At 45.2% G+C, this 72,089-nt stretch overlaps 1 long non-coding RNA gene across 1 annotated transcript; it reads right to left on the bottom strand.

Moving 5' to 3' along the window:
• Nucleotides 1-29,368: 29,368 nt before the first annotated feature.
• LOC139274718 (uncharacterized) lies at nt 29,369-58,187 on the bottom strand. Its single transcript, XR_011595578.1, has 4 exons — nt 57,849-58,187; nt 47,059-47,189; nt 34,772-34,853; nt 29,369-29,569 (listed from the first exon to the last, which is right to left on the bottom strand). It is a non-coding gene; the product is annotated as an uncharacterized lncRNA (long non-coding RNA).
• Between the last annotated feature and the right edge of the window lie 13,902 nt (nt 58,188-72,089).

Below are 72,089 nucleotides of genomic sequence, written 5' to 3'. Positions count from 1 at the left end.
ATCCTTCAGTTCCTCCTTCTCACTAGACCCTCGGTCCCCTAGTATTTCGGGAAGGTTATTTGTTTCTTCCTTCGTGAAGACAGAACCAAAGTATTAATTTAACTGGTCTGCAATTTCTTTGTTCCCCATTATAAATTCACCTGAATCTGACTGCAAGGGACCTACGTTTGTCTTCATTAATCTTTTCCTCTGCAAAAGCTTCTATCAATATATGAAGTCAGTTTTTATGTTCCCAGCAAGCTTCCTCTCATACTCTATTTTCCCCCTCCTAATTAAACCCTTTGTCCTCCTCTGCTGAATTCTAAAATTCTCCCAGTCCTCAGGTTTGCTGCTTTTTCTGGCCAATTTATATGCCTCTTACTTGGATTTAACACTATCCTTAATTTCCCTTGTTCGCCACGGTTGAGCCACATACCCCGTTTTATTTTTACTCCAGACAGGGATGTACAATTGTTGAAGTTCATCCATGTGATCTATAAATGTTTGCCATTGCCTATCCACCGTCAACCCTTTAAGTATCACTCGCGAGTTTATTCTAGCCAATTCACGTCTCATACCATCGAAGTTACCTTTCCTTAAGTTCAGGACCCTAGTCTCAGAATTAACTGTGTCATTCTCCATCTTAATAAAGAATTCTACCATATTATGGTCACTCTTCCCCAAGGGGCCTTGCACAACAAGATTGCTAATTAGTCCTTTCTCATTACACATCACCCAGTCTAAGATGGCCAGCACTCTAGTTGGTTCCTCGACGTATTTGTCGAGAAAACCATCCCTAATACACTCCAGAAAATCCTCCTCCACTGCATTGCTACCAGTTTGGTTAGCCCAATCACCCTATAGATTAAAATCGTCCATGATAACTGCTGTACCTTTATTGCACGCATCCCTAATTTCTTGGTTGATGCTGTCCCCAACTTCACTACTACTGTTTAGTGGTTTGTACACAATTCCCACTAGCATTTTCTGCCCCTTGGTATTCCGTAGCTCCACCCATACCGATTCCACATCATCCAAGCTAATGTCCTTCCTTGCTATTGCGCTAATTTCCTCTTTAACCTGCAACGCCACCCCACCTCCTTTTCCTTTCTGTCTATCCTTCCTGAATGTTGAATACCCCTGGATGTTGGGTTGCCAGCCTTGGTCACCATGGAGTAATGTCTCCGTGATGCCAATTACATCATACCCATTAACAGCTATCTGCGCAGTTAATTCATCCACCTTATTACGAATACTCCTCGCATTGAGGCGCAGAACCTTCAGGCTTGTCCTTTTAGCACACTTTGCCCCTTTAGAATTTTGTTGTAATGTGGCCCTTTTTGCTTTTTGACTTGGGTTTCTCTGCACTCCACTTATACTTTTCTTCTTTCTATCTTTTGCTTCTGTCCCCATTCTACTTCCCTCTGTCTTCTTGCATAGGTTCCCATCTCCCTGCTAAATTAGTTTAACCCCTCCCAACCACACGAACAAACACTCCCCCGAGGACATTGGTTCCGGTCCTGCCCAGGTGCAGACTGTCCAGTTTCTACTGGTCCCACCTCCCCCAGAACCGGTTCCAATGTCCCAGGAATTTGAATACCTCCCTTTTGCACCACTCCTCAAGCCACATATTCATCTGAACTATCCTGGGTACTGTGGAGGTCATTGATGAAGGTGTCTCTGCCCTTCTTGGGGACCACTACTCGATTGCCCCACAGAAGGCAGTCTTCCTGTATAGGCATTTCATCTTTGCGCTGCTGGAACGGCTTTATCTCTTCCTGCATTATCACTGGGACACTGGACCAGCTCCTGTGAAGCTCACAGCTTTTGACTAGAAATAATAAGGGGTCCTGGCTTGTCCAGGTTTTGACCTGCCGGGCAGTGACGGGTGATTGCTCACTCTCAAATGCTTCCATAACCATGGCTAGATCTGCGGGCTGCGCCATTTCCACCACCGTGGTGGGCAATGGCAGCCTACTGAGAGCATCAGCGCAGTTTTCTGTGCCTGGCTGGGGCGGATGGCATGGTTGTATGCAGACAACGTGAGCGCCCATCTCTGGATGCGGGCTGATGCGTTAGTATTTATCCCTTTCTTCTCGGGGAACAGGGATATATGTGGCTTATGGTCAGTTTCCAATTTGAATTTTAGCCCAAACAGGTATTGAAGCATTTTCTTGACCCCATAGACACATGCTAACGCTTCTTTCTCAATCATAATATAGGCTCACTCAGCCTTCGACAGACACCTGGATGCATAAGCAACCAGTTGCAGTTTCCCGAAATCATTAGCTTGTTGCAATATACACCCGACGCCATATGACGGTGCATCACATGCTAGTACCAAATGCTTACATGGATCATACAACACAAGCAATTTGAGCATAACAGTTTTCTCGCTTTTACAAAGGCATTTTCTTGGCTTTTGCCCCAAACCCTTTCGTCTCCTTTTTGTAGTAAGACATGCAGTGGTTCTAACAGTGTGCTGAGACCCGGTAAGAAGTTACCAAAGTAGTTCAGGAGTCCCAGAAATAACCGCAGCTCCGCACGTTCTCGATTGCCTCTGTCTTCGCATTGGTGGGCCTGATGCCGTCCGCAGTAATCCTCCTTCCCAGGAACTCCACTTCAGGTGCCAGGAAAACGCACTTCGAGCATTTTAACCTGAGCCCCACATGGTTGCAACGACTAAGAACCTCCTCCAGGTTCTGCAGGTGCTCGACTGTGTTCTGACCTGTGACCAAGATGTCGTCCTGGAAGACCACGGTGTGCGGGACTGACTTCAGTAAGCTTTCCATGTTTCTCTGGAATATCGCCACCGCCGATCGGATTCCAAACGGGCATCTGTTATAAACAAAAAGACCTTTGTGCGTGTTGATGCAAGTGAGGGCCTTCGATGATTCCTCCAGTTTCTGCGTCATGTAGGCTGAAGTCAGATCCAGCTTCGTGAACGTCCTTCCTCCCACCAGCATTGCAAAGAGGTCGGCGGCCTTTGGTAGTGGGTATTGGTCCTGCAGGGTGAAATGATTGATAGTTACTTTGTAATCGCCACAGATTCTGATGGTGCCGTCTCCCATGAGGACTGGGCCGAAAGGACTTGCCCACTCGTTGAACTCGATCGGGGAAATGGTGCCCTCTCTTTGCAGCCGGTCTAGCTCAATCTCTACCCTTTCTCTCATCATGTACGGTACTGCTCTCGCCTTGTGATGGATGGGTCGCGTCCCTGGAATTAGGTGGATCTGCACTTTTACTTCTTGGAATTTCCCGATGCCTGGTTCGAACAGTGAAGGAAACTTGTTTAAGACCTGGGCACACGAAGTGTCGTCAGCGGGCGATAGCGCTCGGACGTCATCCCAGTTCCAGCGTATCTTTCCCAGCCTGCTCCTGCCGGACAGCGTGGGACCATCGCCCGGTACCACCCAGAATGGTAGTTTGTGCACCGCTCCATCGTAGGAGACCTTTACGGTAGCACTGCCGATTACAGGAATCAGTTCTTTTGTGTAAGTTGTTAGTTTCGTGCGAACTGCTGGCCTTGAGGCATTGTTACACCACAACCTTTCGAAAGTCTTTTTCCTCATGATGGACTGGCTTGCACCTGTGTCCAGCTCCATTGACACCGGGAGTCCATTTAGTTCAACTGTCAGCATTATCGGGGGACAATTCGTGGTGAATGTGTGCACCACATGCACCTCCGCCTCCTCGATCGGAGGCTCTGGTTCATCGTGATCCTCCGTGGATCTGTCCTTCTTTGCAACATGGTGGTTTTCAGGTTTAACAGGCTTTGCAGCTCACCCGCATACTCGTTGGAGGTGTCCCATTGTCCCACAGCCCTTGCAAACGTACTCTTTGAATCGGCATGAATGGAAACGATGATCACCCCCGCAGTGCCAACAAGGTGTTAATGGCCTTGCATTCATCACCCTTGATGGTGGACTCTGAGATATCTGCGGACGTGTGGCTGCAGGTATGTGTGACCTGCCCTGGACGTTACGATTCGAAAACAACATCACTTTGTTCACAGTACTTGTAGCAGCACTTGTCTTACTCAAGGTTGGGGTCTCTACAGTCAAAAGTTTGCGAAGTATGGTTTCGTGGCCAATGCCAAGTACGAAAAAGTCTCTGAGCACGTGATCCAAATGTCCTTCAAATTCGCAATGTCCTGGCAAGGCGTCTTAGCTCGGCGACATAACTCGCCACTTCTTAGCCTTCAGACCTTTTGTAGGTGTAGAACCAGTACCTCGCCATCAGAAAGCTTTCCTTCGGGTTCAAATGTTCTCGGACCAGTGTGTACAAATCGTCGTACGATTTCTCCGTGGGTTTCGCTGGAGTGAGCAGATTATTCATGAGACCATACGTTGGTGCCCCACAGACGGTGAGGAGAATCGCCCTTCGTTTGGCAGCGCTCTCTTCCCCATCGAGCTCGTGGGCCATGAAGTATTGGTCGAGTCGCTCCACAAAAGTTTCCGAATCATCTCCCTCCAAGAATTTCGCCAGGATGCCCACTGTTTCTGCATCTTTGGGTTCGCTAACTGTATCTTGTCGCCAGTTGTTGTGTATGGAAAAAGAGTCAGACTGAACACTGAGCTCAAAATAAAGTGTGACCTTAGTCTTTTATTGCAGGTCTCCAGAGTGCCTCTCCAACCTGTGAAGCCTCCTTAAATACTTGTGCTCCCAAGGGATTATGGGATCCCTTGGGACTCCAGGGGATGAGCCCGCTGGTGGCTGTACAGAGTAAGTACAAGTATGCATATATAACAGAAACCACATCAAGAGCGCAACAAAAAGCTGAGGTTTTTTTTCTGCACTCTGCCACCACCCCTTTAATTTTCGCTGCTGTAGCAGCCGGCCGGCTGATAGACATCCCCTGAGGCTGTCGCTGTTATCGCCCGACGCAACTGCAGAAGGCGAAAGCCAGTTTTGGTGCTTGGGCGCTAATGGGGCGATGCGCACTCTGATGACATCACAATCTCCGGGTGCAGGAGTCATTAACAGCGCCGCACCCGGTCGCAAACTCATTTGTTAACGGGAGGCGCAAAGTAGCCCAATTTCTCCCCCTTAGGATATTACCGGCAGGGGGTCATTTGGCTTGTCATGGCTGTGCCAGCTCTTAGAAAGAGATATCCAATTTCATCCCACACCCCAGCTTTTTCCCCATAACCCTGCAAATCATTCCTTTTCAAGTACATGTCCAATTGTCTTTTAGAAGTTCCTATGGAGTCTGATCCCACCACCCTTTCAGGTAGTGCGTTCCAGATCTTAACAACCCTCCATTTGAAGAAATTTCTCCTTATTACCCCTCTTGTTCTGTTGCCAATTATTTTAAATCTATGACCACTGGTTATTGACCCACTTGCCAGAGGAAATAGTTTCACCCTCCTTACTCTATCAAAACCCCTCATAATTTTGATTATCTCTATGAGGTCTCTCCTTAACCTTCTCTGCTCCAAAGAGAACAATCTCAGCTTCTACAATCTCGCCACATAACTGAACTCCCTCATCTCTGGTATCATTCTGGTAAACCTTCTACATGCCCTCTCCAGGGCCTTGACATCCTTCCTAAATTGCGGTGCCCAGAATTGTTCGCAATACTCTGGCCTAACCAATGATTTGTTAAGGTTTAGCATGGCTTCCTTATTTTTGTATTGAATGCCCATATATAAAAAGCCACGTATCCTACACGCTTTCTTAACTGCCTTATTGACTTGCCCTACCACCTGCAAAGATTTGTGAATATGCACTTCACAGAATAGTACTGCAGAGAACGAGACCATTCGGCTCATCGAGTCTGCATTGGCTCTTTCAAAGAGCAATCCAGTTATCCCTACACCCCCTGCTCTTTCCCCATATCCCTGCAATTTTTTTTCTTTTAAGTATTTATCCAATTCCCTTTTGGAGGTTACTGTTGAATCTGCATCCTTCACCCTATCATGGATGATGATCAAGAACGATTTAATGCAGGACACAGTACAGGTGGCTGGATTTTGGACAGGTTGGAGTTTGTGGAGGGTGGAGCATGCAAGAGAAGACAGCATTAGAGTAATCAAGTTTTGGGATGACATAAGCATGGGTAAGTGTTTCAGATTTGAAGGGCTAAAGTGGGGCAGCGATGGGCAAAAGTTCAGTAGGTAGAAAACGGTAGTCTTAGTGATATGGTGTGTGCTTTAAAGGCAAACTCAGGTCAAACAAGATAAGTTTCACATGATCTGGTCCAGTCTGAGAAAGTGGCTGGGGAGTGGCATGGACTGAATAGCAGGAGAGCAGAGTTTGTGTCAGGGGCTGAAAATAATGGCTTCAGCCCTCCTAATGTTGGATGAATTTGTCGTTCATCCATGAGTTGATGTTGGATGGGAAGTTTGACAGCACAGGAAATGGTCTTTGGGTTGACAGAGATGGTGAAGGAGTACAGCTGGTATCATTATCATATGCTTAAAAGATAACCCTGCAACTGTAGATGATGTCACCAAGGAGCAGCATGCAGATGATGGAGAAAGGGACCAAAGATAGGATCTTGGCAGACTGGCGAGTTGATAGCTCCTAGGCTATTGGGGATTATCAGCACTAAAACGGTTACCCCTGTTTAAAATATCTCTGGAATTCTTAACAGAAAAGGCAATGATGGGGACACAAGAGGTAATATTCCATCCCAGAAGAATAAGAGCTGCAACTTGCCCTGCCTTCTGTTTTTATAAAACCTTATGAAATCATTAGTATCGAAGATCAATTTGTGAACAATTCCTGCTCAGGAAATCCACTACTACATTATTCACTACTGCTAGATATTACTCAGTACATTCAACATCCAGTTCTGAAGTGTGCCTAAGGAGCAAGATCAAGTTCCATCCCATTTCCAAATATGTGTTAAGTGTTGTCCATCCAGAGTTGCTATGGTCTGATTCCAGATCTGATCCTAAAAGAACTAGAGGGCCATCCACACTGCTCAAAGCTCCAGGAGGTGCTAACAAGGTGGTATTACCTTCACCATATGGACTGCAACGGTTCAAGAAAGCCCATTATCGCCTTCTCAATGGCAACAAACTGGTGATCAGCAATATGCCAGCCTTGCTAGCGACACCCATATTCTGAGAATTAGTAACAAATAAAAAAGGTTTATATAACATCCACATTATGACTTAGTATGAACTAATGATATTCGATAGTTGTAACCCTATACAGTAGCTGGAAAGATAACCATAATGTAGGAGCAAAAAGGATGAAGGAACAAGAGTGCACATGAGTAGAGAGAAAAAATGTCAGAACGCCTCAAAGTCAAAATAAAAGGCTGTATCTTGTCACCCAACTTGTTCAATATTGTTGTAGATAGTACCATGAATTAGATAATGAGGAGAGTCACCAAACACTGCAACACTATTCAATATGTAAACGGTCAAGTAAATGACTTAAAATGTTTAAACAGAGTTAGAAACCTGAGGGAAGTAGCCGGTGGGAATTAGCAAAAGAAACTGGAGTTTATAGATTTTGTCACGCTTGCTAGATCCTTTGTTGCTACCATCAGTGCTGTTATTATGCCTATTTCGCAAGTTGCAGAACATTGAAGTAAATTGAACACAAGAACATAAAAATTAGGAACAGGAGTAGGCCATCTAGCCCCTCGAGCCTGCTCCGCCATTCAACAAGATCATGGCTGATCTGGCCGTGGACTCAGCTCCACTTACCCGCCCGCTCCCCGTATTGGTTAATTGGTTAAAAATCTATCTACCTGTGATTTGAATACATTCAATGAGCTAGCCTCAGCTGCTTCCTTGGGCAGAGAATTCCACAGATTCCTCTGGGAGAAGAAATTCCTTCTCAACTTGGTTTTAAATTGGCTCCCCCATATTTTGAGGCTGTGCCCCCTAGTTCTAGTCTCCCCGACCAGTGGAAACAACCTCTCTGCCTCTATCTTGTCTATCCCTTTCATTATTTTAAATGTTTCTATAAGATCACCCCTCATCCTTCTGAACTCCAACGAGTAAAGACCCAGTCTACTCAATCTATCATCATAAGTTAACCCCTTCATCTCCGGAATCAGCCTCGTGAATCGTCTCTGTACCCCCTCCAAAGCTAGTATATCCTTCCTTAAGTAAGGTGACCAAAACTGCACGCAGTACTCCAGGTGCAGCCTCACCAATACCCTGTACAGTTGCAGCAGGACCTCCCTGCTTTTGTACTCCATCCCTCTCGCAATGAAGGCCAACATTCCATTCGCCTTCCTGATTACCTACTACACCTGCAAACTAACTTTTTGGGATTCATGCACAAGGACCCTCAGGTCCCTCTGCACCGCAGCATGTCGTAATTTCTCCCCATTCAAATAATATTTCCTTTTGCTGTTTTTTTTTTCCCAAGGTGCATGACCTCACATTTTCCAACATTGTATTCCATCTGCCAAACCTTCGCCCATTCGCTTAACCTATCTAAATCTCTTTGCAGCCTCTCTGTGTCCTCTACACAACCCGCTTTCCCAGTAATCTTTGTGTCATCTGTAAATTTTGTTACACTACACTCTGTCCCCTCTTCCAGGTCATCGATGTATATTGTAAACAGTTGTGGTCCCAGCACCGATTCCTGTGGCACACCACTAACCACCGATTTCCAACCCGAAAAGGACCCATTTATCCCGACTCGCTGCTTTCTGTTAGCCAGCCAATTCTCGATCCGTGCTAATACATTTCCTCTGACTCCGCGTCCCTTTATCTTCTGCAGTAACCTTTTGTGTGGCACCTTATCGAATGCCTTTTGGAAATCTAAATACAGCACATCCATCGGTACACCTCTATCCACCATGCTCGTTATATCCTCAAAGAATTCCAGTAAATTAGTTAAACATGATTTCCCCTTCATGAATCCATGTAATCGTCCGCTTGATTGCACTATTCCTATCTAGATGTCCCACTATTTCTTCCTTAATGATAGCTTCAAGCATTTTCTCCACTACAGATGTTAAACTAATTGGCCTATAGTTACCTGCCTTTTGTCTGCCCCCTTTTTTAAACAGAGGCATTACATTAGCTGCTTTCCAATCCGATGGTACCTCCCCAGAGTCCAGATAATTTTGGTAGATTATAACGAATGCATCTGCTATAACTTCCGCCATCTCTTTTAATACCCTGGGATGCATTTCATCAGGACCAGGGAACTTGTCTACCTTGAGTCCCATTAGCCTGTCCAGCACTACCCCCCTAGTGATAGTGATTATCTCAAGGTCCTCCCTTCCCACATTCCCGTGACCAGCAATTTCTGGCATGGTTTTTGTGTCTTCCACTGTGAAGACGGAAACAAAATAATTGTTTAAGATCTCAGCCATTTCCACATTTCCCATTATTAAATCCCCCTTCTCATTTTCTAAGGAACCAACATTTACTTTAGTCACTCTTTTCCGTTTTATATATCGGTAAAAGCTTTTACCATATGTTTTTATGTTTTGCGCAAGTTTACTTTCGCAATCTATTGCTTTCTTAGTCATTTTTTGCTGTCGTTTAAAATTTTCCCAATCTTCTAGTTTCCCACTAACCTTGGCCCCTTATACGCATTGGATTTTAATTTGATACTCTCCTTTATTTCCTTGATTATCCGCAGCTGGTTATCCCTTCTCTTACTGCCCTTCTTTTTCACTGGAATATATTTTTGTTGAGCACTATGAAAGCTCCTTAAAAGTCCTTCACTGTTCCTCAATTGTGCCACCGTTTAGTCTGTGTTCCCAGTCTACTTTAGCCAACTCTGCCCTCATCCCACTGTAGTCCCCTTTGTTTAAGCATAGTACGCTCGTTTGAGACACTACTTCCTCACCCTCAATCTGTATTACAAATTCAACCATACTGTGATCACTCATTCCGAGAGGATCTTTTACTAGGAGATCGTTTATTATTTCTGTCTCATTACACAGGACCAGATCTAAGATAGCTTGCTCCCTTGTAGGTTCTGTTACATACTGTTCTAAGAAACAATCCCGTATGCATTCTATGAATTCCTCCTCAAGGCTACCCCGTGCGATTTGATTTGACCAATCGATATGTAGGTTAAAATCCCCCATGATTACTGCCGTTCCTTTTTCACATGCCTCCATTATTCCCTTGATATTGTCCGCCCCACCGTGAACTTATAATTTGGGGGCCTATAAACTACGCCCACCAGTGACTTTTTCCCCTTACTATCTCTAATCTCCACCCACAATGATTCAACATTTTGTTCATTAGAGCCAATTTCGTCTCTCACAACTGCCCTGATATCATCCTTTATTAACAGAGCTACCCCATCTCCTTTCCCTTCTTGTCTATCTTTCCGAATTGTCAGATACCCCTGCATGTTTAATTCCCAGTCTTGGCCATCCTGCAAACACGTTTCTGTAATGGCCACCAAATCATACCCATTTGTAATGATTTGTGCCATCAACTCATTTACTTTATTTCGAATGCTGCATGCGTTTAGGTAGAGTGTTTTAATACTAGTTTTTAAACCATGCTTTTTAGTTTTGACCCCTCCTGCAGCCCCTTTATATTCATACATATTGTCCCTTCCTATCACCTTCTGGTTTACACTTACCCCAGTGCTACTCTGCTCTGTTGCCTCCTGCCTTTTGCATTTTTTCTTGGGGTCCTGTTCATCTGAGCTCTCACCCACTCTAACTAGCTCAGAGCCCTCTCCTGGGTTCCCAATACTCCTCGCACTGAGGCACAGAGCTTTCAGGCTTGCCTTTTTATTACACTTTGACCCTTTAGAATTTTGCAGTACAGTGGCCCTTTTTGTTTTTTGCCTTGGGTTTCTCTGCCCTCCACTTTTACTCATCTCCTTTCTGTCTTTTGCTTCTGTCTCCATTTTGTTTCCCTCTGTCTCCCTGCATTGGTTCCCATCCCCCTGCCATATTAGTTTAACTCCTCCCCAACAGCACTAGCAAACACTCCCCCGAGGACATTGGTTCCGGTCCTGCCTGGGTGCAGACCGTCCGGTTTGTACTGGTCCCACCTCCCCCAGAACCGGTTCCAATGCCCCAGAAAGTTGAATCCCTCCCTGCTGCACCACTGCTCAAGCCACGTATTCATCTGAGCTATCCTGCGATTCCTACTCTGACTAGCATGTGGCACTGGTAACAATCCTGAAATTACTACTTTGGAGGTCCTACTTTTTAAATTTAGCTCCTAGCTCCTTAAATTCATCTCGTAGGACCTCATCCCTTTTTTTTTAAACCTATATCGTTGGTACCAATGTGCACCACGACAACTGGCTGTTCACCCTCCCTTTTCAGAATGTCCTGCACCCGCTCCGAGACATCCTTGACCCTTGCACCAGGGAGGCAACATACCATCCTGGAGTCTCGGTTGCGGCCGCAGAAACACCTATCTATTCCCCTTACAATTGAATCCTCTATCACTATAGCTCTCCCACTTTTTCATGCCCGCTTGTGCAGCAGAGCCACCCGCGGTGCCACGAACTTGGGCAGGGGTTTCCACTTGTGTGCTACAAGTTCAGTGACATTTATTGTGTTGGGAGGGTCTGGGATCACACAGGAGTCCATACTCCGATCCCATCTGATCCCAGCCCCGGCATCCTGCCATTACCGCGAAAAGGTAATCGACACACCTGCTGGGCAGATCCGCTCTGACCCCCACATACACACACACACATTCCCTGTTCCTCCTTCCACCACTTGTCCCAGCACACTTCCACTCCCCCCTTTGACCCCGTGATCTGGCGGTACGTATCATTCCCCAGTCGTTCCCAGTCTGCTGTCTGGTTCCCCGTGTCCTGACTCAATTTCCTGAGCCACCACCACCGTCCCAGGGGAATGTGTCCCTTGCACATCAAGCATACGCGCTTGCCCTCGGTCAACCCAACCTGTGTGGCTGTGACCTTCAGTCTGGGACACTATGGAAGCCTCCCTGTATGTGAACCCGGCGTGGCTGGAGTATTTCGCCAAATTCGACCCCAGCCACCCTGGCCACCTGCCCTCGTGGAAGTAGGCTGCCATCCCGTCCGTATCCCCTGTCCTACCCCCCTGTGTCATGGTGGGTCTGTTCCTCTCAGTGCATCCGTAGAGGAAGGACAACTCTGTGTCCCCCCTCCTGCTGTACCCTGTTCCGGCCAAGCTCCAAAGAACGATTACCAGGGTTGTCTCCATCTCTCTTGGCTTCCTGTGAAGATACAAAGAAGCAGCAACCTTTCTGAGAGAGGGTATACCTCCACAGGTCTGGCTTCATCAAAACACACTCTGTAAAAACATGAAACTGAGAAGGAAACTATGTACACTGCCACCCATCTCTGGGTGGCCATCTCTACGACCCTGGGCCTTTTACGGTTCCTCGGTGATGTGTAAGGAGGCGACCACGGCGTTCTCGGCCGTGGGATGCTGCTACTCCTCCTAACCACCACCACCACGGGCTCCTCACTGTCCCAAACTGTGGGAGGAAGACCCACGTCCACCATGCTGTTTACAGCACCTTGGTGCTTCTTTCTGTTTCTCACTCTTTCCCCCGGGTTAAACAACTTGCATTGGTTCACATGCACTTTGTGCGTTTCGGAAGCTTATGGCCTTATCTACGATGCTGTAGGGTCCCATGTACAAAGGCTCAAACGTGCCAACCCGAGCGTAATTGTGGACCATGACCTGATCCCCTACCTTCCACTCGTGGGTTCTCCAGGGCTCGAGTAACAACCGATTGCTCCAGTGCTGCTTCCCCATGTTGCTGGCAGCTTGCCAATGAATCTGTTTCAAGTGCTCCAACAGATTCTCGACAAATTTGTCCCGGTTTACCTCTCTCACCTGCCCCGCTGTGAGAACCGGCGCCAGAACATGGGTGGGCGTGAGCATGACCTTTCCAGTCATGAGCTCATGCGGGGAATACCCTGTGCTTCTGGAGAGGCTGGCTCGGACCCCCATCAGGACAAACGGCAGGACCTCAACCCACCTTTTCGGGGACTATCCTGTTTCCTTCCGCAGCCTTTCTTTGATGGTCCGATTAAGTCGCTCCACAACCCCTGATGACTGTGGGTTGTGAGCTACATGCCATGTTCCTTCTATCCCTAGCACTTTCAAGGTAGCCTGCATGACCTGCCCTGTGAAGTGGCTCCCCTGGTCGGACTCCACGATCTGTGGCAGTCCCCACCTAGAGAACACTTCCCTCACCAAGATCCTTGCCATCGCCAATGCCGCGGCTGATCGGCAAGGAAAGGCTTCAACCCACTCCGAGAAAATGTCCACTAGGACCAAACAGTACTTGTAACCCCTCCCTTTGCAGTGGGCAATGGCCCGATGTAATCAACCTGTACCGACTGCCATGGTCCCTCTACCCTTCTCGTGTGTCCCATGGGAATCTTTTTTTTCTGGGGATCAGGGTTGTTCGTTGCGCACACCAGACAGTCTGCGCAAAAATCGTGCACATCCTCCCTCAGTTGCGGCCACCGGTTCTACCCTCTGCCAGCTAGTCATCAGCCCCGGGTGTCCTGCTCTTGGGGGCCCCAATGGGCTATCTGGAGGAATTCTCTCTGGTGCTGTTCTGGGACTACCCACTGATCTCCCCTGAAAAGCATGCCCTCCTTTAAAGTAATGCCCGCTACTCCGAACGGGCCTTCTACCTTTTCTCCCCTAGCCAGCTACTCCAGGACAACCTTGAGGACGGGATCCGTGCCTGGATTTTCCTCAAGTCTGGGGCCAACGCTACCCCTACACTCCCTTGTGTTCCCCCTTTGTCCCGGATCACTGCTATGGGTCCCAAAACTCTCCGGTTTTGGCTCCCTCCTTGGCTAACTCATCAGCCTTTTGGTTGCCTTCCCCTCTGGGCTCTGTCTTGGAATGGGCCTTTACTTTATGAATGTAATGGCTTCCCTGGATTTCCTGTGGCCTCTAAGATCCTTTGCAACAGTGGCTTGGTTGCTAAGGACTTCCCGTCTGCGGATGTGAAACCGCGACGAGACCAGATGGCCAAGTATTCGGTGCACGAATTGCATATGAACATGGAATCCGAGCAGATGGTGAATGGGGTCGGGAACTCGTCGGCGTGGGTAATCACGTACACCACCGCCGACAGTTCAGTGTGCTGAGCGTTCAGGGTGCTCGGGAGTTTAATGGCCCTTGCAATGCCTGCTGTCGGGTCATAAATCCCGCTCCCGGTGAAACGCTCCCCTGGTACCATCGACAAATATTTCACGGCCCGTGGGCTGTAACCCGGCCCGAAATCCTATGTCTACATCCCATACTCCCTCTACCGAACATTTGTGGGCCGCCCCTGCATAGATCATGTTAGCGGCCAGCTTGGGCTCACACAGGCCTTGCACTCTCAGATTTATCTATGAGAGCAATAAAGTCCAGTGAGCAATGCGAGCACTGCTCACCGTGCCATATTTATCCTCCCATCAAGCAACATCTGAGTGGGGGTATGGTGGGGCAGTAGAATGATCTGGGATGACCCCGTGAAGAGCTGGGAGCACTTCACGGCCTAATGAGTGGCAAGGAGGTGCCTCTCGCAATTGGAGTACTCCCGTTCTACATCTGTGAGGACTCTTGAGGAGTACGCCATGGGTCTCAGCTTGCTGTGCCGCTTCTGGAGCAGCACCACGCTCAAACTGTCCCCGCTGGCTGCTACTTCTAAAAAGAAGTCCTCCCCACCATTAATCGCCCCGCCTGCTCGTTCCCGGTGAACCCCACGAGACTGTGTGGAACCTTGCTGGACCAGGGTGAATCAGTCGGGTTACTCGCATGGACTACCGTGCTCAAAGCCCCGGTGTCCACCAAGTACTTACCCTCTACCTTTTCCACCCCTATCCTCACACATGGCCTACTCCACTCATCGTACGTGAGCGAACACAAGTACTCAGGCTGGGTGCGCGCTAGTCAGGGTGGTGGGATTACCGGAGCGGTCGGGATTTCCCTGCTCACAGCACATTCTACCCTCCCCTGCTCTGGCACAAAAACTGTCCGAAGGGCGGCCACCAGAACATCAAATTGTTCCGCGGTCGGTCCCTTCGCCTCGACAGGTTTTGTCTTAGATACTGGAGGATCACCTTTGCCTTGCTCCCCCCTCGGGGCTGGGCAGTCTCACCTCCAGTGGCCCGGCTTCCCACACCCGAAACACGTCCTAGCCTTCCCTGCACCATTCCCTTTTACTACCCCAACTGGGCTTCATCTCGTGAACCTTCTCTCTAACTGGTTTGACCTCCTCCTCCACGCCGGCCTTAAATGTCAGACTCATGTGACGGAGCACATCGGCCTCAGTGTTCTGGAGATCCTCAGGGTCAAACCAGTTCTCTGACTTTGCCCTAATCCGGGGCAAACTCTTTGACACTAGTGTCCTGAGCCAACGGTTCCTTGGCTCCCCCTGCAACTGCGCCCGGTCCAGTACTCCATTACAGGCATTATTACAGATCGGCCAGAGCCGGTCCATAAAAGCCTGAGGTGCTTCCCCAGCCAGTTGCAGCGTCCTTTCCACCCTACAGAATGTGGACTACCTTGGGTGGGACCCATGGCTCTTAGGATTTCCTCCTTTAAGCCCTCTATGGTTCCCTGCCCTCTTTTGCTTTCGGCAGATAGGGCTTGATTATATTTTCCCCGCCAGGGAAAATAATAACAGCTTCTGAACCTCCGCTTCGTTACACTCATTAATCCCTCCCACCTGTTCCACCTCCGTGAAGTGAACTGATGGGTCCCCTTCGTTGGCAAGCTTGGGCACCCCTGAAATCATATTTTGTGGCTGTGGGGTTGTGGATGGGACCACAAAATCGCTTTTCAGTGCTCCTGACCTTGGCTGTCTACAGGCGCACTGTATTTCCGCTGCCGTATGGGACACATGGGTCCCGGCGCCTCTGGCGGAGGTCATGCGTCCCTGTCCGGTTCCCAATCCTCACTGTCTTCCCCTTCCCAGTCCACCCTGGCTCCCCCCGGGGCATTAGGCAGACCATTCCTTTGGCCTTGGATAGAGTGTGGGTCAAACTTTGGATTTTCTCTTGGCAGGGCCTGTGATTTCCACTCTCAAAACCCTTACTGGTGGCTACCCTATACGCTGTCTTAATATCCTTCAGTTGCCCCTCCAGCCCGTTTACTTTACCTGCTAGACGAGCGGTCTCCTCCCGTGCGACCTGCTCATTGAGCTTGGCCTCTGTTACCTGACACTGCAGGTACTCCCTCCTGAGTGCATCTCTCCTGCTTTTCTTTGCACAACTCATCTAAAAGCCTCGTTCCTACCACGGTTCTTGTGGCTGACTGCTCCTCATACTCCTTGGGCTTTGCCTTAAACCTGCCCCCTAAGCAGTTGGACTTGTTTCTGCAGACACAGGAGCCAGGTGGCCTTTTCTTTTGCCTTTCTATGCTCCTCAGCGGCTTTGTCCTCTGGACTCTCAGCTGCCAAAGGGCTAGTACCCACTGTTGTGTTACGTTAACTTTCCCAAAGATATATGAGGAGATCCTATTCCCCCATTGCCCATCTCTTGGCCTTAATATCTTCCATAACTCTCTGTTCAGTACACCCAGGTCCTGCCTGGGCTCTCCAGATTCTGTAAGTGGTTCCCTTAGGTATTTTTGATGCACCCCCACATTACAATAGTTCTAGACCTGGGAGTGATTACTGTACTGAAAAGATGAATGAGTCACAAATACCTCAGTCTCAACCGTCAATGCGTTATTAAAGCTACCTCAACACAGCAGAACTACAAGTAAATACAGTGACGATGTAGTACAGTCCAATACCCTGGCATGTCCAAACCACCCCTATCACGAAGTACCCAAATCTAAACCTTCTGCACGGATCCACAGTGTACCCCCGAATCGGTACCGACCAGCTGGGCGTACCCCTATGGTCCTTGCAGCAAAACCTCCCACTAAAACCCTTCTAAGGCCTGGTTGGGAGAATACACGACACCTCCTCACACAGTGGCTGTGATTTTAAAGATGCGTGGGCAGGGATGATGCTCACCGATTCGTTGGCTTACTCGCTGCTTCTCCTGGTGAAAACGTCTCTCTTCTGGTTCCATACTGTCTATGGTTTTTTCTTCTGTCCCAGACGGAGTGCTCGGTCCTTGTAGAGGTGAAGCAAGCGAGAGCAAAAAAAAAAAGAGATGGCCACACGGCCACCTTTTATATCCAAAGTCTGTTTGCTTGTTCTGGCCAAATAAAGTTTTCCTTGTTTTGCGGCTTCTGTCTGAGTGGCCCATGTGTATTCCAGTGATGGCTGGGGATGGGTTTTCGCTTCCAACCGGTCTGCGCATAATGGCTTTCTTTTGTTCTCGTTTCCCGCCTCTCAGGGTTATCTCATCCAGGTAATGGCTCTCTGACGAGTTCACATTGCTTAACAATGGATGCTCCATCTTTGCCCATTACCTGTTTGAGTTGCCTTCTCCTGGCCACTAACGTGTCCTAGACCACCCCCGCCCATCAGATGTGGATTTTTCGTGTACAACATGGAAAAATACCTGGGCCCCTCCCATAACAGGGGCTGCCAGCTCTTTTCTGCAGTGAGAAATATTAAAATGCAATGTCCAGATAATGCCCAACAATCCTTGGGGAGCCAATGCTTACAGTAGCACCACTGCCATCAACATTGACAAGAAGTTTAACTGGACCAGCCATCTCAATACTGTAGCTACAAGAGCAGGACAGATGCTGGGTACTCTGCCACAGGTGGTTAGCTCCTGACTCCTCATCTACTACCCACCATCTGCAAAGCTCAAATCACCACTCACCTAAATTGGATGCAACCATAAAAATCAAGAAGCTCCCACCATCCAGGAAAGAGCACTTTTCTAATCAATGCCCCTGCCTGTCACGTCTTACAAATTTGATTGTAGTTTTTGAAGAAGTTACCAAGATGGTGGATGAGGGAAACTCAGCAGACATTGTCTACTTAGACTAGGTACTGAAGCCACCAGCATTAATGGTATTGGCTGAAAATTCCGGCCTTGCCGGGTCCATACGAAGTGCGCACGCACCCGGGGAGGCCTCGCAAAAGCACAATGCACATGCGTTGAAAACCGGCTTTTTCGATCCGTCACGATTTCTCTTGACAGATCCTCCACATCCATGGAAGGAGGACATTCGCACGGGAGAGATTGGGCGATGTGTCCAACTCATGCCCAACGAATGTCCTTCAAAGTTTTATGCCTGGTAAAAGCAGGCGCATAGCTTACTTTAACCAACGTAACACTTTTTAAAATATATAAAAATTAAATTTAAACACTAAGGCAAGTTAATTTTTAACACTGTTAAAACACATTAAAAAAAATCTACATTTTTTTTTCTAAAAGTTAATTTCAATTAATTTGAAATATGTGGAGTGTTTTATTTATTTATTATGCTGTGTTTCGGTATTTTAGGGGTTTTTCTCATTGATAGTGATGGGAGCCCATACGAACAAAGCTCCCATTTTTATCAATGAGAATACTGCATAGCGATTGGTGATCCAGGCCCGCATGACCCCAGCTTGAACATACGTACCTCGAAGATATCTCCCCATGCATTGCGCAGTGGATCTAGGCCTCCGACCGGGATCCTACGTTCCTCCGGGACCACCAGGTACTTTCATAGATTTTTTTTCGGATCAGAGGCGTTCGTACAAAGGAAGCCTCCGATCGCAAATTTTCCCCCAATATATTGAGCTGAATTGAGAACTGGCTGGAAGACCGTAGGCAGAAATAGTTATAGATGGATTTAGATCTGCTTGGAAACTGGTCACCAGTGGTGTCCCGCAGGGATCTGTGCTAGACCCATTGCTCTTTGCTATTTTTATTAATGATCTGCAAGTTTTCAGATGATATTAAGAGTTGTGAGAGTGTCAGAACTGTAGGTGATGCTCGATTGCTATAGAAGGATCTAGATATGTTGAGGGATTGGGCTCGTGACTGGCAAATGATGTTTAACTTAGAAAAGTGCAGCGTTATGCATGTGTGCATGGAGTATGCTGAACATACATACACCCTTCAGGGACAAGTATCAAAGCTGGTGGAGAGACCTGGGCGTTCTAATGCATAGATCTCTAAAGGCTCACAAACAATGTCATGAAGCATTAGCTAGAGCAAATATGGTGTATTTAAAGGACAATTAACTATAAGACAAAGCATGTTATCTTTTCCTTGTAGAAGATCTTGGTTAAGCCTGTTAGAATACTGTGTCCAGTTTTGATCTCCTCACATGGTAAGTGATATTGAGGCTTTGGAAATGGGTGCAGAGGAGAGCCACAAGGTTAATTATCAGTTTGAAGCATCTTAGTTATCAAGGTAGACTAAAAGAGCAAAGACTCTACATTTTAGAGAAGTGTTACAAAATATTACGAGGTTATATGATGATAATAGATTATGCTCGAGAAGACGGCTTGTTTCAACTAAATAGGTTAGGGAGGACCAGCAGGCACAATTTCAAGTTATACAAAACCAGAACTCGGTTAGATGTCAGGAGGTGGTTCTTTTCCCAGATAATCGTGGATCTCTGGAATAGGCTGCCAGCTCATGCAGTGAGCACCGACTCACTGATTTCCTTCAAGCAAGAGCTGGACTGGTTTTTGGTTGGGGTGGAGATGATCTTGTACGAAAGGTAAATATCTGCGTGACATTAATCATGGCCTGGACTATTTTTGATTGCCGAAGGAGAGGAATTTCCCAGATTTTCCCCAACCCCCAAATTGGCCTGGGTTTTATCTGTTTTATCATCTCTCCCAAGAGAACACATGGTTTTCAGATAGGGTGGGAAGTGTACATATACTGATGCACAAGGCAATAAAGTTGTGTGGGAAAGGCTGAATGGACTAGAGGGTGTTTTCATGTCCGTCGTTGTTCGTATGACTCAATATCGGCATTCTACACCACCAGCATACTGTGGTGCTATCTATAGAATGCACTGTAGCAACTTACCAAAGTTACTTCTACAGCAATAATACAAAAGCAAAATATTGCGGATGCTGGAATCTGGAAAAAAAATCAGAAAATGCTGGAAATCTCAGCAGTTCAGGCAGCATCTGTGGAGAGGAAGCAGAGTTAACGTTTCGGGTCGATGACCCTTCGCCAGAACTGGAGAGTGTTCGAAAAGAACAGATTCTTAACAAGCACTGAAAGGGGGAGGGGAAGAAAGAACAAAAGGGAAGGTCTGTGATAGGGTGGTGGACAGGAGAGATTTGAGAGTCAAAAGGAATGATGGCCCAATTCAAATGGTCATGCCAGGAGTTAGAAAAACATTAGTCAAGATAGGGTGTGAATGGTGGGATAATGACCAACTGCCATTAGAGACAATGAGAAAAAAAGAAACAAGCTATGAGGTGGGGGGGGGGGGGGGGGAGCCAAAGATTGGCAGTGGTTACACTCTGAAATTGTTGAACTCAATGTTGAGTCCAGAAGGCTGTAAAGTGCCTAAACAAAAGATGAGGTGCTGTTCCTTGAGCTTGTGTTGAGCTTCGTTGGAACAGTGTAGGAGACCGAGGACGGAGAGGTGAGAGTGGGAATGGAGTGGAGAATTAAAGTGACAGGCGCCTGGAAGTTCAGGGTCACACTTGCGGACTGAACGGAGGTGCTCCGCAAAGCGGTCACCCAATCTGCGTTTGGTCTCCCCAATGTAGAGGAGATCACATCGTGAGCAGCGAATACAGTATAGTAAATTGAAAGAAGTACAAGTAAATCGCTGTTTCACCTGGAAGGAGTATTTGAGGCCCTGGATAGTGGGAAGGGAGGAGGTAAAAGGGCAGGTGCCGTGGGAAAGGAAGGGGGTGCTGGGGGTGACTGCGGAATGGTCCAGGATGTCGCGGAGGAAGCGGTCCCTTTGGAATGCTGAGAGGGGAGGGGCGGGGAAGGTGTGATTGGTGGTGGGATCACGCTGCAGGTGGCGTAAATGGCGGAGAATGATCTATTGAACGTGGAGGCTGGTGGGGTGAAAGGTAAGGACATGGGGAACCCTGTCTTGGTTCTGAGAGGGAGAGAAAGGAGTGAGAGCAGAGGTGCGGGAAATAGAACAGACACGGTCGAGGGCCATGTTAACCACGGCGGAGGGGAATCCTCTGTTGAGGAAAAAGGAAGACATGTCAGAAGTACTAGTGTGAAAGGTGGCATTGTCAGAGCAGATGCGACGGAGACAGAGAAACTGGGAGAATGGAATGGAATCTTTATAGGATGTGGGATGGGATGAAGTGTAGTCCAGGTAGCTGTAGGAGTTAGTGGGCTTATAGTGGATACTGGTCAAAAGCCTATCATAAGAACATAAGAAATAGGAGCAGGAGTAGGCCATACAGCCTCTCGAGCCTGTTACCCCATTTAATACGATCATGGCTGATCTGATCATGGACTCAGGTCCACTTCCCTGCCCGCTCCCCATAACTCCTTATTCCCTTATCAGTTAAGAAACTGTCTATCTCTGTCTTAAATTTATTCAATGTCCCAGTTTCCACAGCTCTCTGAGGCAGCAAATTCCACAGATTTACAACACTCAGAAGAAATTCCTCCTCATCTGAGTTTTAAATGGGTGGCCCCTTATTCTAAGATTATGCCCCCTAGTTCTAGTCTTCCCCATCAGTGGAAACATCCTCTCTGCATCCACCTTGTCAAGACCCCTCATAATCTTACACGTTTCGATAAGGTCACCTCTCAATCTTCTGAATTCCAATGAATAGAGGCCCAACGTACTCAACCTTTCCTCATAAGTCAACCCCCTCATCTCTGGAATCAACCATGTGAACCTTCTCTGAACTGCCTCCAAAGCACGTATATCCTTTTGTAAATATGGAAACCAAAACTGCACGCAGTATTCCAGGTGTGGCCTCGCCAATACCCTGTACAACTGGAGCAAGACTTCCCTGCTTTTATACTCCATCCCCTTTGCAATAAAGGCCAAGATTCCATTGGCCTTCCTGATCACTTGCTGTACCTGCAGACTAACCTTTTGTGTTTCATGCACAAGTACCCCCAGGTCCCGCTGTACTGCAGCACTTTGCAATCTTTCTCCATTTATATAACTTGCTCTTTGATTTTTTTCCCCAGAGATGGAGATGGAGAAGTCGAGGAAGGGAAGGGAAGAGTCAGAGATGGACCATGTGAAGGTGAGGGAAGGGTGGAAATTGGATGCAAAGTGAATGAAATTTTCAAGTTCAGGACGAGAGCAGGAAACGGTACTGATAGTCATCAATGCACCGGGAAAAGAGGTGAGGGCACTTCTACATCATCATCATAGGCGGTCCCTCGAACGAGGATGACTTGCTTCCACGAGAGTTCACAAATGTTTCAATGAAAGACCGACGTTCCAGTCCTGAACTCCAATTGAAGGGTGGAAGATGCCTGTGCGTGAATTTATTTTTAAACCTGTGGTAACCATCGCACATAGAAAATAGGTGGAGTAGGCCATTCGGCCCTTCGAGCGTGCACCACCATTCAATAAGATCAAGGCTGATCATTCCCTCAGTACCCCTTTCCTGCTTTCTCTCCATACCCCTTGATCCCTTTAGCCGCAAGGGCCATATCTAACTCCCTCTTGAATATATCCAATGAACTGGCATCAACAACTCTCTGCGGTAGGGAATTCCACAGGTTAACAACTCTCTGAGTGAAGAAGTTTCTCCTCATCTCAGTCCTAAATGGCCTACCCCTTATCCCAAGACTGTGTCCCTTGGTTCTGGACTTCCCCATCATCGGGAACATTCTTCCCGCATCTAACCTGTCCAGTCCCGTCAGAATCTTGTAAGTTTCTATGAGATCACCTCTCATCCTTCTAAACTTCAGTGTATAAAGGCTGAGTTGATCCAGTCTCTCCTCATGTCAGTCCCGCCATCCCGGGAATCAGTCTGGTGAACCTTTGCTGTACTCCCTCAATAGCAAGAACGTCCTTCCTCAGATTAGACCAAAACTGAACATAATATTCCAGATGAGGCCTCACCAAGGCCCTGTACAACTGCAGTAAGACTTCCCTGCTCCTGTACTCAAATCCCCTCGCTATGAAGGCCAACATACCATTTGCCTTCTTCACCGCCTGCTGTACCTGCATGCCAACTTTCAATGACTGATGAACCATGACACCCAGGTCTCGTTGTACCTCCCTTTCCTAATCTGCCGCCATTCAGATAATATTCTGCCTTCATGTTTTTGCCCCCAAAGTGGATAACCTCACATTTATCCACATTATACTGCATCTGCTATGCATTTGTCCACTTACCTAACCTGTCCAAGTCACTTTGCAGCCTTTTAGCGTCCTCCTCACAGCTCACACCGCCACCCAGCTTAGTGTCATCTGTAAACTTGAAGATATTACACTCAATTCATTCATCAGCCACCACAGACTCGACAGAGCTAGGCCTTTATCCAGTGGCAAGGATTAACCAGGACAACTGGAGATCTGCTCTGCTGCATGGACCCAGTGTGTGCACATATCGCAGTGTGGGCTGCCCCAGTGCTGCCCCTGGGCCCTCAGCTCTTCTGGGCCCCGTACCCTAATTCTCCGCACCTTCGCCCACAATGTTCCAGGGCCCGGCGCTCCAGCTCCATTTATAGCCCCAGCCTGCGGTGGTGTTCTCACACAGGTAGGGGCAGCCCATGATGTTCCAGGCCCGGCACTCCAGCTCTATTTATAGCCCCGACCTGCGGTGGTGTTCTCACACAGGTCGGGGCGGCCCACTATGTTCCAGGGCCTGGTGCCCTGGAGCACCTCCGTCCTTCCAAGACTTCTAAGAAAAATGACAAGCACAGCAATGTTGTAACACCACAATTTCCAAATTTCCCTCCTTGTCATAAATCATCCTAACTTAGACATATATTCCTTCATCTTTGCTGGGCCAATATTCTAGTTAGCCCTATTGAACATCATCATGGGTGCACCATCACAATGACTGCAGCAATTCAAGAAGGTCCTCCACCATCTTCTCAGGGCAACTAGGGATGAACAATACAAGTGGCCTTGCCAGCATCGCTCATATCCCAAGAACAAAATAAAGCAACTCAAAAAGCAGCTGCAACTAGTCTTGCAGTTTGAAACGCAGTCTGCACTTCTTAAAGGGAAATTATTGTCAAGGCATCTGTAAGATACTGTGGCTCAACAGGGCAGACAGCACTGGAGGCCTTACTGCAGAAGGTCAAAAGGAGGAGACAGATCCTCTACTCGTCAAGATACCCTCCAGACTCCCTGTAAGGCGGCAACGGAAGCAGATAGCTGAAGCGGTCACTGCCAGCAGTCTTGCCCCCAGGAACTGGATCCAGTGCCAGAATAAAGTTTAATGACCTCACACGAGTGATCAAGGTCAGTGAATGCATCTTGAAATACCACATCCCAACTGCACCACTAGACTCACACACTGCTCAATGCACCACACCCCCATCATTCAGCTACCAACAATCTCCATGAATCATACCTCACCCTCACACCCACATATCACACCTTGCGCACACTGCCAGCTATTCAACAATGACAGGCACATCACCCAAACACATTGCACCACATTCACTGACACACTTTCCTTTCTCTTGCAGGCCAAGGTGGTGCATATCAGGAGACAGCAGCAGCTAACCGGCGGAGTACATGGAACGGCTGCATATCCTGACCCAGCTGGAGGAGACCATGCTAGACAGCATTGTAGGGACAAAGTCCACAGAAATCAGCGAGGCCGAAATCATTGATGGTGATATGCCTGACCTAATCCTCCTTCTCACATCCCACTTACTATTCATCCCACAATCTCTTCTCACTTACAAGCTGCTGATGCTGTAAGTAGGCACATCTTGCTTCCCCTCACCCCCCGCCCCCACCCAACTGTGCTTTTCTCCTTTCAGATACCCAAGAACTTCAAGCTTCCCAGCCAGTGCAGGAAGAACAAGAGGGTGATGAGGAAAGAGAGACACTGTCACTCGATAGGACACTCGCAGGCACTGCGCATATTTTTGAAGATGGTATAGAGGCGGGATCTGCAAGTGATGAGTCACCAGACACAAGTGGCTTGCAGCAAGGGCAGGGGGAAAAGGGTAGTGCAGGTGACAATTCCCAGCTCCCCGGAGGGCAAGGTTGCACAGGAGTTCTGCCAGAGGATTCGGCTGAGGACTTCAATGGGGAGGCGTTCAGAAGGGTGCTAGGCATGCACACAGAAATTCTTGGTGCCTTGGCCAAGTGCCTGTTGTCACTGTCGAGCAGCATGGAGGAGTCCTGCACCTTTCTTGCACAAGGCTTTGCGCGGAGCTTGAAACCCATGATTTCTGGAATGGAAGTGACAGGAAACTCCATTAGAGCACTTGCGGACCAAACCAGGATGCAGAATCTGATTGGCGATGTCTCAGCTTCCATTGCAAAACAAATGGAAGTGACCCAACGTCCAAGTGCTGCAGTGGAAGCTCAGACTTTTGTCATGCAGGCTCAGCTTGCTGCCACGCAAGCTCAGACTGCTCCCATTATGGCTGCATTTACCAGTGTGGAAAGGGGCTTGCAGGGTGTCACAGCAGTCCAGCAATCTGCCCTTCAACAAATTACTAGGATGACAGCATTCATACTTCCACCACTGCCACTCTGCCAGTGCTGTTGCTGCTGCCTGCCAGCCAGCCCAGATTGCTGTTGGCTATACCGAAGTGGTGCAGTCTGAAGCCGGACCTTCTGGTGGAAAGTCAGCAGCTTTCCACCAGCTATGCTGCAGTCACTGGGGTAGCACTTCATAGAGGCACTAGGCCAAAAGCCCATGGAAGAAATGTACAAGGGGGGTTATTTAACTTTATTATATATTATTGGTTGAGTAATTTATAAATTATATTTGATATAGTGGTTTTCATTCCAGTATTGTGGCCAAGAGGAAGCGTGATGTTCCGTGACAGAGGAATGGTAAGGTTAGGAAGCGTTGAGCAATGGAGATCTAGGTTTTCATTCAGGGGAAGTGGAGTCTGACGCTGCACTCAGAGACAGCTCGCCCAGAATGTGGATTTGCAAGCCTCCTCCCTTCCTTTTTTTTTTGAAGAGGTGACTAAAGTAATGGACAGGGGAATGTTATTTATATGGACTTCCAGAAGGCATTCAAGTCCCTCATAAGAGACTGTTAGCTAAAGTTGAAGTGCATAAAATTGAAGGTAAATTATTGATCTAGTTAGGAAATTGGCTGCGTGGCAGGAGACAGAGAGTAGGGATAATGTGCAGGTACTCTAATTGGCAGAATGTAACTAGTGGTGTCCTGCAAGGATGTGTGTTGAGGCCTCAGCTATTCAATGTATTGATTAACAGGGGTACAGTAGCATAGTGAATGTGTTACTGGATTAGAAATCCAGAGGCCTGGACTAATGATCCGGAGTTCAATTCCACAGCAGCTATGGAATTTAAATTCAGTTAATTAATTAAATCTGGAATAAAAAGCAAATATCAGTAATGGTGACCATGAAACTAACAGATTATAGTAAAAACCCATCTGGTTCACTAATGTCCTCTAGGGAAGGAAATCTGCCATCCTTCCCTGGTTTGGCCTATATGTGACCACAGACCACAGCAATGTGGGTCTGTGCACATTCAGAGGCTGAACTCCAGGATATAGTCGACGTATTTACTGAGACGTGCGAAAGCATGGGCCTTACGCTAAACATCCGTAAGACAAAGGTCCTCCACCAGCCTGTCCTCGCTGCACAGCACTGCCCCCCCAGTCATCAAGATCCACGGCGCGGCCCTGGACAACGTGGACCATTTCCCATACCTCGGGAGCCTCTTAGCAACAAAAGCAGACACTGATGAGATTCAGCGCTGCCTCCAGTGTGCCAGTGCAGTCTTGGGCCGCCTGAGGAAAAGAGTGTTCGAAGACCAGGCCCTCAAATCTACCACTAAGCTCATGGTCTACAGGACTGTAGTAATACCCGCCCCTCTGTATGGCTCAGAGACATGGACCATGTACAGTAGACACAAGATCCTAAAAAATCCCCTGGGAGGACAGACGCACCAACATTTGCGTCCTCGACCAGGCCAACATCCCCAGCACTGACCACACTTGATCAGCTCCGCTGGGCAAGCCACATTGTCCGCATGCACGAGACTCCCAAAGCAAGCGCTCTCTCGGAACTCCTTCATGGCAAACAAGCCAAAGGTGGACAGAGGAAACATTACAAGGACACCCTCAAAGCCTCCCTGATAAAAGTGCAACATTCCCATTGACACTTGGGAGTCCCTGGCCAAAGACCGCCCTAAGTGGAGGAAGTGCATCCGAGAGGGCGCTGAGCGCCTCGAGTCTCATCGCCAAGTGCATGCAGAAAACAAGCGCACGTGCGGCAAACTTGTCCCACCCACCCTTACCCTCAACGACTATCTGTCCCACCTGTGGCTCTCGTATTGGACTGTTCAGCCACCTAAGGACTCATTCTAAGAGTGGATGCAAGTCTTCTTCGATTCCAAGGGACTGCCAATGATGAAGATGATGATGACGACGGCAGCTCTTGACGGCTTCTGAAATGGCTTAGCAAATCAATCAGTTGTGTACAGCGGCTCACCACCACCTTCGAGGGCAATGAGATGTGGCCTTGCCAGCGACGCCCACATCCCATGAATGAATAAAAAAAAAAGATGGAATAGAAAACCCAAGTTTGCTGATGACACAGATATTCGATATTCTAAGCAGTGTAAATTACAAAGAAACATTAAGCAAATGGGTAAAACTGTGGCAAATGGATTTCAATGTGGGCAAATGTTAGGTCAGAATACTTACTAAATGGTGAAAAGCTAGAAACAAGAGTCTCCAGAGACTTGGGATCCATGTATATGGATCATTAAAATGTCATGGATAGGTACAGAAAATAATCAAAAAAACTAATGGAATGCTATCCTTTATATCTAGAAGACTAGAATACATGGGGGTAGAAGTAATGCTGCAGCTAAACCACACCTGGAGTACTATGTTCAGTCCTGGGCACCACACCAGAGGGATATATTGGCCTTGGAGTGCAGCGTAGATTTACCACAATGATACTTGCACTCCAAGGGTTAAATTACATGGAGAGATTACAGAAACTACTGTTGCATTCCCTGGAATTTAGAAGGATAAGGGGCAATTTGATCAAAGTTTTCAAGGTATTATGGGGAACTGATTGGGTAGATAGAAACTATTTCCGCTGGTTGGGGAGTCTAGGACTTGGGGGCATAGTTTAAAAATTAGAGCCAGGCCTTTCAGGAGTGAAGTTAGTAAACACTTCTAAGCGCAAAAGGTGGTAAAATTTTGGAATTCTCTTCTGCAAACAGCAACTGATGTTAGGTCAATTGCTAATTTTAAATCGGAGATTGATTGATTTTTGTTAATCAAAGGTATTAAGGGATATGGAGTTAGATCAAAGATCAATCATGATCTCATTGAATGTTGAAATAGGCTTGAGGGGTTAAATGGCCTACTCCTGATCCTACGTTTCCCTCCCCTTTTTCCTTCACTCTTGATGGGAAAGCAAAATTCCACCCCAGAGCAACAAAACCAAGATTAGGAACTCACCATGCTGGGAATCATTAGTGCATACTTGCATACTTCTGTGCCATATCACAATAAATAAATAAAAAGCTTGTATAGGTCAGGAGTGACTGTTCAGTTACAAGAGAGAAGATAAACTGCAGAATATTTTCATATGACTCATGTTTTCCATTGTAAGAGGCTGCTAATTTCAGGAGCAAAGTAAACGTGACTAAAAAGTAGTGGATTGGAGGTAGAAAACATTAATAGACTATTTGTGTTTGGTGCTGCTCTGGTGATTACTCCCCTGCCAAAACTGGATTAACACAATATTTGCTTTTTTAAGGTCATTTACGAGGAAGTCGTGCAGCACTTTGTAACTGCAGTCAAATCAATAATAAACAAATTAATTAAAAGTACCGCCAGACCCACAAATATTGCTTAGAGGGGAAAGAAATTCTTCAACATCTCTTTTTCCTCGGCCACTGCAGAGCTGGAAGACTACACTGTAGACTTGCAAATCTGCATTTACAGCCTACAGCATGGTTTGGTATTCAACTGCTTGTCTACTCAAAACAAAAAAACGGGCTACAATGTAGGAACTGCCGCATGATATATTTGTGATTACTACCAAGAGTCTGAGGACTTGCAGGGCATTAAAGATAATTTGGCATTTGCTCTGCTGCCGCTCAGTTATTTTCAACCAAATTGCACTAAATAGCCAAATAAACAAACGTTGACATTGATACCAGTTAAGTGTGTAGTTAGCCACTGGAGACGTGTTAAATGATTATTACAACTGCACTGTGATTGGATGAGTTTCTTCATTTCTCTTGACAAAATTGTTTTCTCAGAAATTGCAATTTTTAGTTTGGTGTGTTTCTTTGTTTTAGTTAGTAGTCCATTCATTTCAACCTTTTATAGGAAACAGATAATTAGGTAATTAGTGTGCAATTTTCAGCATTTAAAGTCTCTGTTGTTGTATAAAATAGAACAGGTTGTATATATAAGCACTTGAGTGTTAGTTTCCATGGTCTGAACAGGAAATTGTATATTTAATTTAAAAAGAAAAAACAAACAGCAAGTTAAAAAGTAGTAACTTTATTGCTGTGTAATTGAAAACAAATTTGTAACCGAGTTTCACTGCAGTTCCTCATTTTTATCAGTCTCACAATTCACTAAACAGAACTGTATAAACAACGTGAATCTAGCGTTAAATCATAATTCATCGGAGGGGTACATCACCATTTTCAATTAGCTCCTGCTGAAAGGCTGGTCTTTTCATTCTGCAAAAAACAACAGCAGTATGGTTTCTTAAATATAGATCCAAAGTAAAAACAAAATACAGGGTAGCACATTATATGAAAAGATTGCAATCTCCCTATCGGGAGCCCTCTTAAAACGATAAAATTAAGACTTATGAATATTCTTTTATTTTGTAGCACACATATTACAGTTTAAAAAAAGTGAATGCTAATGACATCCCGTGTACGGATGAGATGCACGGAGTTGGAGAAAATGAATTAATATTGATACTGCCATTTAACACAGCACTGCTGCATCAACTGTTTGTTAGGCTAACTTCCTTAGTTTCACAATCAGTAACCTTCTCAAGACAATAGTTCAAAAATCTTTGCATTTGTCCTATAACAAGAAAAAAAAGTGGACACAATTGAACAGAAAAAGTTCTGAAGATGGCTATTAACTTAACAATTATCAAACAAGGGCAAGTGCATCTCGAGGATATCTTCATACAAATCTCCTTCAAAACAAGAGATTCTGCACACTGATACAAAGTGTGCATCAAAATTTACCAAGTAAAAATGTATAATCCACTCATTTTGAAGTCCAGTTTCAACATTAGCCAGGGCACGCCATTAAATGTTTAGCAGTGTTGAGGATCAATAAATTGGTCAGTTTTGGGGTAAAAAGACTTTTCTTCAAGGTGGATTCCCTGAAATAAGAAATCGACACCAGCCCTTATAACGACCACAGAATTAATCAGACGAAACCTTGGATTCACTTTACAAGCTTTATTCAAGCATATGCAGGGGAAGCATTACAATCTTAGCCACCTAAGACAGGACCTTCCCCGAATGATGGTTTCAGTTATACAGTTTCCGAGGCGCGAGGTCCTCGCGTACAATCATCTACGACCACTGGTTGGCCTACAACTTATCAGCGACGCTACATTGATTCGTTAACCACTCAGCAGCCAGCCTGATGAGGGTTTCGCAGCATCTCCATCCCCATCTCTCCATAGCATGTGGAGCCAACCTCAATCTATTGGAATGTGTTGTTCTACAGTTTTAACCTTGCTCTGCAGTTTTTAAAGATAAGAACACAAGCACGAGCTACGCCCTTTAACCTGATTTCATGCCATATCCTTATTTCAGTCTTAAGTATACTTTTTAACCCCCTTACAGTCAGTAATGCTTTAGAGAAAAACTCCGCCCATCCGTTCATTCCCCCCCCCCCCTCCCCCGACACACCCATCCACCCCATTAAATTTAGAAAGGGGAAAATGAATAGCTTGTTGAAAACAGGACTCAGACAAATTATCTATTTAACAGGGAAGATGATGCGGAAATGCTTAACTTATGGATGAACTGAAGCTTACAAAATAAAATCCAATTGCTCTCAATCAACATCATGACCAAAATCCATTCAAAAAAGGGTATTTTCAGATCTACTCCCATATATAAAGAAACTGCATTATTTTCCAGGGAAAATTCTCTCTCCAAGATCCATCTTATTTTCTCTCCTATTCCTTCTAGGTTTTCCCTCGTCACATACCATCTGCAACACCACTGCTCTGAAATCGGCCAATAGTTGATGCTTAATGGCAGACTATGGTGGAGTCTCTTAAAAGGGGAAGTGCAACAGTTAAAGTAACCCAAAATTTATTTTTACTACAACTTATCTTTGCCTTGGTCTTTGGAGGTTTCCTAGACTTCAAGTTCTAAACAGCTCCAGGAGTAAATCCAGAAGATCCAACATAAAGTACCCAAAACCACTGTTCCTCAGCTGAAATTGAGGTTCCAGTTGTTGCGGAGACAGCAAGAGGTGGGAAATCTTGAACAAGCATAGAGATAAACTGGTATCAACTGCAGATTGACAGGAATATACAACTTGCATTCTGCTTATTTAAAAAATGAGTACTAGCATATGAGCACACATTTACCCATTAATGGAGAAAAATTAATAGGACAGGTCAGAGCAAATCCTTTTATACTGTGCAGAAGCAGGCAGTCACATTGGAGACAGCTCTGATGCAACAATTTTCTGAAAAAGAATGTAGATTAAAAAAAAAGTGAACAGGTAACAGCATGTGGAGTTGATTACAAATCACCATGTACTAAATGTGTACACGGGCAAATTTCTAAAAACTTTTCCCACTGATGCATGCATCTTCTGGAATTATGGTCATCTCCAATTTGGCTTATTAAGGATTACAAGTAATTCAAACTTTCTGAATGTTTTCAACAGAAACAATTAAACATTTGCAAATCATTTTCTTCAGGCATCAACATATTATAGAATCACAAGAACATAAGAAATAGGAGCAGGAGTAGGCCATACGGCCCCTCGAGCCTGCTTCGCCATTTAACACGATCATGGCTGATCTGATCATGGACTCAGGTCCACTTCCCTGTCCGCTCCCCATAACCCCTTATTGGTTAAGAAACTGTCTATCTCTGTCTTAAATCTACTCAATGATCCAGCTTCCACAGTTCTGAGGCAGCAAATTCCACAGATTCACAACCTTCAGAAGAAATTCCTCCTCATCTCAGTTTTAAATGGGCGGCCCCTTATTCTATTATGCCCCCTACTTCCCGTCTCCCCTATCAATGGAAACATCCTCCCTGCATCCACCTCGTCAAGCCCCCTCATAATCTTCTAAGATCACCTCTCATTCTTCTGAATTCCAATGAGTAGAGGTCCAACCTACTCAACCTTTCCTCATAAGTCAACCCCCTCACCTCTGGAATCAACCTTGTGAACAGTCTCTGAACTGCTTCCAAAGTATATCCTTTCTTAAATATGGAAATCAAAATTGTACGCAGTATTCCGTGTATGGCCTCACCAATACCCTGTATAACTGTAGCAAGACTTCCTTGCTTTTATACTCCATCCCCTTTGCAATAAAGGCCAAGATTCCATTGGCCTTCCTGATCACTTGCTGTACCTGCATACTAACCTTGTATGTTTCATGCACAAGTACCCCCAGGTCCCGCTGTACTGCAGCACTTTGCAATCTTTCTCCATTTAAACAATAACTTGCTCTTTGATTTTTTTTTCTGCCAAAGTGCATAACCTCACATTTTCCAACATTATACTCCATCTGACAAATCTTTGCCCACTCACTTAGCCTGTCAATGTCCTTTTACAGATTTGTGTGTGTCCTCCTCACACATTGCTTTTCCTCCTATCTTTGTATCATCAGCAAACTTGGCTACGTTACACTTGGTCCCTTCTTCCAACTCATTAATATAGATTGTAAATAGTTGGGGACCCAGCACTGATCCCTGCGGCACCCCACTAGTTACTTATTGTCAACACGAGAATGAACCATTTATCCCGATTCTCTGTTCTCTGTTAGTTAGCCAATCCTCTATCCATGCTAATATATTACCCCCAACCCAGTGAGCTTTTATCTTGTGCAGTAACCTTTTATGTGGCACCTTGTCAAATGCCTTCTGGAAGTCCAAATACACCACATCCACTGGTTCCTCTTTATCCATCCTGCTCGTTACATCCTCAAAGAATTCTAGCAAATTTGTCAAACATGACTTCCCCTTCATAAATCCATGCTGACTCTGCCTGACTGAATTATGTTTTTCCAAATGTCCTGCTACTGCTTCTTTAATAATGGACTCCAACATTTTCCCAACCACAGATGTTAGGCTAACTGGTCTATAGTTTCCTGCTTTTTGTCTGTCTCTTTTTTTTTTAAAAATAGGGGTGTTACATTTGCAGTTTTCCAATCTGCTGCAACCTCCCCAGAATCCAGGGAATGTTGGTAAATTACAACCAATGCATCCACTATCCCTGCTGCTACTTGTCTTAAGACCCCAGGATGCAAGCCATCAGGTCCAGGGGATTTATCCGCCTTTAGTCCCATTATCTTAGAGTACCACCTCCTTAGTGACTGTGATTGTGTTAAGTTCCTCCCCCCTATAGCCCCTTGACTATCCATGTTGGGATATTGTTAGTGTCCTCTACCGTAAAGAGTGATACAAAATACTTGTTCAGAGTTTCTGCCATCTCCATGTTCCCCATTACTAATTCCCTGGTCTCGTCTTCTAAGGGACCAACATTTACTTTAGCCACTCTTTTCCTTTTTATATACCTGTAAAAACTCTTGCTATCTGTTTTTATATTTTGTGCTAGTTTACTTTCATAGTCTATCTTCCCTTTCTTAATCATTTTTTTAAAGTAATTCTTTGCTGGCTTTTAAAAGCTTCCCAACCTTCTGTCCTTCCACTAGTTTTGGCCACTTTGTATGCCCTTGTTTTTATTTGGATACCGTCCTTCATTTCTTTAGTTAGCCACGGATGGCTATCTTCTTTTACACCCTTTCCTCCTCACTGGAATATATTTTTCTTGAGAGTTGTGAATATCTCCTTAAATGTATGCCACTGTTCATCAACCATCCTACACGTTAATCTATTTTCCCAGTCCACTTTAGCCAACTTTGCCTTTATACCTTTGTAGTCTCCTTTATTTAAGCTTAGTACGCTGGTTTGAGATCCAACTTTCTCTCCCTCCATCTGAATTTGAAATTCAACCATGCTATGATCGATCACTCATTCCAAGGGGATCCTTTACTAGGGCAGGGGAGGCGGCCGTTTGACTCATTGTGTTTTGCCAGCCGTAAGAGCTATCCAGCCTAATCCCACTTTCCAGCTCTTCATCCGTAACACTAGTTTATAAGGCCTACCTAATTCTATAATATGCTGTATAATTTAGGTTTGTTTTCTTTAAACTGGTAAAGCAAGTTTGAAGTAACATAAACCTGTTATATAGACAGTAATTCTCACAAATAAGAGACAGTTATTGAGTTAATAGCAACTAACAGTAAATGTTTAACAGTTATTAGTTACAAGGAGTCAAGACATGGAGAAACATTGTGTATCAGATTTTCATATCTGAAAAGGTACACAAGTAGAATAGAAAAAAATATCGAATGATTTATTTCAAAGGTGCGTGGGCATCTTTGCATTGAATGAAACAACCAATTTAGATTGTGGCCTAAATGCTGATGTGTTTGATAATAACGCTCCTGGACATCAGCTCATTTGAAATTTTAGTCCAAATAAATACATTTTTATCTTGCTGGACACTCAGAACAAGCAGAAATCCACATGATTTTTTCTATCAGATGGGTAAACGGCAAAGGTAATCTTCATTGTTCCAGCAAAAATATGTGCCAAGTTGCAAAAGTATTTGTTCATATTTTATTACAAATCATTAATCACATTTACCTTTGTCATATTCATTGAAGAATCAGCCTAGGATCTAGCATCCCTTCAAACAGCTACCAGAATATGTAGACATGGTCATCAGCTGTAATCATTTATAATGTGCAAAATTAATCACTAAAGAAAGAAAAAATTTGGTCAAACATTTTATAAACTTTTAATGCATCCAACAAATCTTAATTACAACAGACATCTGAAAAAGCATTAACCCTTTCCTAGAGTTCACTACATTGCAGCGAACAAATCTAAGCCCAATTAGGTACCAAGCAGATATTCATATGGTACTAATATAGTTGGATCACTTGTAGGATTTTATAAAATATACAAAGGAATGCAAATATCTATGAAATTATGCGCACAACTTTCTTCCATTTTAAATATATAAATACGAGAAGCTTTTAAGAAAAGCTGGCCAAGCTAACAAGGGACTTTTACAACTATTTCAAAATGTTCAAAATCAGATCCAAACACAAGTTGAGAAAATGTAGCAACACAACAACATCCCAAGATTCTGGTGATGGGGATTAAAGTTTCAATTTTAACAAACTACAAAATGCAGCATTTCTTATTTTTGACAACTCTTCTACATATTAATATTCATAATGAGAAATGGTAGCTATGCAACAGCCAATGTGAGCTCACTAAACCTTCTGAAGTCTAGATATCATGCTATCTAAATACACTGTTGAGGCTACAGCTTCATTTTTAAATAACATTTTTCAACATTCAAAACAAATTTCAAATCCAACCTATGTGTTTCATTAATGTACTCCATTTTGGTAAAATCAGCTAGTTAGTCCCAATTAAATCGGGGATTTTATAAAAAGACACCCAAGCTCTAGTACTGCAATTTATCATCAATCTTTAAGCATAATATGCCCATTGTATTACACTCACTCACCCCAACCTCAAACTTTAGGAAAACTTTTGTATATTAGATACATTTTAGTATGAATTACAATTTCTGAAGTCTTCAGAAATTACTCTTCTACATCTAAAAAGACCTCCTAGTTTTTAAAATTTCCAACAGAACTTGAATATAAAATACTTGATATAATTAAATTCAACTTTTCTATTATAATACATGAACTATAAGAAATGCTGACCACATTTTTTTAGTAAACTAGTCGATCTGCTGTGTCATTGCACAGATGGGAGTCAAAACTAAATCCAGTATTAAGCTCAAACAAATTAGAAATAAACAAGATAACTGGACTCAGTTAGGGGAGGGGAGAGAGAAAAGCAGTAGAGGATGACACAGGTAAAGGAGAGAAGAGGATGACACAGGTAAGGAAGGAGAGAGATTAACATAGAAACACAGAAAATAGGAGCCATTCGGCCCTTCGAGCCTGCACCGCCATTCAATATGATCATGGCTGATCCTCTACCTCAACACCATATTCCCGCTTTCCCCCCCATACCCCTTGATGCCTTTTGTGTCTAGAAATCTATCTATCTCCCTCTTAAATATATTCAGTGACTTTGCCTCCACAGCCTTCTGTGGTAGAGAATTCCACAGGTTCACCACCGAGTGAAAATAATTCTCATCTCCATCCTAAATTTCCTACACCGTATCCTGAGATTGTGACCCCTTGTTCTAGACTTCCCAGTCAGGGGAAACATCCTCCCTGCATCCAGTCTGGGGAAACATCCTCCCTGCATCCAGTCTATGCAACCCAGTCAGAATTTTATACATTTCGATAAGATTCCCCCCTCATTCTTCTAAACTCTAGTGAATACAGGCCTAGTCGACCAATCTCTCCTCATACTACAGTCCTGCCATCCCAGGAATCAGTCTGGTGAACCTTCACTGCACTCCCTCCGTGGCAATATATCCTTTCTTGGGTAAAGAGACCAAAACTGCACACAATACTCCAGGTGCGGTCTCACCAAGGCCCTGTATAACTGTAGTAAGACATCCTTGCTCCTGTACTCAAAATTCTCTTGCAATGAAGGCCAATATACCATTTGCCTTCCTAACTGCTTGCTGCACCTGCATGTTTGCTTTCAATGACTGGTGTACAAGGACACCCAGGTCCCCCTGTATATCGACACTTCCCAATCCATCACTATTTAAATAATACTTTGTCCTTATGTTTTTCCTACCAAAGTGGATAATTTCACATTTATCCACGTTATGCTGCATCTACCATGTGTTTGTCCACTCACTCAACCTATCTAAATCACCTTGCAGCATCTTTGCATCCTCCTCACAACTCACAATTTCATCTAGTTTTGTGTCATCAGCAAACCTGGAAATATTACATTTGGTTCTATTGTGTATGGAGAAAGAGTCAGACTGAACACTGTGAGCTCAAAGTAAAGTGTGACCATAGTCTTTTATTGCAGGTCTCTAGAGTGCCTCTCCAACCTGTGAAGCCTCCTTAAATACCTGTGCTCCCAAGGGATTATGGGATCCCTTGGGACTCCAGGGAATGAGCCCTCTGGTGGCTGTACAGAGTAAATACAAGTATACATAGCGAACAGGTTCCCTCATCCAAATAATTTATATATATATATATATATATATATATATATTGTGAATAGCTGGGGCCCAAACACTGATCCCTGTGGTACCTGACTGCTCTCCACCCCAAAAAAGACCCGTTTATTCCTACTCTGTTTCCTGTCAGTTAACCAATTTTCAATCCATACCAGTACATTACCCCCAATCCCATGTGCTTTAATTTTGCACACTAACCTCTTATGTGGGACTTTATCAAAGGCCTTCTGAAAATCCAAATACACTACATCCACTGGTTCTCCCTTATCTATTCTATCAGTTACATCCTCAAAAAACTCCAGGCGGCTTGTCAAACATGATTTTCCCTTCATAAATCCATATTGACTTTGTCTAATCCTGTTATTATTATCCAAGTGTGCCGTTATTACATCCTTTATAATAGACTCTAGCATTTTCCCTACTACTGATGTTAGGCTAAGCGGTCTGTACTTTCCCATTTTCTCTCTCCCTCTTTTTTTAAATAGTGGGGTTACATTTGCCACGCTCCAATCTGCAGGAACCGTTCCATAATCTATAGAATTTTGGAAGATGACAACCAATGCATCTATTATTTCCATGGCTACCTCTTTTGTACTCTGGGATGCATTTCATCAGGCCCTGGGGATTTATCGCCCTTCAGTCCCATTAGTTTCTCCAGCACTATATTCTTACTAATAATCATTTCCTTTCATTCCTCTTGCTCACTAGACCCTTAGTTCCCTAGCATTTTTAGGACGTTATTTGTGTCTTCTTCCGTGAAGACAGAACCAAAGTATTTATTTAATTGTTCTGCCATTTACTTGTTCCCCATTACAAATTCTCCCCATTCATGTCTGTAAAGGACCTATGTGTCTTCACTAATCTTTTTCTTGTTACGTACTTGTAGAAACTTTTGCAGTCGTTTTTTTATGTTCCTTGCAAGTTTATTCTCATACTCTATTTTTCCCCTCTTAATCAATCTCTTGGTCCTTTTTTTGCTGAATTCTAAACTACTCCCAATCCTCAGGCTTGCTACTTTTTCTGGCAACTTTGTATAACTCCTCTTTGGATCTAATACTAACCTTAATTTATTTTGTTAGTCATGGTTGGGCCACTATTCCTTTTAGGTGCACAGGGCTGGAGAAGGTGGCGGAATAGAGGAAACAACAGAAGTCAATGAGGAGGTGTGCGGCACTGGTCCAGGCTCCATTTTTTTCAGTGATGTTGAGGGGAGACAGCGAGTGTGGAAAGGTGGGAGGAGATGTGGATGGAGATGGTCTGTGGATAGGGAAGGAGAAAAGGGAAAGGGGGAAAACAGTGGATGGAGGACAGTGGGATTGACTGGGGAGCTGCTGAGCCAGGGCCAATGTTCCCTTTAAGCTGCCCAGCCGCGCTCTACAGCTCCTGCACAGCTGGCTCACCGACTTTTAAATAGGAAAAAACGCGCATGCGCAGTATTTTGAGTGGGCCGTGCACCCCCCCAAACATTAAAGGGAACATTGGCCAGGGCCCAATTCCATCTCCGTTGTGGGGGACGGGGGTTGTAGGGAAGAGAAAGAGAGCTAATCCACTTGTGGATAGGGATAACGTTAGCTGGCAGTTTTTTGGATCAAGGTGAGGGATGGTGCTAGTTGCTTCTAAGTGAGATGCTGGAACACACAACAGTTGTTTCTCAGCCGGTGGTGTAGTGTGGAGGGGGGGTTCCTTCTTGCCAGGTGGGGTTGAGTTACTCTTCATGGGAGACAGCACCAGACGAATCTATTCTCAGTAGGGAGGAGGGAAGGACAAGCTTCAGCTCAGCAGAGAAAGAGGATTTTCTGTTAGCCGGAGAAAGATGAAGGTAGAGCTTATGCTCAGAGTGGGAGGGAAAGAAAGAGGCCGGTGAGCAAACATTTCTTTGGTAAAGGTGGAGGAAAAGTTGTCTTTATACTCAGTGGGGAGAACGTGGGGGACACTAAATTGTTGAAATCCTAACCTCAAATCTGATGTCTAACCGGGGGAATGGCAGGACCTCTATCCTCAGTAGAGGGCAGGGAAAGCTAACTTTGCCCTCAATAGCCGGTTTGGTCAAATTTCTGCTGTGAAGTGGATGGGAGATAAACAGTGGGATTTCTGTTTAGTGGAGGAGGGGAGTTTTCTGATGGCATTTCTGTTCAATGTGGTGGATTGTCTGAGATCTTCTGGAGGGATTGTATTCTGGTTCTGTTCATTGTTGTGGGTATGCAGATTTCAGCATAGTGGGGAGGTGGTTGCGACCTCATTGTTGTTCGTAACCTAATAATAACAGGCGTTGATGGGCTTGAGGTTGATGGCCATCTTTCTGCTTAGCTGGGGGGGGGGGGGGGGGGGGGGGGGTTAATTAGGGGATTTCTGCAGGGTGGGGAATAGCAATGTGTGATTACTGTTCCGGTATGGGTGCCCTGATTTCAGCTCATGGGGCAAGGGGGCGAGATTCCCTTATTTCTGATCAGTGGACGTTGTGGGGTAGGTGATAAGTTTTATGCTCAGTGGTGTGGGGAGTGAGTGGTTACCCTAACTCTACTCACCAGGCATGGGGCGTCACTGGTGTCAGAGCATCCATTGCCTAATGCGTGTTTGTTGAGGTAGGGAAGGCAAATCTTGGCTCAAAGGTGGGTGTTCGTGCATTTTTCTCTATGGATTATGAATTTACTTTCTATGATTTTGATATCTATAATATCTGCTCAACAGGGAGAGATGGGTTGTTCACCATTTCTTGCTTGCAGAATCTCTATTTTCGCCACTCTTAACTTTGGCCTGTTATGGCTCGTTGGAGTGGGTGAATTGGCCAATGAGATTAATTCTACAGCTTTGTGCTGAGGTAGGGTGCACATTTGTTTGGTCAAATTCTGCTCAGTGGTGGGGGTGGAGAGGTAAGGAGTCATCTGACTTCAATGGAGATGGAGGAGGAGGAGGAGGAGGAGGAGGAGGAGGAGGAGGAACGGCACCAACATCAGTTGGCCAACAATCAATTTATACACAATTGCCAGGCTGGGAGCAGGGGTTTAAGTTGATGTCTTCTCCATGCTTTTATTTGTTTCCTGCCGACCTCGTAATATTTTCCTGCATGTTTACATTTTCTGATTGCAATTTCCCTAGCCCAGTGACACACACTTGCTTGACTCTGACTGCAGGCAGCACCACATCCTTCAGCACCAGGCTTCCACCCTCACCCACCGACCCGGGGCCCCAACCGGACACGGACCGTGGAACACCAACTCCGTCTAGAGGTACTGCTTCATCAATTGACCCGACTGGGGAGTAACAGAGGATCAGCTTTTCGTGTCGTCTTCCTATCTCTACACTGCAAAGAAAACACCTCTTCTATAATCCAACTAGTATTAACTGAATGGCAATCAATATGGATTTTTAAATAGACAATAAACAAGCCATAATCCAAAGTTTCTACCAAACAGTTTTCTTTTGGTGCACGTTTTTTTTTTAATACATTTGAGGGAAATTGTGGAAGAAAAATACGAAGCCTACAACTGAAATAGAAAACCAGAGGAAAAGACTTCTTAATTCAAGCTTTTTTCCAAAAAAAGCATATATTATATATTTTTTATGGCAGCAATGGCTCCACAGAATGACGACACAGAATCTATGCAACAACTTTATTTATAATAGCACCGTTAACGTAGTGAAACATCCAAGGCGTTTCACAGGAATATTATGAGATAAACAATTTGTCATTGAGCCGCACAAGTAGAAATTAACGCAGGTGACCAAAAGCTTGGTCAAAGAGTTATGTTTGAAGGAGCATCTATAAAGAGATAGTGGATGCTTTGGTTGTCATCTTCCAAAATTCCATAAATTCTAGGACAGTTCCCGCAGATTGGAAGGTAACAAATGTAACTCCACTATTTAAGAGAGGGAGCAAGAAAATGGGGAACTACAGACCAGTTACATCAGTAGTAGGGAAAATGCTAGAATCTATTATTAAGGGCATAGTAACAGGGCACTTCAAAAATAATAATAGGATTGGGCAGAGTCAACATGGATTTATGAAAGGGAAATCATGTTTGACAAATCTGTTGAGTTTTTTGAGATTGTAACTAGCAGAATAGATAAGGAGGGGGCGGGGGGACCGAGTGTATGTGGTGTATTTGGATTTTCAGAAGGCATTCAATAGGTGCCACAAGAGGTTATTGAATAAAATTAGGGCTCATAGGATTGGGAGTAATATACTAGCATGGATTGAGGATTGGTTAACGGACAGAAAATGAGAGTAGGAATAAACTGGTCATTTTTGGGATGGCAGGCTGTAACTAGTGGGGTGCTGCAAGGATCGGTGCTTGGGCCCCAGCTAGTCACAATCTATATCAATGATTTGGATGAGGGGACCAAATGTAATATATCCAAGTTTGCTGATAATACAAAACTAGGTGGGAAGAAGAACATAAGAATTAGGAACAGGAGTAGGCCATCTAGCCCCTCGAGCCTGCTCCACCATTCAACAAGATCATGGCTGATCTGGCCGTGGACTCAGCTCCACTTACCCGCCACTCCCCATAACCCTTAATTCCCTTATTGGTTAAAAAATCTATCTATCTGTGATTTGAATACATGCAATGAGCTAGCCTCAACTGCTTCCTTGGGCAGAGAATTCCACAGATTCACAACCCTCGGAGAAGAAATTCCTTCTCAACTCGGTTTTAAATTGGCTCCCCCGTATTTTAAGGCTGTGCCCCCTAGTTCTAGTCTCCCCGACCAGTTGAAACAAGCTCTCTGCCTCTATCTTGTCTATCCCTTTCATTATTTTAAATGTTTCTATAAGATCACCCCTCATCCTTCTGAACTCCAAGGAGTAAAGACCCAGTCTACTCAATCTATCATCATAAGGTAACCCCCTCATCACCGGAATCAGCCAAGTGAATAGTCTCTGTACCCCCTCCAAAGCTAGTATATCCTTCCTTAAGGTGTCCAGAACTGCATGCAGTACTCCAGGTGCGGCCTCATCAATACCCTGTAAGTTGTGAGGAGGATGCAGAGACTTCAAGGGGATATAGACAGGCTAAGTGAGTGGAACATGGAAAATGGAATATAATGTGGAGAAATATGAAGTTATCCACTTTTGTAGGAAATATAGAAAAGCAGATTATTTTTTAAATGGCGAGAGATTGGGAAATGTTGGTGTTCAGAGGGACCAGAGTGTCCTTGTACACGAATCACTGAAAGTTAACATACAGGTACAGCAAGCAATTAAGAAAGCAAATGGTATGTTGGCCTTTATTACAATAGAAACATAGAAATTTACAGCGCAGAAGGAGGCCATTTTGGCCCTTCGTGTCCGCGCCGGCCGACAAAGAGCCACACTAGGATTGGAGTACGAGTGTAAAGACGTCTTACTGCTATTATAAAGAACCCTGGTGAGACCGCACCTGCAGTATTGTGTAGTTTTAGAAGGACATACTTGCCATTGAGGGAGTGCAACAAAGGTTTACCAGACCGATTCCTGGGATGGGGGGATTGTCTTATGTGGAGAGATTGAGTAGACTTGGCCTATATTCTCTAGAGTTTAAGAATGAGAGGTGATCTCATTGAAACATACAAAATTCTTACAAGGCTTAACAGGGAGGATGTTTCCTCTGGCTGGGGAGTCTAGAACCAGGGGTCACAGAATAAGGGGTCAGTCATTTAGGACTGAGATGAGGAGAAACTTCCTCACTCAGGGGTGGTGAATCCTTGGAATTCTCTACCCCAGAGGGCTGTGGAGGCTCAGTCTTTTGAGCATATTCAAGGCAGAGATCGATAGATATTTGGATATTAAGGGAATCAAGGGATATGGGTATAGTGCAGGAAAGTCGAGTTGAGGTAGAAGATCAGCCATGATCTCATTGAATGGCGGAGCAGGCTCGAGGGGCTGAATGACCTATCCCTGCTCCTAATTCTTATGTTCTTATGTTAAAGGAGAAAGAGAGGTAGAGGCAGAATGGTTTAGGCAGGGAGTTCCAGAGCTTGGGGCCTAGGCAACAAAAGGCACGGCCACCAATGGTTGCGCAATTATAATCAGGGATGCTCAACAGGGCAGAATTCGAGGAGCGCAGATATCTCAGGGGGTGGGGGGGTTGTGGGGCTGGAGGAGATTACTGAGATAGGGATGGGCGAGGCCATGGAGGGATTTATAAATAAGAATGAGAATTTTGAAATCGAGTCGATGCTTAACCACAAGCCAATGTAAGCCAGCACGCACAGGGGTGATGGGTGAGCGGGACTTAGTGCGAGTTGGGACATGGGCAGCCTAGTTTTAAATCACCTCTAGTTTACGTAGGGTAGAATGTTGGAGGCTAGCCAGGAGTGCAATGGAATAGTCAAATCTATAGGTAACAAAGGCATGGATGAGGGCTTCAGCTGAGGCAAGGGCAGAGACTGGCCATGTTAGAGGTGGTAATAGGTAGTCTTCATTATGCTGCGGATATGTGGTCGAAAGCTCACTTCAGATTCAAATATGACACCAAGGTTGTGAACAATCTGGATCAGCCTCAGACAGAAGTTGGAGAGAGGGATGGAATCAGAGACTAGGGAACGGAGTTTGTGGCAGGGGCCAAAAACAATGGCTTCGGTCTTCCCAATATTCAATTGGAGAAAATTTCTGCTCATCCAGAACTGGATATTGGACAAGCGGTCTGACAATTTAGAGACCGTGGAGGGGTCGAGAGAAATGGTAGCGAGGTAGAGCTGGGTGTCGTCAGCGCACATGTGGAAACTGATGCTGTTTTTTCGGATGCTGCAAAGACAGACAAGGAGAATGGTGATGAAATAGTTAGTGAGGAGTCCATCGATCACATTCCTTGTCAAATTATGGATGATTCATGGTGCAGTGATGTTTGGCAGAGAGTTCTGTTATGCTATGGAAACTGCCTTGGTAACACCAGTATTGTTGCAGATAGGTCTTCCAGAACAGTACGACAGCCTCAACTGGTTTCTTAACTCAATCCTAAGATTGATCTTCACTCCTCTGATAGGTTCTACTAGTCACCGCTGCACCTTGACCTGGGACTGCCAGCACCTGGCTCTTTGTATTGGAGTTCTCTTTGGGGTTGCACTATTCTTAAATGGCTCCCTCATAGGTCTAGCCATTGGAGGTATCCCTGACCATCAGCCAATTGGTATAGTCCTGACTGTTCCAGGTGCAGTAACTTGGACTTTCAATACTTGCAATGCAGTTGAAGGAGCTTCATTTATCTATACTGCAATGTTTTATATCTTCCTTGTGATTTTGCTCATCTGTGGACCGAGTAGCACATTTGCTTTGCAAAAGGGAATTTTTTTCCACTGTTTGAGGACGTCATGTAACATTAGGTGTTTCACCACTGCAGTAAAATACAATTTTACAATCACACAGCACTATAAAGATTGTGCTAAATAGTATATGAACCATTAAATTCTAGTCTAGAAGTTTAGATCTACATCCAAAAAATAGCAGCAGACAAGAATTCCTCTGCTTAGTTAGTTCTACCCCCATTCAAACATAAAATATGATCTTTCACTGTAGTTGTTTTGCTCCTAACCTTTTTTCGCTGACAGTGGAGTGTGTATATTTTTGTTCTGCACTATGTCAACTGTTTAATTCGAAATCCCTTACCTGCAGAGGTTGGGGTGCCACATCAGATAGCTGCCCTGGTAAGAAATTCAGAGTGCTTACAATAAGAACAACCCATTCTGGTTAAAGCTTCATCCATTTCCACCAGGTGGGAGGCAGGATGAGGAGACTGTTTTCCAAGACACCGGCTCAGTGCAGTCAATGAATGTTATCTTGCTGGTTAAATACTATCATCTATAGGCTGATTAATGTCTTCACTCGTACTTACAAACGGGACTGCATTTGGCTGTGACTCTGTACCTTGCTAAGAATGCAATATAATTTTGTGGGAACTGACATGCCAACAAATGAGAATAAACCAGTGAGCAAATGAGAACCTCCTGCTCATCTAACATCTAATAGGAACCTGTACATGTCATGGCCATCAGAACATAAGAATTAGGAGCAGGAATAGGCCATACGGCCCCTCAAGCCTGCTCCACCAATTCAATAAGACCATGGCTGATCTACGACCTCAACTCCACTTTCCTGCCCTATCCCAATATCTCTTGATTCCCCTAGAGTCCAAAAATCTATCTATCTCAACCTTGAATGTACTCAAAAGACTGAGCTTCACACCCTTTTGGGGCAGAAAATTCCAAAGATTCACAACCCTGAGTGAAGTTCCTCCTCGTCTCAGTCTTAAAAGGCCAACCCCTTATCCTGAGACTATGTCCCCTAATTCTGGACTTTCCAGACAGAGGAAACAATCTCTCAGCATCTATCCTGTCAATCCCGCTCAGAATCTTATATGTTTCAATGAGATCACCTCTCATTTTTCTAAATTCCAAAGAGCGTAGGCCTAATCTACTCAATCTCTCCTCATAGGATAACCCTCTTATCCCAGGGATTAGTCCAGTAAACCGTCATTACACTGCATCTAAGGCAAGTACAACCTTACTTCGATAAGACCAAAACTGTACACAGTACTCCAAGTGTGGTCTCGCCAAAGCCCTTACAATTGTTGCAAAACTTCTTTACTCTTGTACGCTAACCCCCTAGTAATAAAGCCGTGCTATTTGCCTTCTTAATCGCTTGCTGCACCTGCATACTAACTTTGTTTTTCCTGTATGAGTACACTTAAATCTCTCTTAAATGTTGGTGTTTATAGCTTCTCACCATTAAAAAAAAATAGCAGCTGAACTAGGCAAATAGGCTCAGGCAATAAAATCAGCTTTTTAAATTTCTCTACCCAGTGACCGAAAGAGGGTCTTTTCCCCAGTTTGCAATCTCACCAACAGAAGACCCAAACACATGAATACACTAGAATGAGGAACAAGCAATGATTTCTCCCTCACTCCTCACACCCTTCCAGTCAGAAGAGCTTTTCAATAAACCGTGACCCACCAACAAAGTGCATCACATCACAGTACACACTTACTGCCACAATAACCCACAGTATTCGCCTACAGAACAGACATACCACATCAAGAAATTCATCTCTGAAGCTCTTGGAGACATTTTAAACAGTATAGGGGCTCATATAAATTAAGTATTGTATTACAACATGGCTGACATCAAAATCATCTCCCTAAATTTAATTGTAAAGATTTATTTCCATAATTTTTGCCTCTCCCAGGAGATCACATAGCTCCAGTTGGGGTGGAATGTAGAATGTTTCAGTGTAAGGGGTGTCGCAGTTGTGTGGGGCGGACTGGGTGCTCTTTACCTTTCCACCATTATTCATTGGTTTATATGCAATCTTCAGGGCTGCTGACGGAGGGCCACGCGGCTGGTTGTCGGCTGGCGTGGACACGATGGGCCAAAATGGCCTCCTTCTGCGCTGTAAATTTCTATGTTTCTATAATGTACCAAACCACATATCCTATTTTGGATTAATACTGCCACTTTCAAAAAGCTAGCACTTGAATAGATGCATGTGTTTCCCAATTAAATGAACCCATACCATTCTACGACTATGTAATTTAACTGGACAATAAAGACTTGTTTTGAGGTACTGGATGTTTTGATGCTGGAAACTCAGAATTATAAGATATCCACATTATAGTATCAGATGGGTAAACGGCAATGGTATTCATCATAGTCCCAGCAAAAATCCAATCCAACTCAAATATATAAATTCTTTGTAAATTACATACATTTAAAAAACCTTTAAACAGAGCAGTTTACAAAGCTCCCCAACAGAATCCTTTGTAAACTATCTTTTGCAGGTACTACTAATCATAAGAAACAAATATAGAATTTTACCTTCATCATATTCACCAAATTCACCAAAATGGCACTGCAGTAGATAAAGGACCAATCCAGATCTCCTGCATTTCTTACAAGAGGAATTTTCAAATTGTATGCATCAGAGGTCTGATGAAGATATTTGCCATCTGTAACAGTTTAGAATGACATATAAACTAATGAAGTCATGATTTTAATTTTCCACGTTCTAACAAAGAGTCTACATCCAAAACAATCGTTCTTTTTTCTTTTCAGAAAGTGATGGAACTGATCTGCATTTTCAGAATTGTCAGCTTTTATTTCACTTGCTGCTCCTATGCAACACAGATAAAATCGTGAATGGGGATACATTGTACAAGGCTGATAAAATTCTACTAACAAAATGGTTAGAATGGACCTCATGTATTGGCAATTTAAAGCTCCAAGCTTATATAAGACAGTGGTTAAGTAAAATTTAAACAGTATACACCAAAGTTAAATCAGGCATTTTCAGTTTGTGTAAAAAAAGCATAAAAGTTTTCCTTTGCGAAGTTACAACTACTAGTGATATTCAATGCAAATAAATCAAATTTGCAGATTATACCAAAACAGATGGGGTAATGCAATCAAAGAAAGCAGCTCAGAAATTACAGGTAAGTTTGACAAAATTATGTTTGTGGATAGAACACTGCTAAATGTAATTTAATTCAGACACAAAGTACTGAACATAGGAAGGAAAAAACAGGCAACAAAAGTACTCCATGAATGCTGTTGAAATAGCTACGGATGAAGTTAAAAGAAATCAAGGAGTCTTAATAGGCTAAATGCTCAATATATTCAATCAATGCAGAGCAACAAAACGAAGAATATTTAAAAATAGCTAAAACAGCAGAATGCAAATGATAATCAAACTGTACAGTACAGACTGTACCTTGAGTATGATATACAGTTCACCATAAAACAAAAGACACATTCTAGCACTGGGAAGCAGCAAGCAGTGCATAAAAGAGCCATGAAACTGATCCCTAGTTAAAAGGGTTTAAGTTATAAGGAAGACTGGAGAGAAATGGGGGATTTTCAGCCTGGAAATAAAGGATCTGATGATCTTAGGTACAAGATAATGAAGGGTAGGGAAAATGTAAATCTGGAATATTACCTTACCAGAGAGATACAAGTTCAAACTAGTGAAAGGTACATTATTGGGAACATCTTTCTTCTACAATCTAATTTATAATAAAGTAAATACAGTTTAATTATAAGGATTTATCAATTATTTCCTATTAAGAATAATCATATTAAAAAGTGGTTAGAAACTGAAAAGGGATTCATTTAGTGTTCTTCATACCCACTAACTTTTACGATGACATATGCAAATATATTGAAAGATTAACAACCAAGGTACAAAGGTCATGGTTCCACAGCTAACACTGATCCCAATACAACCAAAATGGCATATTCACTGCAAGTTCATTTCAAGACTTTGACCCACACTAAGATTATGATACTACAGAGACAGCTAAATGAAGGACTATTGAAGTCTCAACAGAATTAAGTCTCCGACCACCAGCTTTCCTCTTCTGCTTCTTTAGAGAACAGGGGCACGGTCAGGTCCACTGGACAGCTCTAACCATGATGCCCCTGTGGCAAGGGGCAATTTATCATCCAAATTAGAACATACAGCTGCTAACATGATTTATGATGACACCTTCGCTAGCTAGACTAAGAAATGTCTCATGTCTTTTCATAGCCCAATTTATCATTTATGGAGAATTTTTAAAACTAACAATTTTGTTATTGATGTGCAATACTTATCAGAGACAATGTTAAGATTTCTGTACAAAAGTAATGATTTGAAACATAACTAAATGAGTTAATTAACTAGGCAACTGAACACCAGTTAAGAATTGTTGGAGTTATGAATAGGAAGTTTCATCACATTTCACATCACAGGAAAGCATTTGTATTTTTTATTTCTACAGTACTAAAATCACTACAAGTACTGACGCAGGTTAATAATGCCATAAAAAAAACACAAAGCACTGGGATTAATTGCAAGAGGGATATAATTGAAAAAGTAGAAGTTAAACTTGTAGAGAACCTTGGTTAGACCACACTTAAAGAGTACATATTTTTAAAAGAATATAAAAGGCACTGGAGAAGGTACAAAGGATGAACAGGCTGGGTCTCTTCTCTCTTGAAAAAAGGCCAAGGGGTGACCTAATAGATGTCTTTAAAATTCTGAAAGGTTTTGATAGAGTGGATACAGAGAAAATGTTTTCACTTATGGGGAAGAGCATAACTGGAGGCCATCAATATAAGATAGTCACCAAGAAATCCAATAAGGAATTCAAAAGAAACTTTTTTTTTTACCTAAACAGTGGTGAGAATGTGGAATGCGTTACCACAGGGAGTGGTTGAAGCGAATAGACCGGCATATGCGGGAGAAAGGAATAGAGGGTTATGCTGATAGATTTAGATGAGGAAAGACGGGAGGAGGCTCGAGTGGAGCATAAATGTCGGCATGAATTGGTTGGGCCGAATGGCCTGATTCTGTGTCATATATCCTATGTGAAAAGGATTTACTAGAATGACACCAGGACTGAGAGGTTATAACTATCAGGAAAGATTGAACAGGCTGGGTCTCTTTTCTCTGGAAAAAAAAAGAGGGGTGACCTGATAGAGGTCTGTAAGATTATGAAAGGGTTTGATAGGATAGAGGTAGAGGTAGAGAAGATATTTCCACTTGCGGGTAATACCAGAACTAGGGGCAATAAATATAAGACAGTCACTAATAAATCCAATAGGGAACTCAGGAGTAATTTCTTTACCCAGAGAGTGGTTACAATGTGGAACTCATTACCACAAGTAGTGAAGGCAACTAGCACAGATGCATTTAAGGAGAAGCTAGATAAACATACGAGGGAGAAAGGAGTAGAAGAAAATATAAATGGGGCTCGAGAAGGTGGGAGAAGGCTTGTGTGGAGCATAAAACACTGGCTTGGACCTGCTAGACCGAATGGCCTGTTTCACTGCTGTAAATACTATCCACTAGGTAATGTTTTTTCTTCTTAGTGAGTTTAAATTAGGTTGGTTTTCAAATCCCTTCATAGCCTCGCCCCTCCTTATCTCTAATATCCTCCAGCCTTACAATGCTGAGATATCTGCGCTCCTACAATTCTAGCATCTTGAGCATCCTCGATTTTAATCGCTCCATCATTGGCGGCCATGCCTTCAGCTGTCAAGGCCCTAAACTCGAATTCCCTCCCTAAAACTCTACGCCTCCCTACCTCTAAGATGCTTCTTAAAACCTACCCCCAAATGTCTTAGTTTTTCCTTAAGTGGTTCGGTGTCAAACTTTGTTTGATAACTCTCCTGTGAAGTGCCTTGGGACATTTTACGACGTTAAAGATGCAATATAAATACTAGTTGTTGTAGTTCTACATTCCATCTGCATGGGTGGAAATGTCACAGGGGCTTAAGTCTCTTGGCTCGTTAGACTTCAAGCAATCCCGTGGTAAACTGTTACTGGTCTGAAGGGTTCTACCTACAAGGGAGCAAGCGATCTTAGATCTGGTCCTGTGTAATGAGACAGGAATAATAAACGATCTCCAAGTAAAAGATCCTCTCGGAATGAGTGATCACTGTATAGTTGAATTTGTAATATAGATTGAGGGTGAGGAAGTAGTGTCTCAAACGAGCGTACTATGCTTAAACAAAGGGGACTACAGTGGGATGAGGGCAGAGTTCGCTAAAGTAGACTGGAAACAAGGACTAAACGGTGGCACAATTGAAGAACAGTGAAGGACTTTTAAGGAGCTCTTTCATAGTGCGCAACAAAAATATATTCCAGTGAAAAAGAAGGGCGGTAAGAGAAGGGATAACCAGCTGTGGATAACCAAGGAAATAAAGGAGAGTATCAAATTAAAAACCAATGCGTATAAGGTGGCCAAGGTTAGTGGGAAACTAGAAGATTGGGAAAATTTTAAACGACAGCAAAGAATGACTAAGAAAGCAATAAAGGGCCCAAGTTTCAGCCCGCGCCTAGAACAGCGCAGCCCCGATCTGGACGCCCGTTTTTCGCGCCACAAAGTGCGCCTAAAAAAAACTTCCAGATTCTCCGGCTCCCTGCTGGTCCTCTGGCCCTCGGCGCGGCGCAGCACGAGCTGTGGGGGGCGGAGCTAGGTCCCTGCGCTGAAAACAATGCCGGGACCTGTGCACATGCACGCTACAGTGGGCGCGCATGTGCAGTAGCTCCAAGTGCCCAAAACGGTGTGGGAGGGGCCCGAAGCACGCAGCCCCTAGCCCTGGCCAAAAGGCCTCACTGGGGCTGCGTGCATAAGGCCGCCTCCCACGCCCAGCTCCTGCTTCCTCCCGACCCGACTCCCGTTCCATCTCTTCCCACCCCGCCCCCGCTCCGCCCCCGGACCAACCCCGACCCCCGCCCCCGCCCCTGGACCTGACCCGAACCGAACTCCCTCCCACCACCTCCCCGACCCGACCTCCTGACCCCACCCGACCCAACCTGACCTCCCCTCCCCCCGCCCCGAACCGACCTCCCTCCTCCTCCCCCCCCCACCGACCTCGACCCGCTCCGACCCGCGCTCCCCCCCGACCCGACCCGCGCTCCCGACCCGGCCCAACGCCACCTACCTGTAAATCTGATGCTGGGGACGGACCCTGCCTGAAATCTTGGGTCCAGCTGCCGGGCCCGACCCATTCAGCCTCCCCACCCCCTTCCCCTTCCCCTTCCCCTTCCCCCCCTTCTCCTTCTTCCCTCCCCCCTTCTCCTTCCCCCCCCCCTCTTTGCCTCCCTCCACTCCCCCTGCCCCCCCCCCTCACTGTCAGAAACACAGACACTGGCAGACAGAGAGTGAGAGACACACACAGACAGACAGAGAGAGAGATAGAGACTGTGGGGGGGGGGGGGCAATCCCAGCACGCTGTTGGAGGGCTCCCGGTGCTGCAGTCGGTACGTAGAAAATGTTTTATTTATTAATTTTTTGATTGATTTATTGGCTGATTTATTGATGTTTTTATCATTTATTATTGATGATGGCTCTTTATTTGTAAAACTGAAGTGTTTAATGTTTGTAAACTTTCCTTTAAACCCCCCCCCCCCCACCAATCCCTACGCCTGATTTTCTAAAGTGTAGACAAGGTTTTTAGGAGCGTACAAAAATCTTCACTTACTCCATTCTAAGTTAGTTTGGAGTAAGTTTTCACTGCCGAAACTTTGAAAACAGGCGTAAGTGGCCGAACACGCCCCCTTTTGAAAAAATAATTCTGTTCCAAAGTGAAACTGTTCTAACTGACTAGAACTGGAGCAAACTAAATGCCAAGAATTTGAATTTCTAAGATACTCCGTTCTACACCAGTTGCTCCAAAAAATCAGGAGCAACTGAGGCCAAAACTTGGGCCAAAGAAAGGAAAGATAGATAACGAAAGTAAACTTGCGCAAAACATAAAAACAAATAGTAAAAGCTTTTACCGATATATAAAACGGAAGAGAGTGACTAAAGTAAATGTTGGTCCCTTAGAAGATGAGAAGGGGGATTTAATAATGGGAAATGTAGAAATGGCTGAGACTGTAAACAATTATTTTGCTTCGGTCTTCACAGTGGAAGACACAAAACCCATGCCAAAAATTGCTGGTCACAGGAATGTGGGAAGGGAGGACCTTGAGACAATCACTATCACTAGGGGGGTAGTGCTGTACAGGCTAATGGGACTCAAGGTAGACAAGTCCCCTGGTCCTGATGAAATGCATCCCAGGGTATTAAAAGAGATGGCGGAAGTTATAGCAGATGCATTCGTTATAATCTACCAAAATTATCTGGACTCTGCGGAGGTACCAGCAGATTGGAAAGCAGCTAATGTAACGCCTCTGTTTAAAAAAGGGGGCAGACAAAAGGCAGGTAACTATAGGCCGGTTAGTTTAACATCTGTAGTGGGGAAAATGCTTGAAACTATCATTAAGAGATAGCGGGACATCTAGATAGGAATAGTGCAATCAAGCAGATGCAACATGGATTCATGAAGGGGAAATCATGTTTAACTAATTTACTGGAATTCTTTGAGAATATAACGGGCATAGTGGATAGAGGTGTATCGATGGATGTGGTGTATTTAGATTTCCAAAAGGCATTCGATAAGGTGCCACACAAAAGGTTACTGCAGAAGATAAAGGTACGTGGAGTCAGAAGAAATGTATTAGCATGGATAGAGAATTGGCTGGCTAACAGAAAGCAGAGAGTCGGGATAAATGGATCCTTTTCGGGTTGGAAATCGGTGGTTAATGGTGTGCCACAGGTATCGGTGCTGGGACCACAACTGTTTACAAAATACATAGATGACCTGGAAGAGGGGACAGAGTGTAGTGTAACAAAATTTATAGATGACACAAAGATTAGTGGGAAAGCAGGTTGTGTAGAGGACACAGAGAGGCTGCAAAGATATTTAGATAGGTTAAGCGAATGGGCTAAGGTTTGACAGATGGAATACAATGTCGGAAAGTGTGAGGTCATCCACCTTGGGAAAAAAAAACAGTAAAAGGGAATATTATTTGAATGGGGATAAATTACAACATGCTGCGGTGCATAGGGACCTGAGGGTCTTGTGCATGAAACTCTTTTTGGAGTTCACCTGCAAAACATAAAAACATTAAACGGTGCCACCCGACCTGGGTGACACTCCAGACATTTACAAGGCCCTTTTTTTTCTGGGCACTAAAATCACAATTTTCCCCAGTGCCCCCTATAAAAGGGAAGGGGGACACTAAAAGCACCGGCAATTAAAACAAATTAAACTTAAAAACGTAAAATCAAATTAAAATTTGGTTGCCGGGCGTGATGATGCACTCCAGTCCCTCCGGTGCCCACCTCTCGCGGAAGGCCACGAGCGTACCGGTGGACACCGCGTGCTCCATCTCCAAGGACATCCTGGACTGGATGTAAGAGCGGAAGAGAGGCAGGCAGTCAGGTTGAACGACCCCCTCGACCGCCCGCTGCCTGGACCGGCTGATGGGTCTTGTGCATTAAACTCTTTTTGGAGTTTATCTGCAAAACAAAACACATTAAACTGTGCCACCCGACCTGGGTGACACACCAGACATTTACAAGGCCCTTTTTTTCTTTTTTTTTTGGTTTTTTTTTGGGGGGTTTTTTTTTCCTTCTTTTTTTTGGTTTTTTTTTGGGCACTAAAATCACAATTTTTCCCCAGTGCCCCCTATAAAAGGGAAGGGGACACTAAAAACACCGGCAATTAAAACAAATTAAACTTAAAAACGTAAAATCAAATTAAAATTTGGTTGCCGGGCATGATGATGCACTCCAGTCCCTCCGGTGCCCACCTCTCGCGGAAGGCCGCGAGCGTACCGGTGGACACCGCGTGCTCCATCTCCAAGGACACCCTGGACCGGATGTAAGAGCGGAAGAGAGGCAGGCAGTCAGGTTGAACGACCCCCTCGACCGCCCGCTGCCTGGACCGGCTGATGGGTCTTGTGCATGAAAAAAAAAGTTAGTTTGCAGGTGCAGCAGGTAATCAGGAAGGCGAATGGAATGTTGGCCTTCATTGCGAGAGGGATGGAGTACAAAAGCAGGGAGGTCCTGCTGCAACTGTACAAGGTATTGGTGAGGCCGCACCTGGAGTACTGCGTGCAGTTTTGGTCACCTTACTTAAGGAAGGATATACTAGCTTTGGAGGGGGTACAGAGACGATTCACTCGGCTGATTCCAGAGATGAGGGGGTTACCTTATGATGATAGATTGAGTAGACTGGGTCTTTACTCGTTGGAGTTCAGAAGGATGAGGGGTGATCTTATAGAAACATTTAAAATAATGAAAGGGATAGACAAGATAGAGGCAGAGAGCTTGTTTCCACTGGTCGGGGAGACGAGACCTAGGGGGCATATCCTCAAAATACGGGGGAGCCAATTTAAAACCAAGTTGAGAAGGAATTTCTTCTCCCAGAGGGTTGTGAATTTGTGGAATTCTCTGCCCAAGGAAGCAGTTGAGGCTAGCTCATTGAATGTAGTCAAATCACAGATAGATAGATTTTTAACCAATAAGGGAATTAAGGGTTACGGGGAGCGGGCGGGTAAGTGGAGCTGAGTCCATGGCCAGATCAGCCATGATCTTGTTGAATGGCGGAGCAGGCTCGAGGGGCTAGATGGCCTACTCTTGTTCCTAATTCTTATGTTATGTTCTTATTAATGACAGAGCTGTATGAAATGGTTTTGTTCAGAATAAAGCCTCGTCAAATAACTTTCAGATGAGCCAGGAAGGCATCATATCTTAGATTTTAAATTGCAACCGTATCTATCTACTTACTTTATTCTGGCAAATTGTCAGCTAAGTCAAATAGTTTCTGAGACTGGGTGACAAATGAATGTATCCAACACTGCTGATACTCTGGAGTAATCCTTAGAGCTGTAGATATTTTCAGTGTCTTCATGTTTCTGAGGATTGGCATCTTTAATATTTTGGAAAATAAAATTTGAATTCCCTTTATTCCTGATTAAACTTCAAGGAGGACAAGGAGTATATCTCACCGAACATGCTCACAGTTCAATAATTCTTCGGATGCCAGACACAAGCTAGCTAGAGACCAGTGAGGGAAAAGATAAAGAGCCCAACATTAACCTATTGTTAAGAAAAACTATTTCAGATCCAGTATTTGTTAAGGGAATTAGTAAAGGATTGCATCTGTTTATTATTTTTCAAGCTCAAAGAGGAAGAGATGTGTTGTGTAATCTACTTTAATCTGCTTAATTGTGTTACTGTTTTGTTACTTTTTATCTCAGTTCCACTGTCAAAAAGGATTTTTTTTAATACTACTTTCTGTAGTCTAGGAGATTACAAGAGGGTTCCAGTAATATCCATTAAGCTAAATAAATAAAGGTTTGTGTTTCCCCTGGGGCAACACTACATTGTCAAACATTGTGCTCTTAACATTACACTTTGGTTCACAAGGAATAAAGTTTGCTTATGGGAATACTAGAAAACTATCAGTAAAAGACCCAAAAGTGTAACAGTTGGCAAATAGTGACACGATCAGGCACTCTTTCAAATTATTAAAACTAATGATTAAAATATGACTGAATAACTGTAGGAGAGACTTCAAGCTCCCAAAAGTGATCAAAACCAAAAAGGTGTCTTTGTCCAGTATTTAATTATTTTACATTTAAACATAAAAATGTTATTGTGGGTATGGACCATTGAATTGACCATTTGTTTTTCTTTCACTCAAGATCAAAAACTTGCATTTATATAGCACATTTAATCCCAAGGCACTCGCAGGAGTGTAATCTCACAAAATTTGACACACAAGGAGATATTAGGGCAAATGACCAAAAGCTTCTTCAAAAAAGGTAGGTTTTAAGGAACATCTTACGAGGAGAGAGGCAGAAAGATTTAGGGAGGAAATTCCAGAGCTTAGGGCCTATGCAGCCTGAAGGCACGGCCGCCAATGGTGGAGCTATGAAAATCAGAGATGTGCATGTGGCCAGAATACAGAGATCCTGGAAGGTTATTGGGCTGGAGGAGGTTACAGAGGGGAAAGGCTATGGAGGGATTTGAAAGCAAGGATGGAAATTTTAAATATCACCAAGAAGCTGAAACATAAGAAAAAAAAATGGTATAATCTCGAGGAGAAGAAAAGGGAAGACATTGCCAGCACAAGGAGGAAGCAATGGGGCTTCATCGCAAATGTGAGCCTGAAAAAAAAGAATGATCAGCCTATTTGCTGTGCACTCAATTTTCGAGGATGTCAGAAAGCATCACCACAAGTACTGTTAATCACAGGTGTTGTCTCATTGAACAGTTGAATTGATAATTATATTTATTGCCCCTAGTTCTGGTATCACCCGCAAGTGGAAATATCTTCTCTACCTCTATCCTATCAAACCCTTTCATAATCTTACAGATCTCTATCAGGTTCACCCCTCATTCTTTTTTTCTAGAGAGGCAGTTAATGATGACAGATTTGCCTGAAATAAAGCTTTGATAATTCAATCTCTAATTTCTTTCACTTTTTTTGGAAAAAGCAAATTAACTCTCAAATCCTTACAGAATGAGGGGGCATACACATCCTACAAGCCAGGCTGGACAGATTGCAAGCTGGGAATGCCGAGTTTCCTCAACATAAATGTTGAAACTGGATTTTTCCATTTCAAACGTGACACAATGTTGCTGCAAAATAGGCACCACAAGACGATGCCATACACAGAATTTTTAATAATAAAGATATATCCACAAGAGCAGCAATAATGCATTTGTAAATCGAAAATACCGAAAATTTCAGAAAACTAACATATGGACAGAAGCTTGATAGCTCTGGGTTCCTCGCAAATCTCTCAGATTTAGCAAGTCCTGATTGAAACCGATTTAACAGGAATAAAAAAAATGGATAATATTCAGATGTAATTCTTTGATCTTCAAGTTACCATGCAGAATTATTCAATGTAAAATTTAACTTCAGGAAGCTGTTTTTTTAAAATAAACTAGCGTTTATTTAATGGCTTCCATATGCTTTGTATTATTCACAGGATACAGCATATTAATTTTAATCAATCAGAAACACACCGTGTGTGGGAAAATTGCCTTTCCCATTTCACTAAAAAGAAAGGGTCATTAATCTGGTAAAACCGCCTGCCGGATCAGTTTACAGACTGATTACGCATATTCTGACTTCATTTTCACTGTTTACAATTTAAACCAGCCACGTATATATATATTAAAGTGGTATTAAATAAATAAGAAATTATATTACTCGTGTATAAAGTAGGTGGGTGTGAAGAGAGCGAGGGGTCTTTCACATGCCCGTTTCGTTACCTGAAAGGCAGCAATCCGCCACGTCCTCCTCTCTCCGGAGCTTTACAGGCGACCACCGCCCAGGCTACGTGGCCTGGGCCTGGGCCTGGGTTCGAGCCTTTTTTTCCTCGGAGAAGGGTTGATATGTGATTTCGGGCCGACCACACGCTGCTCGGTCTGAGAAAGCGCGGTTCCGCTGGCTGCCATCACTCCGCCCCAGCTACAGACGGTCAAAGTGGAAGATCGGCGCCAATTGAGCGCAGCCCCGGCTGCAACCGTTCAACGGGCACCGCGTGCGCCTCGCACAGCCTCGCGCGACCGAGCACCGCGTGCGCCTCGCACAGCCTCGCGCGACCTGGCACCGCGAGCCAGCCATTCCGGAGAGTGACCAGGAGGGGCGCTGTATTACTGATGGTAATCTGGGAGTGAAGGTTTGTTACTGTATTACTAATAGTCATCTGGGAGTGAAGGTTTGTTACTGTATTACTGATGGTAATCTGGGAGTGAAGGTTTGTTACTGTATTACTGATGGTAATCTGGGAGTGAAGGTTTGTTACTGTATTACTGATGGTAATCTGGGAGTCAAGGTTTGTTACTGTATTACTGATGGTAATCTGGGAGTGAAGGTTTGTTACTGTATTACTGAGGGTAATCTGGGAGTGGCGGTGTGTTACTGTATTACTGAGGGTAATCTGGAAGTGGCGGTTTGTTACTGTATTACTGATGGTAATCTGGGAGTGGCGGTTTGTTACTGTATTACTGACGGTAATCTGGGAGTGTCGGTGTGTTACTGTATTACTGATGGTAATCTGAGAGTGGCGGTGTGTTACTATTATTATTGATGGTAATCTGAGAGTGCCAGTTTGTTACTGTATTACTGACGGTAATCTGGGAGTGACGGTTTGTTACTGTGTTACTGATGGTAATCTGGGAGTGGCGGTTTGTTACATAGAAACATGGAAAATAGATGCAGGAGTCGGCCATTCGGCCCTTCGAGCCTGCACCACCATTCGATAAGATCATGGCTGATCATTCCCTCAGTATCCCTTTCCTGCTTTCTGTCCATACCCCTTGATCGCCTTAGCCGTAAGGGCCATATCTAACTCCCTCTTGAATATATCCAATGAACTGGCATCAACAACTCTCTGCGGCAGGGAATTCCACAGCTTAACAACTCTCTGAGTGAAGAAGTTTCTCCTCATATAAGTCCTAAATGGCCTACCCCTTATCCTAAGACTGTGTCCCCTAGTTCTGGACTTCCCCAACATCGGGAACAATCTACCCGCATCTAACCTGTCGCCTTCTGTCAGAATTTTATATGTTTCGATGAGATTCCCTCTCATCCTTCTCAACTTCAATGTATAAAGGCCCAGTTGATCGAGTCCCTCCTCATATGTCATCCCAGGAATCAGTCTGGTGAACCTTCGCTGCACTCCCTCAATTGCAAGAATGTACTTCCTCAGAGTAGGAGACCAAAACTGAACACAATATTCCAGGTGGGGCCTCACCAAGGCCCTGTACAACTGCAGTAAGACCTCCCTGCTCCTATCCTCAAATCTCCTAGCTATGAACGCCAACATGCCATTTGCCTTCTTCACCGCCTGCTGTACCTGCATGCCAACTTTCAATAACTGATGAACCATGACACCCAGGTCTCATTGCACCTCCCCTTTTCCTAATCTGCCACCATTCAGTTAATATTCTGTCTTCGCGTTTTTGCCTCCAAAGTAGATAACCTCACATTTATCCACATTATACTGCATCTGCCATGCATTTGCCCACTCACCTAACCTGTCTAAGTCACCCTGCAGCCTCTTAGCATCCCCCTCACAGCTCGCACTGCCACCCAGTTTAGTGTCATCTGCAAACTTGGAGATATTACATTCAATTCCTTCATCCAAATCGTTTCTCATTACACATCACCCAGTCTAGGATGGCCAGCTCCCTGGTTAGTTCCTCGACATATTGGTCTAGAAAACCATCCCTAATACACTCCAGGAAATCCTCCTCCACCGCATTGCTACCAGTTTGGTTAGCCCAATCAATATGTAGATTAAAGTCACCCATGACAATTGCTGTACCCTTATTGCATGCATCCCTAATTTCTTGTTTGATGCTGTTCCCAACGTCATTACTACTGTTTGGTGGTCTGTACACAACTCCCACTAGCGTTTTCTGCCCCTTGGTATTCCGCAGCTCCACCCATACCGATTCCACATCATCCAAGCTAATGTCCTTTCTTACTATTGCATTAATTTCCTCTTTAATCAGCAATGCCACCCGCCTCCTTTTCCTTTCTGTCTATCCTTCCTAAATGTTGAATACCTCTGGATGTTGAGTTCTCAGCCTTGGTTACCCTGGAGGCATGTCTCCGTGATGCCAATTACATCATACCCGTTAACTGCTGTCTGCGCAGTTAATTCGTCCACCTTATTCTGAATACTCCTCGCATTGAGGCACAGAGCCTTCAGGCTTGTCTTTCTAACACACTTTGCCCCTTTAGATTTTGACTGAAATGTGACCCTTTTTGCATTTTGCCTTAGGTTTCTCTGCCCTCCACTTTTACTTTTCTTCATTCTATCTTTTGCTCCTGCTCCCATTCTACTTCTCTCTGTCTCCCTGCATAGGTTCCCATCTCCCTGCCATATTAGCTTTACTCCTCCCAAACAGTACGAGCAAACTCTTCCCTGAGGACATTGGTTCCGGTCCTGCCCAGGTGCAGACCATCCGGTTTGTACTGGTCCCACCTCCCCCAGAACCGGCTCCAATGTCCCAGGAATTTGAATCCCTCCCTGCTGCACCACTCCTCAAGCCACATATTCATCTGAGCTATCCTGCGATTCCTACTCTGACTAGCACGTGGCACTGGTAGCAATCCTGAGATTACTACTTTTGAGGTCCTACTTTTTAATTTAGCTCCTAGCTCCCTAAATTCGTCTTGTCGGACCTCATCCCTTTTTTTTACCTATATCGTTGATACCTATATGCACCACGACAACCGGATGTTCACCCTCCCATTTCAGAATGCCCTGCACCCGCTCCGAGACATCCTTGACCCTTGCACCAGGGAGGCAACATACCATCCTGGAGTCTCGGTTGTGGCTGAAGAAACGTCTGTCTATTCCCCTTACAATTGAATCCCCTATCACTATAGCTCCCCCACTCTTTTTCCTGCCCTCCTGTGCAGCAGAGCCAGCCACGGTGCCATGAACTTGGCTGCTGCTGCCCTCCCCTGGTGATTCATCCCCCTCAACAGTACCCAAAGCGGTGTATCTGTTTTGCAGCAGGATGACCGCGGGGGATCCCTGCACTACCTTCCTTGCACTGCTCTTCCTGTTGGTCATCCATTCCCTATCTGGCAGTGTACCCTTTTCCTGCGATAAGACCAACTCACTAAACGTGCTATTCACGTCATTCTCAGCATCGCGGATGCTCCAGAGTGAATCCACCTGCAGCTCCAGTGCCGCAATGCGGTCCGTCAGGAGCTGCAGCCGGATACACTTCCCGTACACGTAGTTGTCAGGGACACCGGAAGCGTCCCTGACTTCCCACATAGTACAGGAGGAGCATAACACGTGTCCGAGCTCTCCTGCCATGACTTAACCCCTAGATAAACTTAATTTGGCAACAACAAGGCTAAAAGGTTACTTATTGATAAAGAAAAGAAAAAGAAAAACTACTTACCAATCACAGCCAATCACTTACCCCTTGGCTGTGACGTCACCTTTCGATTTCTTTCTACTTCGTTATTGCCTTTTCTCCCTGCTGCAGCTGCACCAGCTGGGCCTTTATAGGCCTCGCCTCCAACCTCCCGACGACGATGCTCCCCGCTGGCCTCAGCGACGACAAACTTCTGCTGGGCATTTTATAAGCCTCTCCTCCGACCTCCCGACAATGCTGCTCCCCACTGGCCTTACTTTATTACTGATGGTAATCTGGGAGTGGCGGTGTGTTACTGTATTACTGATGGTAACCTGAGAGTGATGGTTTGTTACTGTCATGTATTCAATCAGCATTGTAACCCATGTATAATCTGACCTAAGTTGTACACTGTGAGAACACTGACCACTAGGTGGTGAACTTGTGGGAGACACTCCTAACCTAGACCTTCAGATATAAAAGGGGAAGCTCCACCCACTTCCTTCACTTGAGTGCTATGAAATAAAGCACAGGTCACAGACTGACCTTCCCTCAAGCATGGGCCTCATGTGCATTTATACTGTATAGTAAGGACGTATCAATGGCGACGAGGATGGGATTTAAACCATGCTAGCATGGCCACTAGCAGAACAGACGAGAGGTACTGTGTTAAGGAATGGTTGGGACAGAGATTCAACATTGTTAAAGCAGCACACAGTTCTCCGGGCAATAACAGGGGCAGTCAGGGACGATCGACTGGCAAGGGACTTTTTGTTTCAAACAGCAGTTCATGCTGGAGGCGTGGAGGCACACACTCAGCCGGAGTTTGCAGAAGTGAGCAAAATACCTGCAGAAATTGCAGAAATGAACGCTGGGGGAAATCGCTGGAAGCTGAAGTTCAGCAAGTTCATGTGGAGCACGTATACAGTTCATACACCAGGACGCCACCGATAATGATGAAAGTGCTCCTCAATGGCATCCCAGTATCAATGGAGCTAGACACGAGGGCCAGCCAGTCCCTGATGGGTATCAAACAGTTTGAAAAGTTGTGGGCATCCAAGGCCAGGAGGCCAAAATTATCGCCGATTGACGCACAGCTACTGACTTACACAATGCAGATCATTCCGGTGCTAGGCAGCGCCATGGTAGTCGTGACCCACAAAGATTCGGAGAACAAACTATCACTCTGGATTGTCCCAGGGGATGGTCCCGCACTACTGGGGAGGAGTTGGCTTGCTGTCATGAACTGGAAATGGGGTGATGTCAATGCAATTTCCTCTGTGGAGCGAGTATCATGCTCACATATCCTGGACAAATTTGACTCATTATTTCAACCCGGCATTGGCACTTTCATGGGGGCCAAGGTAGTGATTCACATAAACCCGGACGCCAGGCCAGTACACCACAAGGCCAGAGCGGTGCCGTACGTGATGCGGGAAAAGATAGAAGGCGAATTGGACCGCCTGCTGAGGGAAGGCATCATCTCACCAGTCGAATTCAGTTACTGGGCGAGCCGGTGCTCAAGGCGGATGGGTCGGTCAGGATATGTGGCGATTACAAGGCCACCATCAATCGGGTGTCACTTCAAGACCAGTACCCGCTACCGAGAGCAGAGGACCTCTTTGCGACGCTATCCGGTGGCAAACTTTTTTCAAAATTGGACCTGACCTCAGCTTACATGACCCAGGAGCTGGCGAGTGAGTCGAAGAAGCTGACCACCATCACGACACACAAGGGGTTGTTTGAGTACAACAGATGTCCGTTCGGGATTCGCTCGACCGCCGCGATCTTCCAACAAAATATGGAAAGCCTCTTCAAGTCGATTCCAGGGACGGTGGTTTTTCAGGACGACATCCTCATTACAGGTTACGATACTGAAGAACACCTCCAAACCTGGAGGAGGTGCTACGCAGACTGGACCGGGTAGGGCTGCGACTGAAAAAGGCGAAGTGCGTCTTCCTAGTGTGACTTCTTCACCCAGAGAGTGGTGAACCTGTGGAATTCTCTGCCACAGAAAGTGGTTGGGGCCAATTCACTAAATATATTCAAAAGGGAGTTAGATGAAGTCCTTACTACTCGGGGGATCAAGGGGGTACTGAGGTTTCATGTTCAGCCATGAACTCATTGAATGGCGGTGCAGGCTAGAAGGGCTGAATGGCCTGCTCCTGCACCTATTTTCTATGTTTCTATGTTTCCTAGCTCCAGAGGTAGAATTCCTGGGGATGAGGGTAGCAGCAGACGGGATCAACCCTACTGCGTCCAAGACGGAAGCGATCCAGAGAGCACCCAGACCCCATAACACGACGGAGCTGTGTTCATTCCTGGGGCTCCTGAACTATTTTGGCAACTTTCTTCCCAAATTGAGCACGCTGCTAGAGCCGCTACACATGCTCCTACGCAAAGGTCGCAAATGGATCTGGGGGGACAGCTAGGAAAGGGCTTTTAATAGAGCACGCAATTTGTTATGTTCCAACAATCTGTTAACGCTATATGACCCATGTAAGAAACTTGTGTTAACGTGCGATGCGTCGTCCTATGGTGTCGGGTGTTTTGCAGCATGTCAATGTCAAGGGTCAGTTACAACCGGTAGCTTATGCCTCCAGAAGTCTGTCCCAGGCAGAAAGGGGCTACGGGATGGTAGAAAAGGAGGTGCTCACATGTGTATATGTGGTAAAGAAAATGTACCAGTACCTGTCTGGCAGGAAATTTGAGCTGGAGACAGATCACAAACCCCTAACGTCCCTTTTGTCCGACAACAAGGCCATAAATGCAAACGTATCGGCCCGCATACAGAGGTGGGCACTCACGTTAGCCGCCTATGACTACACAATTCGGCACAGACCGGGCACCGAAAACTGTGCCGATGCACTCAGCAGGCTCCCACTAGCCACCACTGAGGGGGCGACCGAGCATGCTGCTGAGATGGTCATGGCTGTTGAAACTTTAGGAAGCGAAGGCTCACCCGTGACAGCCCGTCAGATTAAAGTCTGGACAAATAGAGACCCGCTATTGTCTCTAGTCAAGAAATGTGTCCTGAATGGGGACTGGGAAGCCATGTACAGGGCATTCCCTGAGAAATTTAAACCATTTCACAGGCGCAAGGATGAACTCTCGATTCAGGCCGATTGCCTATTGTGCGGAAACCGCGTAGTCATGCCCCAGATGGGCAGAGAGGTGTTCATCAGAGAACTCCACAATGAGCACCCGGGCATTGTCACGATGAAGGCAATTGCCAAGTCACACGTTTGGTGGCCAGGGATAGACGCAGATCTGGAACTTTGTGTTCGCAGGTGCAACACGTGTACCCAGCTGGGCAATGCGCCCAGGGAAGCCCCCCTTAGCCCCTGGCCATGGCCCGCCAAGCCTTGGTCACGCATCCATGTGGACTACGCAGGTCCTTTCATGGGAAAAATGTTTTTGGTTGTAGTAGACGCCTACTCCAAATGGATCGAGTGTGACATTTTAAATTCAAGCACATCCTCTGCCACGGTAGAAAGTCTACGGGCAATGTTCGCCGCCCACGGTCTACCGGACATCTTGGTCAGCGACAATGGCCCGTGCTTCACAAGCACTGAATTCCAGGACTTCATGGCAGGCAATGGAATTAACCATGTTAGAACGGCACCGTTCAAGCCGGCCTCAAACGGCCAGGCAGAACGAGCAGTGCAGATAATCAAACAGGGGATGCTCAGAATCCAAGGGGGTTCCCTACAATGCCGCTTATCACGCCTCCTGTTGGCCAATAGATCCCGACCACACTCACTCACAGGGGTTCCACCCGCAGAGCTACTAATGAAAAGGACGCTCAAAACCCGGTTATCCCTTATACACCCCACCATGAAAGAAATTGTTGCGAGCAGGCACCAGTCACAATGGACCCAAGTTTCCACAAGAAAAAAAACGGGCGCCCCTCCGAGCTGGGCGCCCGTTTTTCGCGCCTAAAACGGCGCCTAAAAAAATCCTCGGTATTCTCCACCTACTTACAGGTCCTGTGGCACTCGGCGCAGTCAGCACGAGCTGTGGGGGGGCGGAGCCAGCTCCCGGCGCTGAAAACAGTGCCGGGACCTCTGCACATGCGCGCTACAGTCGGCACGCAAGTGCAGTAGCTCCAGGCGCCGAACTGTGTGGGAGGGGCCCGAAGCACGCAGCCCCTAGCCCTGGCTGAATGGCCTCACTGGGGCTGCGTGAATGAGGCTCCTCCCACGGCCAGCTCCTGCTCCCCGCCCGACCAGACCCGACACCCACTCCCCCCCCGGCCCCGACCCGAGACCCGACACACGCTCCGACCCGACCCGAGTCCCGACCCCGACCCAAGACCCGCTACCCCCCCCGCGACTGACCCGACCCGCGCTCCTGTTCCCCGACCCGACGCCCTCCCTCCCTCTCCCCCCCTCCCCCTCTCTCCCTCTCTCCCTCCCTCCCTCCCCCTCTCTCCCTCCCCCCTCCCCCTCCCCCTCCCTCTCCCTCTCCCTCTCCCTCCCCCTCCCTCTCCATCCCCCTCCCTCCCCCTCTCTCTCCCTCCCCTCTCTCTCCCCCTCCTTCCCCCTCCCCCTCCCTCTCTCTCCCCCTCCCCCTCTCTCTCTCCCCCTCCCTCTCTCTCCCCCTCCCCCTCCCTCTCTCTCCCCCTCCCTGTCTCTCCCCCTCCCTCTCTCTCCCTCCCCCTCTCTCTCTCTCTCTCCCTCCCCTCTCCCTCCCTCCCTCTCTATCTCCCTCTCTATCTCCCTCCCTCCCTCTCTATCTCCCTCCCTCCCTCTCTATCTCCCTCCCTCCCTCCCTCCCTCTCTATCTCCCTCCCTCCCTCCCTCTCTATCTCCCTCCCTCCCTCCCTCTCTATCTCCCTCCCTCCCTCCCTCCTTCTCTATCTCCCTCCCCTCCCCTCCCTCCCTCCCTCCCTCCCTCTCTCTCTCTCTCCCCCTCCCGCTCAGCGGCACGAACGGCTGCAGAATTCTCCCTGGCTGAAGCACTTTCACACAGGTAGGAAGATGGTTTATTTAATCTTTTCTTGGCTTATAAATGTTTATTCAGGTTGGATTTATTTGTATAATATTTGTAGAAGTATAAATAAGGATTTATTGTCGAATTTAATGAGTTCCCTTCCCCCACCTCCCCCCCACCTCGTTCTGGACGCCTAATTTGTAACCTGCGTCTGATTTTTTAATGTGTAGAACAGGTTTTTTCAGTTCTACAAAAATCTTCACTGGCTCCATTCTACTTTAGTTTGGAGTACATTTTCACTGTGGAAACTTTCAAATCAGGGGTCAGTGGCCGGACACGCCCCCTTTTGAAGAAAAAATTCTGTTCTAAACTAGAACTGTTCTACCTGACTAGAATTGCAGAAAAAAAAATGTGGAGAATTGCGATTTCTAAAATAGTCCGTTCTCCACCAGTTGCTCCTAAAAATCAGGCGCGAATCATGTGGAAACTTGGGCCCAATATGACTACCACGACAGGAATGCGAGGGCGCGATGTATTGATGTAAATGACCCTGTTTTTGTCCTCAACTACGCTGCAGGGCCCAAATGGCTCGCAGGCACTGTGGTTGCCAAAGAGGGAAATAGGATTCTGGTAGTTAAACTTACCAATGGACAAATCTGCCACAAACATGTGGATCAAACAAAGAGGAGGTTCAGCATCCCCATAGAAGAAGCAGAGGAAGAACACGATGTAGAGTTCACTCCACCACAGGTGACCGAACACAGGAACCAAAGGGAGGAGAGCCCAGTCACTGTGGGCAGTCCGGACAGGCCTGAGGCGCCGCAAACAGCAGACACTCAGGCCAGCGCCCAACAACCGGAGCCCCAACTCAGGCACTCTACAAGGGAGCGTAAACCACCAGAGAGACTCAACCTGTGATCCCAATAAGACTTTGGGGGGGGGGAAGGTGATGTCATGTATTCAACCAGCATTGTAACCCATGTATAATCTGACCTAAGTTGTACACTGTGAGAACACTGACTACTAGGTGGTGAACTTGTGGGAGACACTCCTAACCTAGACCTTCAGATATAAAAGGGGAAGCTCCACCCACTTCCTTCACTTGAGTGCTATGAAATAAAGCACAGGTCACAGACTGATCTTCTCTCAAGCATGGGCCTCATGTGCATTTATACTGTATAGTAAGGACGTATCAGTTACTGTATTACTGATGGTAATCTGGGAGTGGCGGTTTGTCACTATATTACTGATGGTAATCTGGGAGTGGCGGTGTGTTACTTTATTACTGCCGGTAATCTGGGAGTGGTGGTGTGTTACTGTATTACTGCCGGTAATCTGGGAGTGGCAGTGTGTTGCTGTATTACTGATGGTAATCTTGGAGTGTCGGTGTGTTACTGTATTACTGATGGTAATCTGGGAGTGTCGGTGTGTTACTGTATTACTGATGGTAATCTGGGAGTGGCAGTTTGTTACTGTATTACTGACGGTAATCTAGAAGTGGCGGTTTGTTACTGTATTACTGATGTTAATCTGGGAGTGGTGGTGTATTACTGTATTACTGATGGTAATCTGGGAGTGTCAGTGTGTTACTGTATTACTGACGGTAATCTGGGAGTGGCGGTATATTACTGTATTACTGACGGTAATCTGGGAGTGGCGGTGTATTACTGTATTACTGACGGTAATCTGGGAGTGGCGGTTTGTTACTGTATTACTGATGGTAATCTGGGAGTGGCGGTTTGTTACTGTATTACTGACGGTAATCTGGGAGTGGCGGTTTGTTACTATATTACTGATGGTAATCTGGGAGTGGCGGTTTGTTACTGTATTACTGACGGTAATCTGGGAGTGGCGGTTTGTTACTGTATTACTGATGGTAATCTGCGAGTGGCGGTTTGTTACTGTATTACTGAGGGTAATCTGGGAGTGGCGGTGTATTACTGTATTACTGATGGTAATCTGGGAGTGTCGGTTTGTTACTGTATTACTGACGGTAATCTGCGAGTGGCGGTTTGTTACTGTATTACTGAGGGTAATCTGGGAGTGGCGGTGTATTACTGTATTACTGATGGTAATCTGGGAGTGTCGGTTTGTTACTGTATTACTGACGGTAATCTGCGAGTGGCAGTTTGTTACTGTATTACTGAGGGTAATCTGGGAGTGGCGGTGTATTACTGTATTACTGATGGTAATCTGGGAGTGGCAGTGTGTTGCTGTATTACTGACGGTAATCTGGGAGTAGCGGTGTATTACTGTATTACTGACGGTAATCTGGGAGTGGCGGTGTATTACTGTATTACTGACGGTAATCTGGGAGTGACGGTTTGTTACTGTATTACTGATGGTAATCTGGGAGTGGCGGTTTGTTACTGTATTACTGACGGTAATCTGGGAGTGGCGGTTTGTTACTGTATTACTGACGGTAATCTGGGAGTGTCGTGTATTACTGTATTACTGACGGTAATCTGCGAGTGGCGGTGTATTACTGTATTACTGATGGTAATCTGGGAGTGTCAGTGTGTTACTGTATTACTGATGGTAATCTGGGAGTGGCGGTTTGTTACTGTATTACTGACGGTAATCTGGGAGTGTCGGTGTATTACTGTATTACTGACGGTAATCTGCGAGTGGCGGTGTATTACTGTATTACTGATGGTAATCTTGGAGTGTCAGTGTGTTACTGTATTACTGACGGTAATCTGGGAGTGGCGGTTTGTTACTGTATAACTGAGGGTAATCTGCGAGTGGCGGTTTGTTACTGTATTACTGACGGTAATCTGCGAGTGGCGGTGTATTACTGTATTACTGACGGTAATCTGGGAGTGTCAGTGTGTTACTGTATTACTGATGGTAATCTGGGAGTGTCTGTTTGTTACTGTATTACTGATGGTAATCTGGGAGTGTCGGTTTGTTACTGTATTACTGACGGTAATCTGGGTGTGTCAGTGTGTTACTGTATTACTGATGGTAATCTGGGAGTGTCGGTTTGTTACTGTATTACTGACGGTAATCTGGGAGTGGCGGTTTGTTACTGTATTACTGATGGTAATCTGGGAGTGTCAGTGTGTTACTGTATTACTGATGGTAATCTGGGAGTGTCGGTTTGTTACTGTATTACTGATGGTAATCTGGGAGTGTCAGTGTGTTACTGTATTATTGATGGTAATCTGGGAGTGTCGGTTTGTTACTGTATTACTGATGGTAATCTGGGAGTGGTGGTGTATTACTGTATTACTGATGGTAATCTGGGAGTGGTGGTGTATTACTGTATTACTGATGGTAATCTGGGAGTGTCGGTATGTTACTGTATTACTGATGGTAATCTGGAAGTGGCGGTTTGTTACTGTATTACTGATGGTAATCTGGGAGTGGTGGTGTATTACTGTATTACTGACGGTAATCTGGGAGTGGCAGTGTATTACTGTATTACTGACGGTAATCTGGGAGTGTCAGTGTGTTACTGTATTACTGACGGTAATCTGGGAGTGTCAGTGTGTTACTGTATTACTGATGTTAATCTGGGAGTGTCAGTGTGTTACTGTATTACTGATGGTAATCTGCGAGTGGTGGTGTATTACTGTATTACTGATGGTAATCTGGGAGTGGCGGTGTATTACTGTATTACTGATGGTAATCTGGGAGTGTCGGTTTGTTACTGTATTACTGATGTTAATCTGGGAGTGGTGGTGTATTACTGTATTACTGATGGTAATCTGGGAGTGGCGGTGTATTACTGTATTACTGATGGTAATCTGGGAGTGTCAGTGTGTTACTGTATTACTGATGGTAATCTGCGAGTGGTGGTGTATTACTGTATTACTGACGGTAATCTGGGAGTGTCAGTGTATTACTGTATTACTGATGGTAATCTGCGAGTGGCGGTGTATTACTGTATTACTGATGGTAATCTGTGAGTGGCGGTGAGCCTACATTCATTAGAGTTGATAAAAATGAGAGGTGATCTTATTGAAACGTATAAGATTCTGAGGGCAGGACAGGGTAGATGAAGAGAGGATGTTTGCCTTCATGGGGGAATCTAGAACTAGGGGGCATAGTTTCAGAATAAGGGGTCGCACATTTGAAACAGAGATGAGGAGGAATTTCTTCTCTCAGAGGGTTGTGAATCTTTGGAATTCTTTACCCCATAGAGTTGTTGAGGCTGAGTCATTGAATATAGTTAAGGTAGAGATGGACAGATTTTTGAACAATAGAGGAGTCAAGGGTTATGGGGAGTGGACAGGGAAGTTGAGTTGAGGCCAAGATCAGATTTGCCATGATCTTATTGAATGGCAGAGCAGACTCGAGGGGCCAAATGGCCTACTCCTGTTTCTGTTTCTTATGTTCTGCCTAGATGTCGAAAGAGATAGAGTAAGATGAAGTCGAAATAGAGCGTGTATGACAAATGTCAGGTTGAGAATAGAAGTGAGAATCATGCTGAATATCGGAAGTTCATAGGTGAAGTGAAAAAGAAAATTAGAGGGGCAAAGAGAGAGATTATGAGAATAGATTGGCAGCTAACATAAAAGGGAATTAAAAATTCTTCTATGGGCATATAAATAATAAACGGGTAGTAAGAGGAGGGAAGGTGTCGATTAGGGACCAAAAAGAGACGTACGCATGGAGTCAGAGGTACTAAATGAGTACTTTGATCTGTTTTCACCAAGGAAGAAGATGCTGCCAAAGTCATAGTGAACGAGGAGGTAGTAGAGATACTGAATTGGATAAAACTTGAAAAAGAGGAGGTACTAGAAAGGCTGTCTGTACTTAAAATTGATAAGTCGCCAGGACCGGATGGGGTGCTTTCTCGAATGCTGAGGGAAGTTAAAGAGGAAATTGCGGAGGTACTGAGCATAATCTTCCAATCTTCCTTAGTTATGAAGGTGGTGCCAGAGGACTGGAGAATTGCAAATGTTACACACTTATTCAAAAAAGGGTATTAGGATAAACCCAGCAACTACAGACCAGTCAGTTTAACCTCGGTAATGGGGAAACTTTTAAAAACAATAATCGGGAATAAAGTTAACAGTCATTTGGACAAATGTGGATTAATTAAGGAAAGCTAGCACAGATTTGTTAAAGGCAAATCATGTTTAACTAACTTGATCGAGTTTTTTGATGAGGTAACAGAGAGAGTTGATGAGGGCAATGCGGTTCACGTGGTGTACTTGGACTTCCAAAAGGCTTTTGATAAAGTGCCACATAATAGACTTGCCAGCAAAGTAGAAGCCCATGAAATAAAAGGGACAGTGGCAGCATAGATACGAAATTGGCTAAGTGACAAGAAACAGAGAATAGTGGTGAACCATTGTTTTTCGGACTGGAGGAAGGTATACAGTTGTGTTCCCCAGGGGTCGGTACTAGGACCAATGCTTTTCTTAATATATATTAATGACTTGAACTTGGGTGCACAGGACACAATTTCACAATTGCAGATGACACAAGACTTGGAAGTATAGTGAACAGTGAGGAGGATAGTGATAGACTTCAAAAAGAAGTGAAACGGGTGGACATGTGGCAGATGAAATTTAATGCAAAAAATTGTGAAGTGATACATTTTGATAGGAAAAACAAGGCTAGGCAATATAAACTAAAGGATACAATCTGAAAGGGGGTCGTGAACAGAGAAACCAAGGGATATATGTGCATAAATCGTTGAAAGGTGGCAGGACAGTTTGAGAAAAGCATACA

The sequence above is a fragment of the Pristiophorus japonicus genome, chromosome 1, assembly GCF_044704955.1.
Source record: "Pristiophorus japonicus isolate sPriJap1 chromosome 1, sPriJap1.hap1, whole genome shotgun sequence".
Classification (NCBI taxonomy): Eukaryota; Metazoa; Chordata; class Chondrichthyes; family Pristiophoridae; genus Pristiophorus; species Pristiophorus japonicus.
Note: the sequence above shows the minus strand (reverse complement) of the source record. Positions and strands in the feature narration are given on the sequence as shown.